Source organism: Chenopodium quinoa, unplaced genomic scaffold (assembly GCF_001683475.1).
Source record: "Chenopodium quinoa cultivar QQ74 unplaced genomic scaffold, ASM168347v1, whole genome shotgun sequence".
NCBI classification, from domain to species: Eukaryota; Viridiplantae; Streptophyta; class Magnoliopsida; order Caryophyllales; family Amaranthaceae; genus Chenopodium; species Chenopodium quinoa.
Window position 1 is genome coordinate 1,941,739 of NW_018742607.1, and position 72,089 is coordinate 2,013,827.

Consider the following 72,089-nt stretch of genomic DNA (forward strand, 5'->3'; position numbering starts at 1 on the left):
TAAGATACCAAATGAATTCTAAGTTTTTTGTTGGTTATTTAAGTACCAAACACATATATTATATATTTAGATACCTAATTAAAATGTTCTTCACATGACTGTATTTGGATATATAATTATATACTACAACATCGGTTGATTTTAAAATTTATCTAGTTGGATTAAAAATATCATATAGATACCCTATAAACATTAATACTCCCTCCGTTTTTAAATTCTTGCTCCACTTTCATTTTACGGCCGTTTTTAAATATTTGTTAAATTTCCTTTTTTGGAAAGCTTTTACAATATCAAATTCATTTCTTACTTAGTGGACCCAATATAATACTCTCTCTCCTCCTATTCTTCCACTACTTTTGCTTTTTACAATTTTTTATTTTCTCAACTACTCCACTACCTCCATATTTTATTACTTTCTTCAACTTCTTCAAAAACTCCGCGCATAAAAAAATGGAGCAAATATTTAAAAAAGAAGGGAGTAACAAAGACTTTCTCAAAGTACAGAGAGAAAGAGTTTCTTATATACAATAATACAAGTGTGCCAGTGTACCAGTGTAGTAAATAGATGCACCCACATGTGATTGTAGAAAAAATCTCAAAGAATAAAGCTATATAGACCACTTCATTTTACCATCTATACTTTATAATACAAACAAAATATTATACTTCCTCCATTTCTTTTTTAGTTGACACGTTTCTTTAGTCACGTTTGCCAACGCACAAATTAACATATTAATATCTTCAATTACCGATAAGAAAAAAAAAATTACTCTCTTCGTGTTTTTTTTAAGTGTTACACTTACCAAATCCGGTCATGTTTTAATAAGTGTTATACTTTATTTTTTGACAAAAAGCTACATTAAATATAATATCTCTCTCCTCTCAAGGTCCCCACCCAAACCCACAACTATTTTTTTTTAATTATATATCTCCTCTTACATTTATTACTTTTCAATAAACAATTAATCCCACTATTTTTCTTTAACAATTTTTTAATACTCCAACTACCCACTTACCTCTTATTTTATTTAAGTTAATTAAATTGCCTAAAACTATGTGCCGTTCAAAATGTAACACTTAAAAAATACGGAGGGAGTAAAAAAGTTGATATTATGAAAATATATATACATTGTCACGAATCTAACAAGATCCTACTTGACTATATTTTTCCTTACAAATAAACCAAAAAACATGATCAAAAAGAGGTGTGAATAGTGCTAAAGTCAAAACATGTCAACTAATAAAAAAACAGATGTAGTATTTAATAGCATTATTTTGAAAACAACACAATACATTTAATTTTCCATAGCAAATTATATTACTTTCAGGAATTAATTTTCCATAAGAAATTGCATTTTAGAGGAAACGAGATTCTTAGCATTTTTTTTTAATTTGTTTAATTGATTGGCAATTTAAGAATGTAAAATTTGATGTTTAACAACTCTAATAGCTTCAATGTATTTAAATATTAGTAAAAAAATACATTCATTTTATAATATTTGTAACTTTGAAATATTTTATATCTCACGGATTTTACCCAAATCCTGAATATTTTATATCTCACGGATAATACCCAAATCCTAAAATAATGGTTGATCGGATGTTATTTATTTTTTATTTTTTATTTACAAGATCAAAAGAATACCAAAACTAAGGTAAATTAATAGTAGAAAAGCGGCAGTTTCTACAATTATCGTTTGCCCTTTTGACTTGTTCTCTCAAGACCTTCAGGATGGCACATTTTTTGAAGGATGCACCCACTTTCCTTATCTACTTTATCGTCCACGAAATCTCAATTTCCTTACTTGTGTTGCCTTGGAGGTTGTTGAGCAGGGCGGTCGAATCTGATAGGACTAGGAGACCCTGTTTACCCTTTGCACGAGTGTAGGCGTCGCTCGAAGTGCGCCTACGTTAAAAGCATGTGTGAATATGCTTGGCACTCATAGGAAGTGGGAATTGACATAATACGAGTAGGGACAAATAAAGTAGGGAGCCGCCAACAAGTTTTTAAGGAACTTGTAAACCGTTCACGGATCATAAAAAGGCAACCACGATAAGGTACAACGATAGGCAACAACGATTGACCCGTGAAGGTTACACCCCATTCATAATTCATGAGATTACTAACTCCATATGGTTCGGAACCACGAAAGGAGGATCGGGGATGATGGTACGAAGTGAGTCATGGAGTCACATTCGCCCGTATTGGCCTCTACTCGATTCTCATAGTGAAAAGTTATTCCTGCGATCTCAAAGGCATACAAACAAAATATTCTATTTGCTCCAAACTATTATTAGGCTAAATGTGTTGAATATTAATGCAACACATAATTCTAGAATATTTGTGATCACTTGAATTAAACAACAAGATTAAAAAGGAACATAATCCGGTTGTCCAAATTATCTTATTAGGCGTGATTTTCAATTACATATTCCCTTTAAACATGCAATATGGTGATCATAATAATAAAATAGAATACACATTAATATTGGAAGCAATTTAACAATAATTCTAACAATACAAAATCGTTAGAAAAATAATAGAAATAAAAGGAACATAATTCTTACTTTGATTCTGTTTGTTTGCAACTACAAAATAATAAACGAGTTAATAACTTCAAGGAAATAATAATAAAACAATAATTAAATTAAATTAAATAGAATTGATTTGGGGCCAAACCCTCAAACAGTTCTACCTTTCACGCCTTGGCTTAAGGACAAAACCACGAGTAAAGTATGGACTCCTGGGAGTGTTTGAAGAAGGAATTTGGAAAGAAGAAGGGTAGGCTAGTGTTTAGGCTAGAGCATAGAAGAGAGAAAAAACTAGAGAATTAATTGATGCCCCGTACATCAGAAATGAGGGGGTATTTATAGAAAAAATGTGATGAGGGAACACACGGAACCCTAAAATGATATAAACCCTAAAAAAGCATACTGTGACACGGCAAAGTGTACCGTGACACGGGAAATCCCACCATCAGACGGGAAACATTCCCGTGACACGGTACACATTTGCATGACGCGGGAAATATATAGTGAACGGGAGGAGAAAACGCGTTACGGGTTTACGCGGAAAGGTCACGGAAATCTCCATGTAACAGAAAATGTGGGGTTTCCCGTGACACGATGGATGGGAGGAGAAAACGCGTTAAGGGTTTATGTCTGACGGTGGGGTTTCCTGTGACACGGTGGACTGTTGCCGTGACGTGGGAGATTTTAGTCCGTTTTTTCGTCTAAATTCATTTTTAACCCTAATTTCGTTCAGCATTTTAAGTGCCGATTGATAATTTCGGGCCATTTTCTGATTTTATTAATATTTGGGCTAAAATAAATAAAGTAAATAAAACGTTTGGGCCAAAATAAATAATAAAATAAAAAAGGGTTTGGGCTAAAATTAAATAATAAGTTTGGGCTAAAATTAAAACTATGCTTTGACCAAACATCCTGAATAATCCATGGACTATTCAAAAATTGAATTTAATTAAATACGATTTTTTAAGCACTCTCGGGATTAAATACTGAACCCGACCAATAGTAGCGGTGAAAGGTTGTTCATCATCGAGTTTGGTTTTAGGGAGACATTTTTAGGTGTCTACTGAAGCCCCCACTTTGACTGATTTTGTAGAAACGTCAGTTTCGAAAACGATAGTCTAAGTAGTCGATAGGGACGGAGAATGATTTAAGACGTTCTGCGATCCTAAATCACTCTGTATACGCCGATACCTGCAGAAAAATGTTAATTCCACAGATAAAAGAGTAAAAGGATAGAATACGTATCTGGCACCAGTGTATCGGTGACAAATGAGTTTGGCAGCTTCCTATGCTTGAAGGAATCCACCAGATAACGTTCGTTGAAATGCTTTCCATGCCTGAGGAAAGCCGACTGAGGGATTTGGTAGCTTTCTAAGCCTGAAGAAACCTACCGGATGATACTTTCCATGCCTAAGGAAAGTCGACGTATGAATTTGGTGTCATTCTATGCTTGAAGAAATCCACCGATGATGCTTTCCATGCTTGAGGAAAGCCGACTTGGCGGTTTTCTATACTTGAAGAAAAATCCACCGATAACGCTTCCCATGGTTGAGGAAAGCCGACATGGCGGTTTTCTATACTTGAAGAAAAATCCATCGATAAAGCTTTCTATGCTTGAGGAAAGCCGACTTGGCGGTTTTCTATACTTGAAGAAAAATCCACCAATAACGCTTTCCATGCTTGAGGAAAGCCGACTTGGAGGTTTTCTATACTTGAAGAAAAATCCACTGTTAACGCTTTCCATGCTTGAGGAAAGCCAACATGGTGGTTTTCTATACTTGAAGAAAAATCCACCGATAACGCTTTCTATGCTTGAGGAAAGCTGACTTGGCGGTTTTCTATACTTGAAGAAAAATCCACCAATAACGCTTTCCATGCTTGAGGAAAGCTGACTTGGCGGTTTTCTATACTTGAAGAAAAATCCACCGTTAACGCTTTCCATGCTTGAGGAAAGCCAACTTGGTGGTTTTCTATACTTGAAGAAAAATCCACCGATAACAATTTCCATGCTTGAGGAAAGCCGACAACTACTGTAATCGCTGAAATTTGCCAGTGTATGATGGTTCGATTATCCCTGAACGTGGGTCGCAGATGATTCACACCTTCAAGTCAATTATCCGACCATATTAGGTGTTTAAAATATCGACAAAATTGATTTTGACGCTTCCTAGGGGCAAAATAGTACTTTTGATACCCTTCAACCGACAGTTAGAATTTCTGCGTAATTTTACTGAAAAATTAACAGTCCAATTTGCACGGAAAATCATGCAATTTAGGTCAAAATGCCAGGAATATTTGCTGCCAGCTTCGAAAAGTGTGCAGGACAAAAGCCTGAACTCCGTGCCACGTGGATAAGTCCCGCGACGCGGTTCTGGATTGTCGTCAGATGGGAGGAACTCCTGTGTCGCGGGAATATTTTTGGCACAAAAAATCCCACGCGCCCCGTTCCACGCTCCTGAACACCGTTACTCAGTAACGAGAAACGTGGAACGGTAACGGGGTCGTGCAACGGTCATTTTTGGCTTTAAATATCAGACATTGCTCCCATTTTTTCCATTCACCATTTCTCTGTCTTCTTCTACTCTCACTTTTTCGTGCCACGGTCAAGACGTACTGGCGCACGGCTTGTTTCCTGTCAGACGGATCTCCGTCCCGTGTCACGGCGATTTTGCGGGTTTTTGTTTCTTTTTTTTTTTCACTAAAATCTCGCTGCTGTCGCCGTCACCTGAGATTGCCGGAGCTCCGTCACGTCCTAGGCTCACCGTGACAGGGCATTTGTTACCGTGTCACGGCGGCGGCTAACCGTGTCACGGCGGTTATGTTGTAGTCTTCACGGCTTTTCGAGATTTTGGAGCTCAAATCTTCATCAATTCTGCTCTAATTTTTTGCTACTTTCCTCAATTTCGATTCTCCACAAGGATCCATGTAAGTTTCCTTTGATTTTTGTCTCGAATTTGCTTCGAATAATTTCATGTAAAAACCCTTAAAAATCAATTTGGGGATTTTTTGATTTTGAGGTTTATGTTAAAATTCTTGCCATGAATTTACTTGCATATGTGTGTATGTGTGTTTGTGAGCGGTTTGAGACAAAAATTGCATGATTTGGTGAAGAATTGAGAAAATCACCATTTTTGGTGCTACTTGTGGTAAATGGTGTTCCTTGTTGTTCTTGTTGTTCTTTTGCACTTGAAATGATGACATATTGGTTGTAGATCTTGTAAAATATGCCATGATGCGTCGATCTATTGTTTTTGTGCAATTTTGAGACATGTTTTGTGTTGTGTATGTACTACATTGTTATGGAGAATATAGTATCATGCAATTAGGAGAACATAGTATTAGTTCGTCATGGAGAAACTAAATACTATAAATAATTCCATTATTTTGCTAAATTTTAGCCTTGAGGTAAAAAATTAACGTATAATGCAATAAATAACTAAATAACTTAGGAAATGATGTTGCAGCAGGAGTAGTAGTAGTAGCAGCAGCAGTAACAACAGTAGTAGCATCAGTAGCAGTAGTAGTAGCAATAGTAGTATTAGTAGCAGTAGTAGTATTAGTAGTAGCAGCAGTAGTAGCAGCATTAGCAGGAAGTAGTAGCAGCATTAGTAGTAGTAGCAGGGGTAGTAGCAGCTGCAGCAGCAGTAGTAGTAGTAGCAGTAGTAGTACTAGTAGTAGCACTAGTAGTAGTAGTAGCAGTAGCAGTAGTAGTAGCATTAGTAACAGCAGTAGCAGGCAGTAGAAACAGCAGCAGCAGGAGTAGTAGTAGCAGCAGCAGCAGCAGTAGTAGTAGTAGCAGTAGTGGTAGTAGTAGTAGCAGTAGTAGTAGTAGTAGCATTAGTAACAACATTAGCAGGCAGTAGTTACAGCAGCAGCAGGAGTAGTAGTAGCAGCAGCAGAAGTAGTAGTAGTAGTAGCAGTAGTAGTAGTAGTAGTAGTAGCAGTAGTAGTAGTAGTAGCAGTAGTAGTAGTAGTAGCAGTAGGAGTAGTAGTAACAACAGTAGTAGTAGCAGCAGCAGTGGTAGTAGCAGTAGCAGTAGTAGTAGCAGTAGTAGTAGTATTAGCAGTAGTAGTAGCAGTAGTAGTAGCAGCAGCAGCAGTAGTAGCAGCAGCAGCAGCAGTAGTAGTAGTAGCAGCAGTAGTAGTAGTAGTAGTAGTAGCAGTAGTAGTAGTGGTAGTAGTAGCAGTAATAGTAGTAGTAGTAGCAGATGTAGTAGTAGTAGTAGCAGCAGCAGTAGTAGTAGTAGCAGCAGCAGTAGTAGCAGCAGCAGCAGCAGTAGTAGTAGAAGTAGTAGCAGTAGTAGTAACAACAGTAGCAGGCAGTAGTAACAGCAGCAGAAGGAGTAGTAGCAGCAGCAGCAGGAATAGTAGCAGCAGCAGCAGTAGTAGTAGCAGCAGCAGCATCAGTAGTAGTAGCAGCAGCAGCAGTAGTAGTAGTAGTAGCAGCAGTAGGAGTAGGAGTAGTAGTAGCAGAAGTAGTAGCAGTAGCAGTAGCAGTAGTGGTAGCAGCAGCAGTAGGAGCAGCAGCAGCAGCAGCAGCAGCACCAGCAGCAGTAGCAGCAGTAGCAGTAGCAGCAGCAGCAGCAGCAGTAGCAGTAGTAGCAGCAGTTGCAGTAGCAATAGAAGTAGCGGTAGCAGTAGCAGTAGCAGTAGCAGTAGCAGTAGCAGTAGCAGTAGCAGTAGCAGTAGTAGTAGCAGTAGCAGTAGCAGTAGAAGTAGTAGTAGCTGTAGGAGTAGCAGAAGTAGCAGTAGCAGTAGGAGTAGCAGTAGTAGCAGTAGCAGTAGTAGTAGCAGTAGCAGTAGCAGTAGCAGTAGCAGTAGCAGTAGCAGTAGCAGTAGCAGTAGCAGTAGTAGTAGTAGTAGTAGTAGTAGTAGTAGTAGTAGTATTAGTAGTAGTTGTAGTAGTAGTAGTAGAAGCAGCAGCAGCAGCAGCAGTAGTAGTAGTAGGAGTAGCAGCAGCAGCAGTAGTAGTAGTAGGAGCAGCAGCAGCAGCAACAACAGTAGTAGGAGCAGTAGTAGCAGTAGGAGTAGCAGCAGCAGCAGTAGTGGTAGTAGTAGCAGCAGCAGCAGCAGTAGTTGCAGTAGCAGCAGCAGCAGCAGCAGTAGTAGTAGTAGTAGTAGTAGTAGGAGGAGGAGGTGGAGGAGCAGCAGCAGCAGCAGTAGCAGTAGTAGTAGTAGCAACAGTAGTAGGCGACAGCAGCAGTAGTAGCAGTAGCTGTAGTAGTAGTAGCAGCAGTAGCAGTAGCAACAACATAAGTAGTAGCAGCAGTAGTAGTAGTAGCAGCAGCGGTAGTAGCAGCAGCAGTAGCAGCAGCAACAACAGAAGTAGTAGCAGCAATAATAATAATAATACCTATCTTAACACTGCTCCCCAAAATGAAATATTTGGGGGCCTCCGAAATGATATTTTGGAGGTTTATAGTATGTCAATGGTCTCTTTCCTTGAGAAAGGATTAATGGTACCCACAGTTAAGGGTATCGAATTTATTTGAACTACAACACTCCTTCAGCATATGCATGCATTCCCTGCCATGGTTACTCGTTATTCATGGGTTTTTTGTGATTTATTTTTTCCTTGTAGGTTCCCTTTACTGTTTGTCTTGCTTTAATTAAATCTTCTTATTACTACTACTCAATCTCTATATCGTTATGCTTTCGTTACACACTTACCATTTATCCACCTTAACATAAAGGAGTCTTGATCCACTAATCAATCCTTTACTTGACCGATACTAACTTTAGCAACGTAGTTCTAATGCCAAATTGACGCTGCTAATAAGATACCAAATGAATTCTAAGTTTTTTGTTGGTTATTTTTGAACCCAACCAATATATTATATATTTAGATACCTAATTAAAATGTTCTTCACATGATGGTATTTGGATATATAATTATATACTACAACATCGGTTGATTTTAAAATTTATCTAGTTGGATTAAAAATATCATATAGATACCCTATATACATTAAAACTCCCTCCGTTTTTAAATTCTTGCTCCACTTTCATTTTACGGCCGTTTTTAAATATTTGTTAAATTTCCTTTTTTGGAAAGCTTTTACAATATCAAATTCATTTCTTACTTAGTGGACCCAACATAATACTCTCTCTCCTCCTATTCTTCCACTACTTTTGCTTTTTACAATTTTATATTTTCTCAACTACTCCACTACCTCCATATTTTATTACTTTCTTCAATTTCTCAAAAAACTCTGCGCATGAAGAAATGGAGCAAATATTTAAAAAAGAAGGGAGTAACAAAGACTTTCTCAAAGTACAGAGAGAAAGAGTTGCTTATATACAATAATACAAGTGTGCCAATGTACCAGTGTAGTAAATAGATGCACCCACATGTGATTGTAGAAAAAATCTCAAAGAATAAAGCTATATAGACCACTTCATTTTACCATCTACACTTTATAATACAAACAAAGTATTATACTTCCTCCATTTCTTTTTTAGTTGACACGTTTCTTTAGTCACGTTTGCCAACGCACAAATTAACATATTAATATCTTCAATTACCGATAAGAAAAAAAAATTACTCTCTTCGTGTTTTTTTAAGTGTTACACTTACCAAATCCGGTCGTGTTTTAATAAGTGTTATACTTTCTTTTTTGACAAAAAGCTACAATAAATATAATATCTCTCTCCTCTCAAGGTCCCCACCCAAACCCACAACTATTTTTTTTAATTATATATCTCCTCTTATATTTATTACTTTTCAATAAACAATTAATCCCACTATCTTTCTTTAACAATTTTTTAATACTCCAACTACCCACTTACCTCTTATTTTATTTAAGTTAATTAAATTGCCTAAAACTATGTGCCGTTCAAAATGTAACACTTAAAAAATATGGAGGGAGTAAAAAAGTTGATATTATGAAAATATATATACATTGTGACGAATCTAACAAGATCCTACTTGACTATATTTTTCCTTACAAATAAACAAAAAAACATGATCAAAAAGAGGTGTGAATAGTGCTAAAGTCAAAATATGTCAACTAATAAAAAAACAGATGTAGTATTTAATAGCATTATTTTGAAAACAACACAATACATTTAATTTTCCATAGCAAATTATATTACTTTCAGGAATTAATTTTCCATAAGAAATTGCATTTTAGAGGAAACGAGATTCTTAGCATTTTTTTTATTTGTTTAATTGATTGGCAATTTAAGAATGTAAAATTTGATGTTTAACAACTCTAATAGCTTCAATGTATTTAAATATTAGTAAAAAAATACATTCATTTTATAATATTTGTAACTTTGAAATATTTTATATCTCACGGATTTTACCCAAATCCTGAATATTTTATATCTCACGGATAATACCCAAATCCTAAAATAATGGTTGATCGGATGTTATTTATTTTTTATTTTTTATTTACAAGATCAAAAGAATACCAAAACTAAGGTAAATTAATAGTAGAAAAGCGGCAGTTTCTACAATTATCGTTTGCCCTTTTGACTTGTTTTCTCAAGACCTTCAGGATGGCACATTTTTTGAAGGATGCACCCACTTTCCTTATCTACTTTGTCGTCCACGAAATCTCAATTTCCTTACTTGTGTTGCCTTGGAGGTTGTTGAGCAGGGCGGTCGAATCTGATAGGACTAGGAGACCCTGTTTACCCTTTGCACGAGTGTAGGCGTCGCTCGAAGTGCGCTTACGTTAAAAGCATGTGTGAATATGCTTGGCACTCATAGGAAGTGGGAATTGACATAATACGAGTAGGGACAAATAAAGTAGGGAGCCGCCAACAAGTTTTTAAGGAACTTGTAAACCGTTCACGGATCATAAAAAGGCAACCACGATAAGGTACAACGATAGGCAACAACGATTGACCCGTGAAGGTTACACCCCATTCATAATCCATGAGATTACTAACTCCATATGTTTCGGAACCACGAAAGGAGGATCGGGGATGATGGTACGAAGTGAGTCATGGAGTCACATTCGCCCGTATTGGCCTCTACTCGATTCTCATAGTGAAAAGTTATTCCTGCGATCTCAAAGGCATACAAACAAAATATTCTATTTGCTCCAAACTATTATTAGGCTAAATTGGTTGAATATTAATGCAACACATAATTCTAGAATATTTGTGATCACTTGAATTAAACAACAAGATTAAAAAGGAACATAAACCGGTTGTCCAAATTATCTTATTAGGCGTGATTTTCAATTACATATTCCCTTTAAACATGCAATATGGTGATCATAATAATAAAATAGAATACACATTAATATTGGAAGCAATTTAACAATAATTCTAACAATACAAAATCGTTAGAAAAATAATAGAAATAAAAGGAACATAATTCTTACTTTGATTCTGTTTGTTTGCAACTACAAAATAATAAACGAGTTAATAACTTCAAGGAAATAATAATAAAACAATAATTAAATTAAATTAAATAGAATTGATTTGGGGCCAAACCCTCAAACAGTTCTACCTTTCACGCCTTGGCTTAAGGACAAAACCACGAGTAAAGTATGGACTCCTGGGAGTGTTTGAAGAAGGAATTTGGAAAGAAGAAGGGTAGGCTAGTGTTTAGGCTAGAGCATAGAAGAGAGAAAAAACTAGAGAATTAATTGATGCCCCGTACATCAGAAATGAGGGGGTATTTATAGAAAAAATGTGATGAGGGAACACACGGAACCCTAAAATGATATAAACCCTAAAAAAGCATACCGTGACACGGCAAAGTGTACCGTGACACGGGAAATCCCACCGTCAGACGGGAAACATTCCCGTGACACGGTACACATTTGCATGACGCGGGAAATATATAGTGAACGGGAGGAGAAAACGCATTACGGGTTTACGCGGAAAGGTCACGGAAATCTCCATGTCACAAAAAATGTGGGGTTTCCCGTGACACGATGGATGGGAGGAGAAAACGCGTTAAGGGTTTATGTCTGACGGTGGGGTTTCCTGTGACACGGTGGACTGTTGCCGTGACGCGGGAGATTTTAGTCCGTTTTTTTGTCTAAAATCATTTTTAACCCTAATTTCGTTCAGCATTTTAAGTGCCGATTGATAATTTCGGGCCATTTTCTGATTTTATTAATATTTGGGCTAAAATAAATAAAGTAAATAAAAAGTTTGGGCCAAAATAAATAATAAAATAAAAAAGGGTTTGGGCTAAAATTAAATAATAAGTTTGGGCTAAAATTAAAACTATGCTTTGACCAAACATCCTGAATAATCCATGGACTATTCAAAAATTGAATTTAATTAAATACGATTTTTTAAGCACTCTCGGGATTAAATACTGAACCCGACCAATAGTAGCGGTGAAAGGTTGTTCATCATCGAGTTTGGTTTTAGGGAGACATTTTTAGGTGTCTACTGAAGCCCCCACTTTGACTGATTTTGTAGAAACGTCAGTTTCGAAAACGATAGTCTAAGTAGTCGATAGGGACGGAGAATGATTTAAGACGTTCTGCGATCCTAAATCACTCTGTATACGCCGATACCTGCAGAAAAATGTTAATTCCACAGATAAAAGAGTAAAAGGATAGAATACGTATCTGGCACCAGTGTATCGGTGACAAATGAGTTTAGCAGCTTCCTATGCTTGAAGGAATCCACCAGATAACGTTCGTTGAAATGCTTTCCATGCCTGAGGAAAGCCGACCGAGGGATTTGGTAGCTTTCTAAGCCTGAAGAAACCTACCGGATGATACTTTCCATGCCTAAGGAAAGTCGACGTATGAATTTGGTGTCATTTTATGCTTGAAGAAATCCACCGATGATGCTTTCCATGCTTGAGGAAAGCCGACTTGGCGGTTTTCTATACTTGAAGAAAAATCCACCGATAACGCTTTCCATGGTTGAGGAAAGCCGACATGGCGGTTTTCTATACTTGAAGAAAAATCCATCGATAAAGCTTTCTATGCTTGAGGAAAGCCGACTTGGCGGTTTTCTATACTTGAAGAAAAATCCACCAATAACGCTTTCCATGCTTGAGGAAAGCCGACTTGGAGGTTTTCTATACTTGAAGAAAAATCCACTGTTAACGCTTTCCATGCTTGAGGAAAGCCAACATGGTGGTTTTCTATACTTGAAGAAAAATCCACCGATAACGCTTTCTATGCTTGAGCAAAGCTGACTTGGCGGTTTTCTATACTTGAAGAAAAATCCACCAATAACGCTTTCCATGCTTGAGGAAAGCTGACTTGGCGGTTTTCTATACTTGAAGAAAAATCCACCGTTAACGCTTTCCATGCTTGAGGAAAGCCAACTTGGTGGTTTTCAATAATTGAAGAAAAATCCACCGATAACGATTTCCATGCTTGAGGAAAGCCGACAACTACTGTAATCGCTGAAATTTGCCAGTGTATGATGGTTCGATTATCCCTGAACGTGGGTCGCAGATGATTCACACCTTCAAGTCAATTATCCGACCATATTAGGTGTTTAAAATATCGACAAAATTGATTTTGACGCTTCCTAGGGGCAAAATAGTACTTTTGATACCCTTCAACCGACAGTTAGAATTTCTGCGTAATTTTACTGAAAAATTAACTGTCCAATTTGCACGGAAAATCATGCAATTTAGGTCAAAATGCAAGGAATATTTGCTGCCAGCTTCGAAAAGTGTGCAGGACAAAAGCCTGAACTCCGTGCCACGTGGATAAGTCCCGCGACGCGGTTCTGGATTGCCGTTAGATGGGAGGAACTCCTATGTCGCGGGAATATTTTTGGCACAAAAAATCCCACGCGCCCCGTTCCACGCTCCTGAACACCGTTACTCAGTAACGAGAAACGTGGAACGGTAACGGGGTCGTGCAACGGTCATTTTTGGCTTTAAATATCAGACATTGCTCTCATTTTTTCCATTCACCATTTCTCTGTCTTCTTCTACTCTCACTTTTTCGTGCCACGGTCAAGACGTACCGGCGCACGGCTTGTTTCCTGTCAGACGGATCTCCGTCCCGTGTCACGGCGATTTTGCGGGTTTTTGTTTCTTTTTTTTTTTCACTAAAATCTCGCTGCTGTCGCCGTCACCTGAGATTGCCGGAGCTCCGTCACGTCCTAGGCTCACCGTGGCAGGGCATTTGTTACCGTGTCACGGCGGCGGCTAACCGTGTCACGGCGGTTATGCTGTAGTCTTCACGGATTTTCGAGCTTTTGGAGCTCAAATCTTCATCAATTCTGCTCTAATTTTTTTCTACTTTCCTCAATTTCGATTCTCCACAAGGATCCATGTAAGTTTCCTTTGATTTTTGTCTCGAATTTGCTTCGAATAATTTCATGTAAAAACCCTTAAAAATCAATTTGGGGATTTTTTGATTTTGAGGTTTATGTTAAAATTCTTGCCATGAATTTACTTGCATATGTGTGTATGTGTGTTTGTGAGCGGTTTGAGACAAAAATTGCATGATTTGGTGAAGAATTGAGAAAATCACCATTTTTGGTACTACTTGTGGTAAATGGTGTTCCTTGTTGTTCTTGTTGTTCTTTTGCACTTGAAGTGATTACATATTGGTTGTAGATCTTGTAAAATATGCCATGATGCGTCGATCTATTGTTTTTGTGCAATTTTGAGACATGTTTTGTGTTGTGTATGTACTACATTGTCATGGAGAATATAGTATCATGCAATTAGGAGAACATAGTATTAGTTCGTCATGGAGAAACTAAATACTATAAATAATTCCATTATTTTGCTAATTTTTAGCCTTGAGGTAAAAATTTAGCGTATAATGCAATAAATAACTAAATAACTTAGGAAATGATGCTAAGCATTTAGATTTTTTTATTAAAATGCAACTCGATATAAATAAGTAAATGTCTTAGGAAATGATGCTAAGCATTTAGATTTTTATTTTTATAATAGCATGCCTAGACGACGGGATCACGGTCTTTCCACTCATGGCCAGCATCAGGCTTTTCGGGAGGACACTCCCACGATTCCTGAGGGTATGGATGACGACGTCTTAGAGTTTGAGCCTCGGGCCTCTACGGGTAGAGGTAGGTGGGCTCCACCTCCGTGGACATCAGACCAGTTGGTTTTCTGTCGTGAGAACCACATTTCTCATCGTCCACTTGCCGGCATAGTTGACGACACGCTTCGCCATCACGGTTCTGGAGCCGGATATTTGATTCCTCGACTTCATCGGATTATCACGAGGGATCCTGCTACGAACGCCTTATGGAAATCAGCTGGTTTAGTGGACTTTTATTCAGCGATCATAGGGTTTTGCAGCCCCTGGGGTTGTGGTGCGACAGTCGTTCGCGCGTTGTTGGAGTATTTTTGGGACAATACCAACACCTTTCACTTTGCTTGGGGGGAGATGACAGTGACCCCTCTGGACTTTAGCATGATTAGCGGTCTATGCTTCACTGACCGGGCCGTAGCACAGATGTCTGATCTTTCTTGGGGAGCGGCTAAGGCAGCTGATTTGTTAGGTCCGATCGTTCAGCATATCAGGACCCAACCAGTGTCTCGAGGTAGTCCTAGGAGCGGGCGATCGGAGTTGGCTTCGGTTCTAGCCTGTGGTTTTCACATGGAGGAGACATCACCTAAGCAGCGAGTGCGGATCTTCATTTTGATTCTTATTTCCATGACTCTTTCTCCTGATACGAGTTCGCGTGCACTCCTTTGCTACCTTCCTTTTTAGTCAGGATTAGTGAGATAGGATCCTTTAGCTGGGCCAGCCTCGGATATGCCGACCTTCTCTTGTCGTTACGTCATGGCTGTAGGCAGCTGAACGACGAGTCCCCTGTCAGTGTCTACGGTTTATGGAAAGTCGTAGAGGTGACGATCCTTTCCTCTTCTTGTTTTGTTTTAATTTGTTCGACTCATTTTCTCAAAGATTACTTTTCATTGCAGTTATGGTTCTACGACTACTTTCTTGGATTGGCTCGTCAATGGCGTCGTGGAGCGGTTCATGACTTCCCTGTCTGGGCCAGCTGGTGTGACCGAGGAGAGTCACGGGTGGAGTCTGTCTCTGCGCGGCGCGGGCTGCTACGCCGAGGCACCTCTTCTGCTGGCTTAAGAATTCCTTTTGTAGCCTGTTATTTTCTCTCTTGACGTTATTTCCGGTGCTTCATTGCAACTTTTTATGGTTTTCAGGTTGCTATTGATATCCAGTATCGTCCTTGGACTGACATGACTAATCTTTCCGAGGCCTTGCAGCTTTCAGCGTACCGCACTGTTTTGGTTGGTACCGGACGCTTTGTCTGGTATCTGGGGGAGCGTGTCGTTCGTCAACACAGTGGTGATCGCTTTGTGGTGCCCTTATCTCCACCGGAGTCGATGCTAGACTCACGCTTGCTTAGGGAGTTGATAAACAGGGGAGAGCGCTACACTTTTCCTTGGCAGGAGCTTGTGCGCATGGAGGGTGATTATGCACAGGACTTACTTCCCTCTCTGGCTCCTCCACCCCGCCTTCCTGAGGTATGATTTCTTTTGAGGAGATTTTTCGCTAGTATTTGTTTAAATAGTCGAATAACTTGATTATTCGATCGTTTTTTCAGACGTCTGTTCGCCGTGTGGGGAGGATTGAGATTCCGACTCAATCTGTCCACTACCAAGGGCCGATTGGTATTACCGAGGACCATATTGCTGACGCGCCATAGGGTTTCAGACATGCGAAAAAGTCTCTGCCTGAGGTTTTTGAGCCGGTAAATTTTTTATGCATTATTCATCCCTTTTAACACCGCTTGTTAATAATTTTTATCTGTTTTGTTCTCAACCTACCCGCCCGGAGATGATGGGATTCATGAAGCTGGTTGACACTCTGAAGTACTACATCATCAAGGTTCGGCGTGGTGCGAGTTGTCGGAGCAGTTCTGGCGATGTTCTTGAGGTATGTTCACTTTTTCCCATTTCTACCATTTGTTTTATTTTGCATTGTTGACGTCTTTTGATTTTGTATCTTTTAGGAGCAACGGAGGTCCCGCTCGCGCTTGAGGCATAGAGGCTCGGACGAGGGAGAGCCTAGTCGTGGTAGACGATCTCCTAAGGTTCATCGGCATTCTCAGTCTCAGCGGGAGCCTCAGATTTCTCAGCCATTTCAGGAGGCTCAGTGGCAGCAGCCTCAGTCTTCCCAGCGCCTTCAGGGTCAGGGTCAGTGGCAGCGACAGTCGTCCGCCGACGATTCCTGTTTCTTTGAGTCAGTCTACATCGTTTGCTAGTTGGATGGGTCCTGCTTTGAGTTTGATTGCTAATGGAGTTACAGGGACTAGTAGGGATACTACTCCTCGTACTCGGATGATGGCGGGACTCTTTGGCTCACCGTTCCCATATTCACAAGCTGGATATGACACTGATCCTAACTCTTCTAGTTCTGCAGATTTTTGACCGACCGTCTTTATTTGTACGTACTGTGATGACACTTGACGCTGCTTATTTATTATGACTCATTTTGTGCATTATTCACAGTTTATGTATCTATTATTGTGTGTTAGTGTGTGCTTGAGACTCATTGTGTGTGATTGTGTATTTATTAATGACGCGACAAAAAAGTAAGTGGAGTAAGTGGAGGGTACCGACCTTCCCCAAGAGAAAAGAAATAAAAAGAAAAGAAAAATATGAATAATTTTTACAACTACTTAAAAATAAATATGTATGGAGATGGAACAAGATTTATAACTTCTCCAAAGAAAGAGAAAAATAAAATACTAATTATAAAAATAATAGTACATAATTGTAGACACCCATTTGTGTCTCCCCAAAACCAAACCCGGTGATGAGTACCTTTCACATCGAATCATAATCGAATGAAGCGAAAGTGTGGAAAGTCTAGTGTTGCGGATAAGTTTTAATTTCTTTTCTCTTCTCTTTGTTTTTGAAAACTTATTTTAAGAAAACAGCCAATCCAGTTTGGTTGGTACATGATATTGGTCCAATAATAGTGTAGTTGGATGGGGCTTTCAAAGACCTTTTAAACGATATATTATAAGCCCGATTCCGATGAATATCGAGGAAGTTATGGCCAATTTACTAAACTGGGCCTGTTTTGAGCCTTATATGCGGCCCAATGATATAGGGGAGGGCCTAATATGATTTATCATTCCTAATGCAATTAGAAATGGTTTTAGTCTTCTAGATTCTTCTAGAAGGTTCTTTTCATTCCTAATTCAATTAGCATTGATAAATTGACTTTAGTGGACTTTTCAGAGATTTAATCAAAATCAAAAAGCGTTTTCGAGGAAAAGATTCATTTTATCCTCTAGTACGACAAACTTATCTGATTTTCGAAAACGCGTTAAAAACAGGCTTGGCGCCAGACTCCAGGCATTGGCGCCTAGAACCAGGCCTAGCGCCAGCCATTGGCGCCTGGTGCTAGCCATTGGCGCCTAGCACCAATTAGCTGGTGCTAGCGCCAGCTCTGTTTTGCGTGCGCCAACCTCGTTTTGCATGCGCCAAGTGCTCTGTTTTGATATTTTATCTTTTTGGCTTATTTCTCTATAAATAGCGTATTAAAAACTCCGTTTCATTCACCAATTCTCACGAATATTCACCTACAATCAGTTTTCATTCGCAATCATTAATTCCCTAATTCTCTCTTAATTCATTCAATTCATCTCTCTTTTCAAAACTTGCTTTTCACATACAAAATTCCGCATTCATTAGATCTAGAAACACCTAGCCATATTCGAAGTTGCCTTTGCCCTAGACGTGAAAGGTTTAATTTCTGAGGGTTTGGTCCCAAATCTTTATTTCAATTATTTAATTTAATTGTTTTGTTTATTATTTTCCTTGAAGTTACTAACGTGTGTATTTTGTAATTAGAAAGAGGTACGAGGCATCAAAGTAAGTGCTTTAATGGTTTTAATTGATATTATGATGTAGAAATCATGTTTACATTGTTATTATGATATTCCTAGTATCATGTCTAGAGTAATTTTAATATTAAATATGATTATTACGATGCTTAGTGACATGCTAGGGTTTGTTATTAATCTTGTTAGTATCATGCATAGGATCTTGCTATTATTATTATGCTTTAATATTAACATGATTATGATTATAATTATTATAATTTATGATGATTATTTTATTTATGATGATTATTATTATTTTTATTATTTTATTTATAATGTTATTGTCATGATATTGATTATTTATTATGTTGCTTGATATTTATTGTTATTGCTTCATCACACCTTTATGCATGTTTAAAGGGAATTGGTACTTGTCATCACGCTTAATAAGATATTTAATAATCTTGTTAGGGTTAATTTGATTATAATTCAAGTGATCGCCAATAATAGATTTATTTGTGCATTAATATTCAACCAACATAGATAAACAGGTTTAGGGTTAATCTTATTGATTGTATGTTAATTAAAAAGCGCACATGAATACGATCAGAATAAAGTAGAGGCCTATTATTAGGGCAGATTCGATCTCTTTTAGGTTGGATTTGTACCTTCATCCCCAAACCCTTATTTGGTTCTAGACCTTATGGAGTTGACGATTTCTTGGATCGTTAAGGGGTATAACCTTCACCTCGTGAATGGTTTACAAGTTCCTAAAACTTGTTGGCGACTCTTTTGCTCTATCTTCTTTCCTTTTGGACGCCACCGTACTTTAGTGTATGATCACAGTGGGGTTCAAGCTAGGGATTAACGCTTGAAATTTATTCCCTACAATAATAAAATAAAATAATAAATAATAATAAAATAAAAAATAAGAAAATAATAAAAAAATAAAAAAATAAAAAAATAAAAATGTTAATAATAAAAAAAAAAGTTGAGAATTTTATTAGGACTGAAACTCTCGAAAAACAGAATAAAAAATAAACGGTGAAGATACAACACTAAAAAAAATCCGGATAGATACAGGAAAAGGATAAAAAAGAAAACACGTGGGCGCCGCGACACAACACCGTACACCGTGTCACGGTAAAATCTGTCGTGTCGTGGTACAAATTCCTGTGACACGGTGGGAATTCCCGTGACACGGTGGGAATTCCCGTGTCACGGTGCGCGTATTCTATAACAGTGTGGTTTACGCGTATAGAAAGATAATTTCTAAGTAGTTCCGAGCGTTTTTACTATAAAATAGGACAAGTATATTCGTGATATTAATAATTACGAAACACAAAATAATTAGAATTTCATAGTTCAATAATAATGACTCAGAATTTTGATAATACATTGCGCGACTGGTCTTATTCTTTGACCAATGCTGACAAAAGTGAATTGGAATTGTTTCATGTCAGGGGTTTACTAGCCCTGAGACATGTAGCGATTGAACATGATTTTCTTAGGGTAGCATTAGACTATTGGAGTCCAGAAACACATTGTTTTAAATTTGATTACGATGAAATTTGTCCCCTGCCGAAGGAATTCGGTGCCATCTTTGGATTTCCTACTAGAAATCTTATTTCCATGCCTACCTTACGTGAGTATTATTACCAAGACTTTGAACGCCATCTGAATCTAACAGATCCAGATTTAAATAGAATTGTGTGTGGTAATGAGGTAGACTTAGAAAAACTTGCAAATTTATATTTTAATCGCCCTGTCTCTGAGTCTTATCATGTATACCGTAGAAGGGCATATATTTTTTGCATGTTTTGCAAGATTTTATTTGCAAATGGTAGGGTGGGACATGCTTGTTTAGAATCCATGCTTGAACATGTTGGATCTAGGAGGTCTCCTATGCCTACGTGCCTTAGAGAAACTTTACGCGGCCTTGACGAAGAAAAGCTGACCGGAAAGCCATCAAGAATGGCTTTCTGGTACTGTTGCAGGTAAAAACATGCTCCGAATAACCCCCGTGACAAAAAACAGGTACCGTGTCACGGTGGCTTTCTGCCGTGACACGGTGAGTTCTGCCATGTCACGGTGGAATCTGCAAATTTTTTTTTTTTTTTTTTTTTTTTTCCAGATTTGGTTGATAGAGCGTTTAGAACTTTTTGAATCCCCCGACGATATTGAAAATATGGTCCTAACGATCTAGTCCGCAGGAAGAAAAATGATTCTGTAAACATGTCGTATGAAGATTGGAAGAATTTCTTTGCAAAAAGAGAATTTTCCATTCGTTGGGTGGTGCCTTGGTGGAGGCTTATTAGGATGGTTGGTACGAATGATACTCCGTATTACCGTGTTCCTAGTAGCTCAAGACTGACTTTTTACTGTCCTTCTCGACTGATGCGACATTATGGACTTGAACAAGTAGTAGTTCCACACTATAACGATAGTCCTCGTGAAGTATCGTTGCATGAAAGTAACGTTCACAAGTACGCGGCTTATTGGATTGAAAGACATTTGTGGACCGTTTCCGCAAGTAACCAAGCTCCTCCTCCCTTATCTAGTGCATACAAGGCATGGTTCGTTGAATCCTAGAAGTAGAAGGGATCGAGTCGGATCGCGCAACTTTGATGTGAAGAGCCATCTTGGAAATAAGAAAGCGCCTCCAAAAGATCGTCTAGGTCCAAGAACACAAGGGAATGAGTTTAAGACTCCTATAATGCCTACAAGGAAGAACTATGTGAAAGGAAAGGGTAAAGAGAAGATGGTTTATAGACAGAAACAACCAAAAAGTTCTAAGATCGGTGGAAGTTCGACTAGGGGTGCGACGGTTCGGGCTACAAAAGACGCATTAATGGTGAAGGCCAACCTAGTTGAAAAAGAGAAGGAGTTTCCTAAAGTGAAGCGGGATTAGATCAGTATTTCTTTGCTTTTACGATTTATAATTTTTTGAAATAAGGCACATGATGCCAATAATTGTAGTCACATTTATTTCAATAATAATAGCATATTTATTTTCGCCTTAAATAAAAATTAAAATGACTTTTTTTTTAATATCCGAGTCAAGGAGTCGGACGCAATGGAAGAATGAAAATAAAAAAAACGAACAAATAACTGAATTCGCAAAAACTGCGTCACTAAAAAAAATTGGAAAGTCTAAAATTCCACCGTGCCACGATGGAAAATGCCGTGACACGTTGGAATCTCCCGTGTCACGTTGAATTTTTTTTTTTTTGCAGGTCCACCGCGCCACGGTGGAAACTTGATCGACGAAGGAAGGATTTTATTTTTTAAAGCGGCCGGGCCCCCTTGAAGGGTTGCCTACGTATCCTTAAAAAGGAATCAGGCCAAACGTAGCTCTATTGGGTCATGAACCCATGCAACTAGGCATAGAATTTCTTGAGTTGATCCAAGTTGGTTAAATTGTGTAAACCGTTACCGTCCATGTCTACCAATTGTGCCGCTCTGCCGGACAAGATGGCTTTAACAATGTACGGGCCTGACCAATTTGGTCTGAATTTTCCTCTTGGATCCAACACATTTTTGCGAAGTGCCTTAAGCACCAGGTCACCTTCTTTAATGTTCCTAATCTTGACTTTTTATTAAAATGTCGAGCCATACGCCGTTGGTAGGTTTGGACATGATGCAAAGCTGCCAACCGTTTTTCATCGAGTAAGACTAGTTCATCATATCTTGCTCTAATCCAGTCGACTTAATCTAGTTGACTTTCCAACGCGATTCGGAGAGAAGGGATTTCGAGCTCTATTGGTTGTACAACTTCAACTCCATAGACCAAAGAGAAAGAGGTGGCCCCCGTTGATGTACGAACAGAGGTTCGATAACCCCTAAGGGCGAAATGTAGCTTACTTGGCCAATCCTTGTAATTTTCTGTCATCTTTTTTATGATAGTTTTCACATTTTAGTTGGCCGATTCGACCGCACCATTTGTTTGTGGTCTGTAAGGTGATGATCTGTGATGTTTGACATGATATTTCTGTAATAATTCCGCACATTCGGCTTGGAAATGTGTTCCATTATCACTGATCATCTCATGAGGTACCCTATAACGGCATATGATATTTTTCTTAATGAATTGAGCTACGTATTTTGCCGTTAGCTTAGCATATGAGGCAGCTTCGACTCATTTGGTGAAATATTCGATTGCTACGAGGATGAATTCATGCCCCCTTTGTCCTGGTGGCGTTATTTTTCCAATGATGTCGATGCCCCAAGTGGAGAAAGGCCACGGAGAAGTATATGTGTAGAGAAGCGAAGGTGGAACGTGCTGTAAATTTGCATAGTCTTGACACTTCATACATTTCTTGACGTATTCGTGACAATCTCTTTCCATAGTAGTCCAATAACAACCTTGTCGTTGAATCTTTTGGACTAACATCTTCGCATTCATGTGCGTTCCACATATACCGGCATGAAGGTTTTTCATGGTTCTGTGTGCTTCTTTCTTGGCTATGCATAAGAGATTTCTCCCCATTACAGTCCTCTTGTGGAGTTCTCCCCTGATGAGCACATACTGGGAGGCCAGGAGCCTCAAAGCACGACGTGCCCTTTTATCAGTATTAGGAGGGTATTCTCCTCTTGTCACATAATTAAGGATATCTGTACATCATGGCTCTTCATCTTCTTCTTGTGGTTCCTGTTCATCGTCAAGTGCATGAACATAAGCCGGTTCATATGTTCTTTTTATGGTCAACGACATTCTGATTGTATCCGTTGGAATTTGCACCATTGATGCTAATTTAGCTAGTGCGTCGGCGAACTAGTTTTCTTCTCTCGGAAAATACGTATATTCCACTACATCTAGTTGCTCTTTGAGAGTTTCTAAATGAGCTTGATACGTAGCGAGACTTTCACTTCTCACCGATCTTCCATCTCTTGAAGATTTGGTTAATGATTAGTGAAGAATCACCGTAGATTTTGAGCTTCTTAATTCCCAAGGCAACAACTGTTTCTAACCCCAAAATACATGCTTCATATTCTGTGGCATTGTTGGTGACATCAAAGTCGAGTTTCATGGAAATTGGGATATGCTCTTCATTGGGTCATACAAGCAAGACTCCTACACTAAAACCTTTTTGGTTTGAAGCTCCATCAAAATAGCTTCGGTCGTGAGTAAATGTTCGTCAGGGAAATCATACTCATCTTCTTCTTTCTCAACTTCTTCTAGCAGAAAGTCTGCCAAGAAGTCAGAAACCGCAGAACCTTTGATGGCTTTTTGTGGTACAAATTTCAAATGGAACAGAGCAAATTTACTATCCACCTAGATAATCTGCCATTGAGTGTTGCTTTTTCGAACAAGTATTTGAGAGCATCCATTTTAGACACAACATGCACTGTATGAGTGAGCATGTAATGTCTTAGTTTCTGTGCGGCCCACACAAGTGCGAGACACAACTTTTCAAGTGGTGTGTATCATGTCTTGTATCCTTGAAGCTTCTTACTCAATTAGTAAATTACATTCTCCTTGCTTTCAATTTCTTGTGCTAGCATTGCCCCCGTCGTTTCTCTTGTGACCGTAAGGTAGAGTCAAAGTGTAAAGTCAGGTACTGCTGGCGCTATCACGGTGGGTTTGCCAGGTACTCTTTGATTTTGTCGAAAGCTTTTTGGCAAGCGTCGACCCATGTGACTGGGACATTTTTCTTAGGCTTCTTTAATATAGGTTAACATATCGCCGTGAGTTTTGATATGAACCTACTTATATATTGCAACCTTCCAATGAAACCTCGAATTTGTTTCTCATTCTTGGGCGGTGGCATGGCCATGATCGCTTTGACTTTTGTGGGATCTATTTCAATCCCTCGAGAAGTGATCACATATCCAAGTAATTTACCTGATGTGACTCCGAATGCACACTTTGTTGGATTTAATCTCATATTGTACTTGCGGAGTCTTTCAAAGAACTTGCGAAGTGCAATGATGTGGCCTGGGCGATCTTTGGAATTAACGATCATATCATCGACATAGACCTCCACCTCTTTGTGCATCATATCATGTAACAATGTTGTGGCTGCTCTTTGGTAGGTGGCACTCGCGTTTTTCAACCCGAATGGCATTACCGTATAGCAATAAGTACCCCATTGTGTGATGAATGTGGTTTCCTCCATATCTTCTTCAGCCATTAATACTTGATTATATCTGGCGTAGCCGTCCATGAACGATAGGAGTGCATGGTTTGCTGTGTTATCAACCAGAATGTCAATGTGAGGTAGAGGGAACCCATCTGTCGGGCTTGCCTTATTGTGGTCCCTGTAATCTCAACACACATTCTGACCCTTCCATCCTTCTTTGGAACTGGAACCACATTTGCTATCCATTCTGGATACTTGGAGACTTTGATGAAACCTGCGGCCAACTGCTTTCTGATTTCTTCTTTGATTTTGAGAGCCACACCCGCTTTCATACGACGCAACTTTTGTTTGACAAGCTTCATACCTGGAATTAGTGGTATCGTATGCTGAGCTATATCCCTGTCAATTCCTGGCATATCTTGGTATGGACAAGAAAATACATCAACAAATTCACTAATCAAGTTAATTAGCTCTTTGCTTTCATCTTGACTTAGTGTTAATAAAATTTTTACTTCTTTAATAGTCGTATCATTGGAAATATTAATTGTTTCTATATCTTCGATAAGTGCTGTTTTATTTTCATGTTCTTCCATTGCTTTTATTATTTCCTTGTCATTTTTATCATTAGCAAAGCAATATTGATCAGGGTTAGGGGAATGACACACATCGTAAGAAAAGGTACTCATTTTATTGAATTCATCGGTGAATACATCAAGAGGGGCAAGGTCAGCTGCGACCTCACCGGAATTATTTGGGCTAGAAAGAGAAGACTCAACAAGAGACTCAAGATTGGACTCTATAGCAGAAAGAGGGTTGGCCTCAGACTCTAAGGACTCGTCTACAGACTTAGACTCAGACTCAGACTCGGACCCAGACGACTCAGACTCATCAAACATAAGACCTTCGCCAGGGGTTATTTCAAACTTCTCTCTGCTTGGTGTAGTGATCCTCAATGTCTTGCACCATACCTTTGAAATATCATCAGCCCGGACGATTAACTCGGAGGGGTCAAAATCTTTGTTTGATATGACAGCTTGAATGAGCTCGGAATCATCATTGAAGGTAGACTTCGATTCATTCTTTTGTAGTCCGAAAAGGAGGTTAATGTTTAGATCATTACTGCTTAGACTAGCTGGTTTCTTAGTTGTGAAGAGTTCTTCGCCTTCATCGACAAAGTTACAATCGAGGAACATCTCGAATCTTGGTTCACGTTTCCCATCGTGGGCGAAAGGCTCCGGGAATTCATAGCATGGGAAGTCTTCCCCTTCTTTGATGTACTGGCCATTGAGAGTGAATGGATATGGATCCATGGCCATTTCCGTCTTCATGATTCCAGCGTTATTGCGAGCCTTCATTTTCAAGAGGGCTTGTTTCACATCTTCTTTTGTTGGCTTGAATCCCAAGCCAAAGGTATCTTTCTTGAGTGCACCAGGATGACCCCAAAGTTCAGCCATTTTCTTTTTGAGCCCGAGGGTCGTTCCAGGGAAATGCCCTTGCTTCTTTATAATGGCATTAATGTTGGTGTTCGAATAGGGATCGAAGTCGAGATGACACTTCTCCTCTTCTTCGATCATGAGAACATCATCGAGTAAAAATGTGCTTAGGGAACACACGAAACCCTAAAATGATAAAAACCCTTAAAAAGTATACCGTGACACGGAAAAGTGTACCGTGATACGGGAAATCCCACCGTCAGACAGGAAACATTCCCGTGACACGGTACACATTTGCGTGACGCGGGAAATATTTAGTGAACGGGAGGAGAAAACGCGTTAAGGGTTTACGCGGAAAGGTCACGGAAATCTCTGTGTCACAACAAATGTGGGGTTTCTCGTGACACGGTGGACGGGAGGAGAAAACGCGTTAAGGGTTTACGTCTGACGGTGGGGTTTCTTGTGACACGGTGGACTGTTGCCGTGACGCGGGAGATTTTAGTCCGTTTTTCCGTCTAAATTCATTTTTAACCCTAATTTCGTTCAGCATTTTAATAGTCGATTGATAATTTCGGACCATTTTCTGATTTTATTATTATTTGGGCTAAAATAAATAAAGTAAATAAAAAGTTTGGGCCAAAATAAATAATAAAACAATAAAATAAAAAAGGGTTTGGGCTAAAATTAAATAATAAGTTTGGGCTAAAATTAAAACTATGCTTTGACCAAACATCCAAACTAATCCATGGACTATTCAAAAATTGAATTTAATTAAGGATAATTTTCAAAAAACTACCCAAAAATGTGTTGAATTTCTAACTAACCACCCAAAAAAAAATTTATTTTAAAATACCACCCATTAAATTAATTTTTTGCTCAGATTCCCACCCAATTTGAAAATCCGGTGGTTTTTTAGCTTGTGGGGCCCACATAACGGCTAGTTTATGCTTTTATTTGTTTTCTTCCCCCGATTTTTCCTATAAAAGTGTATTCCTTATTCAATTTTTGCTCCTAAACAAAATTTTTCCCCAAATTACACAAAATTAAGCTTGCTTCTAATTGCAAAAATTGAATAAGGAATACACTTTTATAGGAAATATCGGGGGAAGAAAACAAATAAAAGCATAAACTAGCCGTTATGTGGGCCCCACAAGCTAAAAAACCACCGGATTTTCAAATTGGGTGGGAATCTGAGCAAAAAATTAATTTAATGGGTGGTATTTTAAAATAAATTTTTTTTTGGGTGGTTAGTTAGAAATTCAACACATTTTTCGGTGGTTTTTTGAAAATTATCCTTTAATTAAATACGATTTTTTAAGCACTCTTGGGATTAAATACTGAACCCGACCAATAGTGGCGGTGAAAGGTTGTTCATCATCGGGTTTGGTTTTGGGGAGACATTTTTAGGTGTCTACAACGAGCCCATTTCATAGCTTTCAGGCAAGCCTAAGCTTCATATTGTAGAGCTGAATTTGCCGTTCCATGCCTTCCTCCTTTGTCCGTGCTTGTCTCAGCCCCATATCCGAAGACTAACCATCCAATTCCTGCCCTCTTAGTCCTTTTATCCCAGAAGCCATCTACCCCTACCAAGAAGTTTTCAAATCCCTCTTTTTCATGCCCCAGTTGAACATGATTAAAACCAAGAGGAAGAATAAGGCCCACCCTTTCCTCACCTTCATTATTGTAGTACATTTCTTCGTTTAGAGTGAAGGTTTCATGATCCTGCATTGCTTGGTTGATGAATTGCGTTACCAAGCTTGTTCCTCCACTAATACCATTGCAGCTCCTTTCGTTCCTCGTTCTCCATAGTCCCCATAGAGTTGCAATAAATAAAACAATACGGATACAATATGTCCCATCCTCGCTATTAAACAACATGATATATGATTGGATCCAATTCATCAAAGAATTGTACCCAGCAGAGTCAGAGGATTTGGCATGGGACTGTTTTCCCAGGCCTCTTTTGCTAGATTACAGAATCTGAATAAGTGTTGGCTGTCTTCAGAGGCTATTCCACAATAGCCACAGGTATCATCTATTTGTATGCCCCTTGTGGCTAGATTTACCTTGACTACAATCCCATTATGGTAGAGCTTCCACAACAATATCTTCCATTTCAATTGGATGTGAATTTTACGGTAAGCATAATGTAGACACCCATTTGTGTCTCCCCAAAACCAAACCTAGTGATGAATACCTTTCACGTCGAATCATAATCGAATGAGGTGAAAGTGTGTAAAGTCTAGTGATGCGGATAGTTTTTAATTCTTTTCTTTCTCCTTGTTTTTTTAAAACCTATTTTATGAAAACAGCCAATCCAGTTTGGTTTGGTCCATAGCAAATGTCCAATAAAGGTGTAGTTGGATGGGGCTTGAAAAGAGCTTTCCAACGATATATTATAAGCCCAATTCCGATGAATAATGAGGAAGTTATGGCTAAATGACTAAACTGGGCTCGGTTTGATCTTTATATGCGGCCCAATGATCTAGAGAAGGGCCTAATATTGATTTATCATTCCTAATGCTATTAGAATTTATTTTAGTCTTCTAGAATCTTCTAGAAGTTCTTTTCATTCCTAATTCAATTACCATTGATAAATTGACTTTGGTTGACTTTTTAAAGTTTTAATCAGAATGAAAGAAGTATTGTTAAGGAAAATACGATTTTTCCCTTCTGTACGGCTAAATTTTATAAAAATTAAGAAAACGCGTTAAAACGGCTATTAGCGCCTGACGCCAGTTATTAGCGCCTTGCGCTAACCATTAGCGCTTGACACTAATTTTCGGCGCCTGGCGCTAAGGCTTGGCGCTAACCTTCAGCGCCTGGCGCTAACCTTCAACGCCTGGCGCTAATTGAGTTTTATTCTCGTCGAATCTCTGATTCGTTTTTCTATCCATCCTGCTGATTTTCTCTATAAATAGCCTCCTAAAATCTCCGTTTTCAATCATCAATTCTTCTCATCAATAATCAACAACACTCTAAATTCCGCATTCACAAGATCTAGAAACACCTAGCCAAGTTCGAAGTTGCCTTCGCCCTAGACGTGAAAGGTTTGATTTCTAAGGGTTTGGTCCCAAATCTAGTCTAAACTTTCTTAAATTTCTATTTCAATTATTTAATTTAATTATTTGATTATTATATTTTCATTGAAGTTACTAACGTGTGTATTTTGTTATTAGAAAAAGATACGAGGCATCTAAGTAAGTGCTTTAATTGTTTAATTGATATTTTGATATAGAAATCATGTTTAGGGTAATTTCTAATATCAAGTATAATTAAAAGAATGCTTCCTAGTATCATGTCTAGGGTAAAGAATAAGTTTCTTAAATCAATTATGATTATTATGATGCTTCCTATTTTCCTTCTTAATAGGATGTTAGTATCATGTTAGGGCTAAAGCTTTGATTTTTATTGTTTAGTGACATGCTAGGGTTTATTATTAATCTTGTTACACTAATAGAAAAATACAAAAGAGCACCGGTTCAAAACCCCCCTATAGCACCGGTTTTGAACCAGTGTTCATGTGAGGGATGCAAAAAAGTGAGAGTTTTTGCCACCGGTTTAGAACTGGTGGCAATAACACAATTATTAGCACCGGTTCTACTCAGAACCGGTGCCAAAAATGCCCTAAAAAAAATTTTTTTTTTGCTTTTTTCACTGGAAATTGTCAGCAGACTTTTATATATATTCATAATATACTTGAAACTGATAATTTCATTGATAACCTGTAATTTTACACTTGCAAAAAACAAAGAAAAAGAAATACATTGGATATATTCACTATAACAAGAGCAACAACTTCCTACATACAATCACTAGCAGAGCAGCAGCAGCATAGTAACAGAGCAGCAGCAGCAGCATAGTAGCAGAACAACAGCAGCGTAGTAGCAGAACAGCAGCGAACAGAGATGCAGCGTCCACCTGAATCTCACACCATGCCACTGGCTTAGATTCTCTGGTTTGTGCAGAGCTTGTAAACTCTACGCAAGTATTGAATGATTAATAATAAGTAATTAATATTATACAAAAGTTGACAAAGAAAAAAGATATTAATGTGAAAGTGAGAAGATCTATGCAAGTAATGATAAAGTAACACTACCATTAAGTGTTGATGTGGTACTAGACTTAAGATTAATTTCTAGGAGCAGTGTTGTCAAAACGATAACAACTCGTAAGAGTTATTTTGCAAGCAAAAGGAATTCTCAAATCCAATTTACCCCACACAACTCCCTCACTGCCTCCGCTCTACTCCTCACACACAGCACCCCGTAATTTAAATTTAAGCCACAAGGCAGCCTCTACACAAACCTACAATCATACCACATAGGAACACATCACATCAGCTCTAATTCACAAACAAGTGCTTTACAGCCCCCATACTCATATGAGTTTACATCCAAAATTATTAACAAATTCACATATACTATTATACTCACAAAACCATTACAAACAAAATAGGGCACCAAATCCGCACAACAAAGCACTCAAACAAAGATCAGTCACTTGCACCAAAAGATGGTGTCACCGAGGGAATTGCAAGCTGCTATGTCAAAATTATGTCCCTTGCAAACCAAACAGGGCAACCAGATTGCAGAAATCAGCCCATGATCATCACACACACACAAGGAAAACACTATTAGGTATGCAATCCATAAATCATAGAGTAGCAGTATCTTTAGCACAACCATTATATAATTCAAAAACCATTAATTACTGAAATTAATCAATAAAAATAGCATATACTAATTTCTAACAATTTCTAATAGAAAATCACATAAAATAACACAATCAATTCCGGTTCCAATTCCGAAAACAATATATGTCGAGTTACTAAACAACATCAATTATGAAAAAAATGTGACAATTATCGAGAAACTAATAAAAAATCTACCCTAAAATCACAATAACAAATTCAAATAAAAATACAATAAATTCGCCATATATACATCTACAAATCATATAAGCCAATTCAACTTCAACAATCAAATCAAAATTCTGCAACAAAAATGAATGATTAAATGAAATCAAAGAGAAGAAAGAGAAACTGACCTGTTTGATGGATTCGGCAATTTCAGGGTCAATACCATCGCCGGGAAAGAGAGTGGCAGTGATGGGAGCTCCGGTGGAGAATTGGCTCCAATATCCACCACAGGCAGCGACTACTGCAGCAGCAGCAGGACCTGCGAGGCAGCGGCTGTAGCAGTTAAATAACCTTTCACAGTTTGCAGCCATCCCTATAATTCGGTCTTTATCATATGTAGTGCAATATGCAGGCAGCGTTCCTCCGACTCATCTTTCTAGGCCATATCCAATATGTGATGCCAACACCACACACAAATCTGCACAAAAGCACAAAAGCACAAAGAAATTAATACAATTCACCACACACATAGTTCACCGCTGTCATTGGGTAACCAAAATGAACAAACCTCCCTTCAAGTGGAACTTGGCTGAAGTCAATAAGTAGTAGCCAATTAAAACGGAACATCATAAGCATTATTATAATATTTTTCTAGATGTTATAATTGTAGTATTATAACACATCAAGACACAAAATTGATGTTAAGCTTTTGAAATCTAGGAATTAGAACTTTCGATAATCCCCAGTTATAACGGATGCAAGAAAGATTAACAAAATCAACAAAAATAAGAAAACAGATATCCTATGTTCGAAGGGGCCTGTGAGGCAGCAGCAACAATATGGTTGCGAGGCATATCTTGGCAGAGCATGTATGATACTAACTCCCACTAACTCAAAAAAATCACATAACGGATTCAAGTGTACGCAAATTGTGAGCTAAAAGATGCCACAACTACCTCCCCCAATCTCTTTGAGTTTGGTTGGATGAGAAAGACATGAGACTATACTAATCCTTCTGTAGACACCTAAAAATGTCTCTCCAAAACCAAACCCGATGATGAGCAACCTTTCACCGCCACTATTGGTCGGGTTCATTATTTAATCCCGAGAGTGCTTAAAAAATCGTATTTGATTAAATTCATATTTTTGAACAGTCCATGGATTAGTCTTGATGTTTGGTAAAAGCATAGCTTTAATTTCAGCCCAAATTTATTATTTAATTTTAGCCTAAACCTTTTATTTTATTTACTTATTTTCTTATTTTACCCCAAATAATAATAAGTCAGAAAAGGCCCGAAATTATCAATCGACACTTAAAATGCCGAATGAAATTAGGGTTAAAATGTATTTAGACGGAAAAGCGGGCTGGGAATTCCCGCGCCACGGCAGGTACCCAACGTGTCACGGGAATCGTTCCCGTCTGGTGGTGGGCTTTCCCGTGACACGGGAAATCTGTCGTGACACGGGAAATGCCGTGTCTTTTCCGCGTAAACCCTTAACGCGTTTTCTTCCCCGTTTACTGAAAATTTCCCGCGTCACACTAAAAATGCACCGTGTCATGGGAATGTTTCCCGTATGACGGTGGGACTTCCCGTGTCGCGGCACACTTTTTTAGGGTTTTTATCATTTTAGGGTTCCGTGTGCTCCCTCAACACATTTTCTTTATAAATACCCCCCCTCATTTCTTATGTACGGGGCATCAATTAATTTTCTAGTTTATTTTTCTCTCTTCTATGCTTTAGCCTAAACACTAGCCTACCCTTCTTATTTCAAAATTCCTTCTTCAATTACTCCAAGGAGTCCATACTTTACTCGTGGTTCTTTCCTTAAGCAAAGGCGTGAAAGGTAGAACTGTTTGAGGGTTTGGCCCCAAATCAACTCTATTTCATTTAATTTAATTTAATTGTTGTTTTATTATTATTTCCTTGAAGTTACTAACTCGTTTATTATTTTTTAGTTGCAAACAAACAGAATCAAAGTAAGAATTATGTTCCTTTTATTTCTATTATTTTTCTAACAATTTTATATTGTTGGAATTATTGCTAGATTGCTTCCAATATTAATGTTTATTCTATTATTATTTATTGATCACTATATTGCATGTTTAAAGGGAATATGTAATTGAAAATCACGCCTAATAAGATAATTTGGACAACCGGTTTAGGATACTTTTTACTCTTGTTGTTAAATCAGGTGATCACAATATTTTAGAACTATGTGTTGCATTAATATTCAACCAATTTAGCCTAATAATATTTTGAAGCAAATTGAATATTTTGTTTGTATGCCTTTGAGGTCACATAAATCACTTTTCACCATAAGAATCGAGTAGAGGCCAATACGGGCGAATGTGACTCCATGACTCACTTCTTACCATCATCCCCGATCCTCCTTTCGTGGTTCCGAACCATATAGAGTTAGTAATCTCATGGATTATGAATGGGGTGTAACCTTCACGGGTCAATCATTGTTCCCTTCGTTGTCCCTTTATCGTGGTTGCCTTTTATGATCCGTGAACGGTTTACAAGTTCCTTAAAAACTTGTTGGCGGCTCCCTACTTTCCTTGTCCCTAATTGTAATGTCAATTCCCACGGCCTATAAGTGTCAAGCATATTCACACATGCTTTTAACGTAGGCGCACTTCGAACGACGCCTACAATTTGGCGACTCCACTGGGGAGGATACTTGGTTATTTATCGATTTGAGTGATCGATATTTAATTAAGATGAGTGGGTGAGACTTAAAAGATTCTTAAAAAAAATATTCCTGTGATTAATTTGGCATTTTTGCATCTGCATAGACGTTTTAACGTCGCACTCAGGTCTGTCCCGTAGGAAAAATTGAATAACTTGGTTGCGCACGAAGGAAAACAGGGCACCAGTCAGATCTTTTGACTGTCGTGCCACGGAAAAATCTGCCGTGGCACAGGAATTTTTGCCGTGTCACGACAATCCTAAAATCAGTCCGGTGGCTTATTTTCTCTTCTCACAGTCAACTTCCTTCGATTTTTATGAATAAACGTATGTGTTCTACATGCGTCTTAGCCCCGGGGGATTTAAGCTTTATCAACCCAAAAACGCTCATGGCAATAAGGGTTCATCCGAGTCATTAAATCCACCCAAACCATGGAGTCGAGTTTGATTTCATCACGAACTCGCAGAGCCGCCTGTTGGCATACAGCCTCAAGGGAGGCTGCCTTGCTAACGCGTCTAAACTCTTAACCATGGTACCCTTTTGACACCCAAAGCTTGACCAATAGTTGAACATAGATCTTGACTCTAGGTTGCGAACTTTTTTTACATCATCGTGCCTAAATACTATGTGGTTGTTTGGTGCTAACCTTCATGTGCTTACTCTTTTGTTTAACCCTTGACCGAGGGTTTTTATTTTCACATAGTAATTAGTATGGACCTAAAATCGATTAAAATCTTGAAAAATCACAAAACTGACCTACAACTGCGCACCGTGTCACGGCATGTTGTGCCGCGCCACTGTGAACAGTGCCGTGACACGGGGCTTTTTACCGTCTGACGGTAGACTGCACCGTGTCACGACAGTCAGCACCGTGAGACGGTGCCCAAGAAAAGTGTCCTGTCAGTCTTTTTTCGATTGATTGTGCGTACATATGTGGATGCTGTGTCCAGTTTGGTGTCATATCTAGATATACGGTCAAAACACGCGTCCATAACCTCACTTAATCACTCACATATTGTGTTCACACCCTTTTTTCCTTAGTCCTGCACTACTTTTTGACTGTATTTTAGGATAGTCTAGTTTTTTGTGTCGCTTTTTTTTTCCGGAGTAAGTTGGATAGTATCCATCCATATTTTTTAAAAAAAAAATTAAACAAATAAGAATTTTAAAATTATAGTTTTTTTTAAAAAAATCATTCCGTATGGGTTAAGGTTAAGTTTGGTCATTAAAGGTGTGTTTGTTTCGGTGTCACATCACTTGGTCAAGAAGCAGGGGTAGCTTGTTACGGTTTGAGTCAATACCTCAACAACCTCTTATACCAAAGAGGCGTACAAGGAAACCACCTCAATCATTTCCACAAGATCCATCTCCAGTCTACTTTCAACCAATGGCTACTAAGGAAGACATCGGGAACCTCAACAAGACAATTGAAAAAATGTCTAACATGATGCAGACACTCACCACTAGAGTTAGCACGGTAGAGCAAGACAATCAAAACAATGTCACTATCGTTGCAATGGACAAGATTAAGGAACAGATGAGCAAAATTTCTGAAGAATTCACTTATGTGGAACAGCCTGTCACCTCTTCGTCCATAAGGGACAAACTTCCTTAGAAGTTTTCCACTGCTGACATTCCCAAATTCAAGCCTACTGATAATTCGCTTTTCCATTTGAAGGCTTTTTCTGCGACCACGACTCTTAAGGGAGTATATGTGACACTCTTCCCTACAGTGTTCCCTCTTTCCTTGGAGCATGCCTGTCAACAATGGTTTTACTCTTTGGAATCCAAACATGTCGCGACCTGGGAGGATGTTGCTGAAAGCTTTATGAATCATTACGAGTGTAACATTCAGGCCAAGACTTTTGAACGTGAACTCTCCATTCTCAAACAGAAAGAGAATGCAGGCTTCACCACATACCTAAGCAGGTGGAGGGAAACAGCCGCACTCTTGGTGGATCCCCCTAAGGAAAAGGAGATGGTTCGCTTGTTCATTGCCAATCTGACTCATAAGTACAAGCAACACTTGAAGTTTCTGCCTCTGAGTACCTTTGAAGCTGTATACGATATTGGAATCAATATCGAGGATAAACTAATGAAGACTGCTGGTAGCAATAGTAATAACAGCACTTGGAAAAACATGAAGAACAACACTCCTTCTTCTTCATCTTCCGAGCCCAATAATGCTACCAACAATATCAATATCAATGATGTGCTGGCCCTTAATGCTCCTCCTCAAAATTTCCAAAGGCAAAGGAGGGTTTACACGCCTTTGGGAATGACTTATGATGCTGCTTATGACCGTTTGCATGGTCAAGGATTGATTATGCCAATTAGACCATTTCCAGAACCTCGACCAGAGAATAGGACCGCTAGCTATGATCCCAATGCTTATTGCAAGTTTCATCAAGGCAAGGGTCATAATACTGAGAAGTGTTCGAGGTTGAAGGATGCAATCCAAGACCTAATTGATGCTAATCAACTTCCTGTCCCTCCAGGGGGCAAGAAGCCTAACATTCAAACATGTCCTCTTTCTGATGCTTTGGCTATCGTGGGAGATGAAGTCTCCTTTGACCCGTGAATACTCATTCAACCTGTGAATGAACCTCTGCCGGAAGTTCAGCGCGTGGTCAAGAAAGGAAGGACGATTAATCAAAGATAACCTCTTCGTACAAGTCCAACTTTTCGACAAACCTATAGCTCGCAAGAGGAAAGCAAGAGTTATAATGGCAACTCAGGAAGAAGTTAACGATCTCAAAAACCAATTGGCTACTGTAACTGAGACACTAAAGCTTCTCGCACTTAAGATCGAGGATCCCGCGAAGCAACAACAAATGGACCTCATGCAAGAAAGCCTAAGCAAGTTGTCCAGCGACTACAAGTTTCAAGAACTCACATCCCAAGGGGTCTCGGTGGATAACGATCTTCTTCCGCAGAAGTTCAGTGCCAACGACATCCCAAAGTTTAGGGCAATCGACAACCCCTACTTCCATCTAAGGGCATTTGAAACAATAATGAGTATCAAGGGTATCCATAAGAAAATTTTCCCTTCTCTGTTCTCGCTATCTCTTGAGACCGTTTGCCAACGATGGTTCTTTTCTCTTGAAAAAGAAAAGGCCTCTACCTGGGAATCCATAGAAAACGCTTTCGTTGATAGATACAAGTGCAACGTTCAAGTCGAAACTGACCATAGAGAACTTGAAATTCTCAAGTAGAAGGAGAATGAAGGCTTCACATCTTTCTTTAACAAGTGGAGAGAAACCTCAGCTAAAATGATTGAGGTACCAAGTGAAAAAGAGTCTGTGAGATTGTTCATTAAAAATCTCCAAGAAAAATATTCAAAACATCTTAAATATCAAAATAACCTTCATACCTTTAAGGCTGTTTATGATATTGGGATTAATACTGAAGATGACTTAGCTAAATCTAAAGCTGCCAACAATAACTCCAGCAGTGGCTGGAAAGGAAAGAAGAACGACAATCGTTCTTCTTCCAAAACCGCCCACTCAAATAGTGTTAGCGCCTTTAATCTAGGAAAAGTCCTTGCCATGAACAACCAAGGACAAAAGAAACTGTTTAGGAGAAACTTCACTCCTATTAACATGAGTTATGACACCGCGTTTGATCGGCTAAATGCAAAAGGTCTTATAACTCCCATTGGACCATTTGGAGATCCACCAGTCGAGAAAAGGTCGCCTAATTGGAACCCCAATGCACATTGCAAGTATCATCAAGGTAGGGGCCATTCTACTGAAAGTTGTTGGAAACTTAAGGAAGATATCCAAGACCTGATTGACAGTAATAAGCTGTCGTTGCCTCTTGCCAGTAAGAAACCGAGTATTGATAATGCACCTCTAGCTCACACATTGGTTATCTCCGATGAAGAAAACAAAGTTGACCCCTCATCTCTCATTAAGCCTGTCAAAGTGACCGAAGAAGAAGAAAAAGAGATCTTTTTCGATGTCGAGGATAATCCTCTAGAACTAGCAAATGAGGTAGAGATATGAATACTCACACTATATCTGAGGGAGACATCACAACTGTTACATGAAACTCTCAAAATTCTAAATGAACTACGCAAGGAATATGATCAAGAACCTAAGAGAGAATTCACAGCAGTAAAAACGACTTATGAGGCAAAACACTTTCCCTTACAAGTCATCGAAGACCCAAGAAGAGTAATAAAATTTATACTCCAATTGGGATCCCGTATGCACAAATGTTTAAAATGCTCTCCGAGAGTGGCAAGGTCAAACCTCTCGAACCGTGACCATTTGAATCATTAAAAAGAATAGATAGATATTACTGTCAATACCATTAGTCAGGAGGACACACCATAGAAAACTGCTTCAAATTCAAGGATTTGGTGTAGAAAATGATTGATAGAAAGGAATTAGTCCAAGTTCAACAAGAAGAGGATATAAATGTTAATGGAGTATGGGACAGTGATGAAGAAGATGTCTATCTAAAAGACATATTAGAACCTTTACCTTCCATATTATACACCACAGACGACATTTGGGCTGAAGAAGATACATCAATAGACGTCCTCACAAGATCCGGGAGAATACAACATCCTGTTTCAACGCAACCCATGCCTACAGTACAACAAGTTCCCATACCTATCATCGAAGACAATGACATTGTTAAACAATTCAAAAAGACAAAAGTTGAGATGAATGTATGGAAGCTTCTAGCAACATCTCGAGAACATAGGTTGGCTGTGATGAATGCCTTGGATAAAATCGGGATAGATTCTGACACCACTCCTGAGGGACTAGCTAACTTCCTCACGAGTGATCTCCCTAGTCCAATTAATCTAATCACTTTCTCTGATAAAGATTTACCCCCGGAAGGTGACAAGCACTACAAAGCGTTAAACCTCACATTAGTCTGCAAAAGAATGAATGTTTCCATGACGCTTGTAGACAATGGATTGGCTATTAACATCTGTCTACTTAGGACTGCGAGGATGCTCGGCATAAAGAATGAGGATTTAATTCCGTCCACACAAGGAATAAGAGCTTACGATAATACTCAACGTCAAGCTCTTGGCAAAATAACCCTAAATGTGACGGCAGGAGCAATAAAACATGCTACTACTTTTCAAGTGGTAGACATCAAAGCCTCATTCAATCTGTTGTTAGGACGCCCTTGGCTCGATGATCTAAAGGCCATCCCTTCATCTCTCCACCAACAAGTGAAAGCTATAGTTGGAGGAATCCCGATCACTATTGATGCTTCGCCAATGAGGATCAAGTCAATAGAGAATCCAATCATCAACGTGGAGCACGACGAAGATGATGAAGACCTATGGGGCTTTAACGAAGAAGTCTCCTTAATCCAAGAGGATGAAAGGACATCTCTTTGCCACGACCCCTATTCCAACATGATTATCAACACTATGCTGAAAAAACAAGGACACTTCCCTGGGATGACCTTAGGAAAGAAGAAGGGGATAGCAAAATCGATAGAGTCACCTGGCCTCCCTAAACTAGATACTTTCGGACTTGGTTTCGAACCAACTCGGAAAGATCTCAAGCGAGCCCAGGACAAATTGAAAGCACGTAGGGACGCTCGAATTCAAAAAAAAGCAATTCCAATGGATCAGTACCCTCTTACGCTTAATGGTCAGTTTAAAAAAAGAAGGAGAGGACTATCCATGCTATGAATTTCCCGAACCATTTGTTGTAAATGGCATACGACAACCAGGATTCGAGATTTTCTTGGATTGCTATTTCACTGATGAAATCCCAATCCCCGTCCATAAGGAGAAAACACCTCCATGCTTTGACTTTAACGTCATGGGATTACGGTTTGGGCGAGAAAAGAATGAGCCAGTTTATGAGGAAGACAACTCCTCACTCATTCAAACGGTCCTACAAAGCGAAAACTTCGATCCCTCGAAGCTAATTACTCCAGCTAAAGGATTACATCAAGGGTGGCGCAAGACTATCAAGGTGATTACTCCAAGTGGGAGGAAGATATCAATCACGACAGGACAAGGGCCAATGTTTGAAGAATCGTCAGGGTCAGAGTCAGAGTCTGAGTCAGAGTCTTTCCCTTTAGAATCTTCTAGGTCTTTAGCTATAACGCTTTCCCTTCCTGTTTCTTCTCCTAAGATAGTTAGTGATCTAGTCCTTGAGGACATATCACCCTTTGATGTAATGATCTCAGAGTATAATAATATCGCTCATTCTCCTTACTTCTCGTGTTCTTCCCTAACCTAAGATGACGAACATTGCTTAGCTAACGATGAAAAAGATAAAGAATTTATTAAAGCAATGGAAACACTTGAAAAGAAAACACCAGTAATTGAAGAGACTGAAACAGTTGAAATCTCAAATGATTCAACTCATAAAAGAGAAGTTAAAATAGGACTAACATTGAACAAACAAGAAAGAACCGATTTAATTAACTTGCTTAAAGAATTTATCGATGTATTTGCTTGGTCATATGAAGATATGCCAGGCATTAACAGAGAAATAGCTCAACACACTATACCATTAATTCCAGGAATGAAACCTGTAAAACAAAAGCTACGTCAAATGAAACCCGACGTAGCACTTAAAATAAAAGAAGAAGTTCAAAAACAAATAACTTCAGGTTTCATCAAGGTATCCAAATACCCCGAATGGGTCGCTAACGTCGTCCCAGTTCTAAAGAAAGATGGAAGGGTAAGGATGTGTGTCGACTATCGAGATCTAAATAAGGCAAGTCCAAAGGACGACTTCCCTTTGCCACACATCGATATTCTGGTAGACAACACAGCAAATCACGCGCTCCTCTCATTCATGGACGGATACGCAGGGTACAATCAGATTCTCATGGCGGAAGAAGACATGGAGAAGACAACTTTTATCACACCGTGGGGTACTTACTGTTACACGGTAATGCCATTTGGGTTGAAAAATGCAGGTGCTACTTACCAACGTGCAACAACTGCCTTGCTCCATGACATGATGCACAAAGAAGTCGAGGTATATATAGACGACATGATTGTGAAATCAAAAGACCGTCCAGGCCATCAAGTAGCCTTAAGGAAATTTTTCGAAAGGCTAAGAAAATATAATATGAGGTTAAATCCCTCAAAATGCGCTTTTGGAGTTACCTCGGGCAAGCTCTTGGGATACGTCATAAGCTCTAGAGGAATAGAGATAGATCCAACCAAGATTAAAGCAATCATGTTAATGTCACCGCCCAAGACCGAGAAACTGATTCGAGGATTCATTGGCCGGTTACAATACATAAGTAGGTTCATATCAAAACTAACAACGTTATGTGAACCAATCTTCAAAAAGCTCAAGAAGAATGTACCAGTAATATGGGATGACGAGTGTCAAAAAGTCTTTGACCGGATCAAAGCCAATCTCGCAAATCCTCCCGTATTAGCGCCAGCACTTCCCGGAATACCTCTTAGGTTATATTTGACGGTTACCAAAGAGACAATGGGAGCCATGCTAGCACAAGAGGTAGAAAACAAAGAGAATGCAATCTATTACTTAAGTAAGAAGATGCTCGAATACGAAACACGCTATACACCACTCGAGAAATTGTGCCTCGCTCTGGTGTGGGCCACAACTAAGTTGAGACATTACATGTTGGTGCATACCGTTTTTGTGGTATCTCGATTGGATCCACTCAAATACTTGTTCGAGAAATCAACGCTCAATGAACGTATTTCAAGATGGATAGTCAACTTAGCCCAGTTCGATGTACGGTTTATGCCACAAAAAGCTATTAAAGGATCCGTGGTGTTAGACTTTCTGGCAGACTTTCCAATAGAAGACTCGACACCAATACAGGACAGTGAATTTCCAGATGAAGATTTGATGGTCACCGAAGATGATACTTGGACCTTGTATTTTGACGGAGCCTCAAACCAAAAGGGATGTGGTGTCGGAGTGTTACTACTATCACCTAAAGAAGAACACGTCCCAATCTCAATAAAGCTTGATTTCGACTTTACCAACAATGCTGCTGAATATGAAGCATGTGTGGTAGGCCTTGAAACAGCCCTGGCATTGGGAGTAAAGAAGTTAAGGATATTCGGAGATTCCTCTCTAATCATCAATCAAATATCTAAAAGGTGGAAAGTAAGGAGTGAAAGCCTAGCTCCTTACCAAACTTATCTGGAAACTCTTACCGATCAGTTAGAGAAGGTAGAATACACATATCTACCTAGAGAAGAAAATCAATTTGCTGATGCCTTGGCAAGATTAGCCTCAATGGTTAGGATTCCCACGGATATCGAGCAAATGCCTCTAACTATCGAAAAAAGGCACAAACCGACATATATAAAGGCTATAGAAGATGACAATCCAGTCCAAGACGAAGATGAAGAACGAGAAGAAAAACCATGGTACACAGACATTCTCAACTATGTCACCAATGGAGAATACCCTCCTCATGCTGACAAAAGAGCTAAGCGAGCCTTAAGACTTTTGGCTTCTCAATATGTACTCATAGACAACGAGCTACATAAAAGGGTACCTAAAGGTCGAGCTCTCCTATGTGTTGGGAAGGTGGACGCACAAAGAATAATGAGAATGGTCCACGAGGGAATCTGTGGAACTCATACAAATGGCAAAATGTTAGTCCAGAAAATAATGCGAGAAGGGTATTATTGGACTACCATGAATAGGGATTGCCATCAATATGTAAAAAGATGCCCTAAGTGTCAAATTTATGCCAATTTACAGCACGTTCCTCCATCTTTGCTCTACTCCTACACATCACCATGGCCATTCTCTACATGGGGAATTGACATAATTGGCAAGATCACTCCTCTAGGGACAGGAGGCCATGAATTTATTCTAGTAGCGATTGATTACTTTACGAAGTGGGTTGAAGCACAATCATATGCTAAACTCACCGCAAAACATGTAGCACTTTTTATCGAGAGAAATATCATTTGTCGATATGGAGTCCCACATGAAATGATAAGTGACAATGGAACTCACTTTCAAGCCGAATGTGAAGAATTGCTACATAAATGTGGTATCTAACATCATCATTCGTCCCCTTATAGACCTCAAGCAAACGGAGCAGTCGAGGCAGCTAATAAAAATTTAAAGACTATCATCGAGCAAATGACAGAAAATTACAAGAATTGGCCTGACAAGCTTCACTTTGCATTGTGGGGTTATCGTATGTCAATCCGTACGTCACCAGGAAATACACCATTTTCTTTGGTATATGGAATGGAAGCCGTACAACCTGTCGAACTAGAAATACCATCTCTACGTATTGCGCTAGAAAGTAAACTCGATGAAGTCGAATGGACTAGGGCACGATATGAAGAATTGATCCTACTCGACGAAAAACGACTAGAAGCTCTACATCACACTCAGTGTTATCAAACTCGTATGGCTAGACATTTTTATAAGAAAGTCAAGACAAGAAATATCAAAATAGGAGATTTGGTATTAAAGGCACTAAGGAAAAATGTTTTAGATCCAAGGGGAAAGTTTAGACCTAATTGGTCTGGCCCCTACATTTTCAAAACAATCCTGTCAGGTGGTGCAGCAAAATTAACTGACATGGATGTCAATGAATTCTCAAACATGGCCAATCTTGACCAACTTAAAAAATACTACCCATAATTACTTGAGTAGGACGCTCAAGAGAGCTACGTTCGGCCTAATTCCTTAGGAAAGGATACGTAGGCAACCCATTACGGGTGCGACCACTTTTTTTTCGACATCTCCGCATTCCAGAATCAACAAAAAGTCAACAAACGTCGGAAAAGCAACTGGCGTCGCAGAACAGAGCCTGGCGCCAGCAAAAGGCCATTAGCGCCAGACGACGGTATTGGCGCCTGGCGCCAGACCTCAATATCTGGCGCCAATTCGCAATTATTGACGCCAATTCAGTAATAAAATCTGGGCGAATTTCGGCGTTTTTTCGGAAAATTTTTGACTTCCGTACTCGAAGAATTTCTGGAAAATCAATTTTTTTGGTTTTTCATTGCTTCAATAAAACAAATTTAAAGTAACAATTTAATTGAAAGCTGAAATTTCATTAATAAAATAAAATTGCATTGTTAATGGAATTTAAATAAAGCTGAAATAAATTAACTTTGAATAAAAACTAAGAATCTAATAAATCGAAAGCTAAGCAATGTTCTAATCTCTCTTCTCCTTCTTTGCTCTTTTCCAATTCTTTTCTGCCTCCTCCTCTTCATCCATTACTTTGGCTAGTAGGCATCCTTTAGAGGACCTACATTTAATCTTAGAATAGATTGTTTCGCCTTCAGCTAGCACCCCATGCTTCTTTTCCACCCAAGCCTTCTTGTCTATAACTTTCCTTTTCCCCTTGTCTTTAGTAGTATTCCTCTTCTTAGGTATTATAGGTGTCTTGAACTCGATTCTTGCACCTAAGCGTTCCTTGGCCGGTGTCACCCTGTCACCTAGACGATTCTTCACATCGGTCCTACCCTGATCAATTGAAGACTTCTTCAGCAACCACTTCTTTACATCATTAGGCAAAGAAGGGGGAACCTTTTGGGTAATTACTTCCCATAAAGGTCTAGCGCTCCAGCACGTGTCAAATTTATCTACTTCTTGAGATACGGGATACTCATAGGGAGGACGAAGATCCCCGGAAGGAATATTTTGAAGCAAGCCATATTGTCTCTTTACTCTGCAGGGATAATAATATGTCATGAGAGACAAGCTTGGAAGACGGCAGAAAGGTTGCTTGTTAACACCAACCATCCTTTTTATTTTCCACCATGGGATGACCCACTTGATAGCAAAGTCACGTGATTCAAAGACTTTCTTCCACCCATGGCGCCCAATTTTAGGGATGCGCTTCTTTCTTCTTACAAAGCAAGTGGGCGTATAACTTTCAATGTCGTCCGGAGGGCTAATTAATCCTAGCCTTTCCATTAGCCACATCTAAAAAAAAAATTAAATTAATATTACAATACAAAAATATATTTTTTGGTTTCTGTAATTAAAAATATTATTTTTCTACCAGTAATAAAATTGGAGAACCGCGAAGAGGTGCTTTTGGGTCCCTTTTCAACTCATCTAGACCAATCATAGTCTCTCCAACTATTAAAGGCATCAGATTTCTCCCTGATTCAATTTGTTCTAGCACAGTGGTTATAATTGATCGACCCTCATTAATTTTACCACTACTAAGACAATATTGATTAAGCATGCAGAATAAGAACGCTCTTCTTGTATATATGTGAAGAGATTCAGAAAGCGGTTTATCAATATAATAGCGTGCGAATTCTTTTAAGTTCACCACGTTGCCATTCACTATCCTTGATAAATCCCTTTCCTTCAAATTAAAGAAGCGCTCCAAATCCTTATAGTAATATGCATCTACTCTAGGGATCACTACCAGGTCTATTGCAGGGAAGCCTAAAATAGCACCAAATTCCTCTGGCAAAGGGCTAATTTCGTCATACCCTATTCTAAAACAATGTGTGTCAATATTCCAATATTCTAAAGTGGTATGAATGAAGTCTATGTCTAGATCTACTCCTTTTATGCCATATATTCCCCCCAAGTGAAATAAATCCAATTCTTTTCTTTCTCTAGCATTGAGAGATCGACACCATTCATGAGAATATTGGGTGAAGGTTTTAGTGGCTAGAGACATGATTATTATTTTTCTAAAGAGAAGAACAATTTTTTCGCTGGAATTATGTGAATAATCGGCTGAGCAGGGGGCTATTTATGCACAAATTTTGAGGAATTTCAACCTGACTGGAATACGTAGTCAGCGTCAATTGGCGTCACACACCCGAAATTGGCGCCACACAGCAGCTCTTGGCGCCACACGCTAGCAATAGCGCCACGTGCCACAGGCTGGCGCCAGCTGGCGCCAAGTCAGCAGGACAGCCGCGCGTGCTCAATTTGCGTTTTGATATTAAATTGGAGTCTGTTAATGAATTTATGGCCCCGTTTTAATTTCTTCTAAATATCTTTATATCCTTTTCTTAATTAATTAAATATAGCAATTATGTTTAGTTAATTTTTTATCTTTTTTGGATTTTATATTAAAATTCAAAAATCACCCTTTCTCTCCGTTTTATTTTCCCTTTTTATTTTTTCCTTTTGGGGGAGAGAGTCGGATAATACCCTCCATCAATAATAAAAATGACGGAATTTTTGCGCAAAATTGTTATCACATTTGCACTCACTAACATACATTAACATAATAATAGTACATAATAATAGATTTACAGAACAAAGTGTCTAAATAACAAGTCAAAGGCAGAGTTCTATAAAAAGTCAAAATAAAATGCATATACAGAAATAAACTACGGCGCCGGAGGACGTAGGCCCATCATGCCATAAAACTGCTCCGCCCGAGGAGTCACCTCTCCACCAGCTCCAGCCTCAGCAACAGTCCCAGTCTCCGTAGGAGGAGGGAAACTCAAAACAGGACCGCTCCAGCCAAGGCCAACCTGAGGCTGAGACCGCGGAGGTTGCTGCGATCACGAGCCAACCTCGTACATCCCACCACCTCTGAAAGCCGAGGTAGCCTCTCCTAACGGTGCAGCCGGAACCTCCTCAAAAGAAGACCCTGAGCCCTCAGCAACGTCGGCTCGAGCAGCCTCGGAACGGCCACCTCTACCTCCTAACGAAGTGCGACGTCGTCTCAAGCTAGACCTCGCCGGATCTCTTCGCCCCTCAGGCCTCGTACGGGTGTGAGAAGAAATCGGCTGACCCTGCAAAAAGAAATAAATTGGAGACAAGGTGAAAACTGAAGCATAATGTAGAAACAATAAGTAAAGAAAAGTTACCTCTCGGACAGCGTCGTCTCGACGACAGGTAGCTGCATTCCTCATCCGGACGAGTTGGCTCCGGAAGGCATCTATGCATCGTGCCATAACCGAAACCACCTCGCGTGAGAACTGTTAAGGAAAGTAAAGTCAGTAAAAATGCATGATAACTGAATACAAGATTCTGAATTAGAGCTAGACTTACCCTGGTTTGGTGACGAGGAATCGACCGCTCCACGAAGCGCTCGCCCTCAGGAGCCGGAGAAATCATCTCCTCGATTGGCCCTTACATCCCCTGGTACTGAATGGACATACGGGGTGGCACAAACTCAGTGGGACCAACCTGATAAAACAGAAAAGAAATCAGTAAGGTGTTACTTGGGGGCTACTCAGCGAAAAACAAAAGCCAAGAATCTTACCCTCACATCCTCGGCCGGCACGGGGGCTGGAGCTAACAAAGGAAGTAGCTCCTCAGCATAACTCCGCCCAAGGATCACATGGGACTGCCAAAGAGAACCAGGCTCCTAAGCCATGCTCGACAACTCTCTCTCGTCGAACATGTGGCGTGGTGGAGGAGCAGGAACGACAAAGACATCGGAAGAGTGCTGTCTAGCAACTCTCTCTCCTAAATACGCAACTGCTCCGTAGGTCCCCAGAAAGTAACGACGCTCAGCAGAGTACTGTGCAGCTAATCCAGGGACTGTCTAACAACCCTATGGCCGGTATACTACCTCAGGTCCCTATAAAAATACCAATCGGGTAAGAACATGTATAAAACATCGCAGAAGAGCAAGATAAGCGCCAAAAATCGCACCGAGATGATCCGACTCCGGACGCGTGCAGTAGACAGGTCCACATGGTGGCCGCCCCAAGAGGCGCTCACTGGATACCCCCTCGGCGATGGTCTCGCCGGCACAATGGAAGGAAAGTATTCATAGAACTAGATCTACAAAAGGCTAAAGCATGAGTAAATGCTAACTAAACATATAGGGCTAAATTTTATAGGGAATAATGTTTACCTCTACAACTTTCCAGAAAGCGGACAAAGCGACATTCGTCCTAAGAGACCGGTAGCGACACGAGTCCCTCAGTGCGCGAACGAAGTCAGTATAGGCCAAGTTGGCCCAGTCATAAGTCCCGATCCGCCGGAGATCGCAAACAGCAGGGAGGTAATAAAGCAACGCCCTACTACCCCTATCAGGGGAGAATTTCCCTAACAACAACATCAGCACAAAGATGCGCACCCGCTGCTCTCGGGTGGTCGCATCGTCATCAAGAGCCGATGCCAGCGTCGAGCGGCGAATCCCTCTAGCACTAAACTGAGTCGTCTTGACCTCAGCTCGGGCCCGAACAGCAATCGGCCTCAGTAGTTCCTCGACCTCTGGAGAAAAAACGTCGATACCGCCGTCGAATGGCAGCGGCACAGAAGAGAATTCCAGTCCTGTGATGAGACTGAAGTCTGTAGGAGTGACCATCATCTCACCCCATGGAAAATGAAATGTGTTGGTGGTGTCCCAAAACAACTCCACCAGAGCGCATACTACGTGGTGACCCCCGCTGGAGGCAACCATAGCCTCGGAGGTCTTAAACAGGGCAACCAATCCGCAAGACTCCTATAGGAGTCTCGTCTCTCGATCTCTGACGATATGCATCCTATACAAATCGCCGAGACCATCGCAGCTAGAGCCGTGATGTCGTGTCCTTCCCGGCTCGGTTCCCCGTCTCACCCTCTAAGAAATGTGGTGGACAGGGGAAAAGAACAAGGTCTGCTCATCCCACACTAGGAACTAACCAAGCGAAGTGGACGGTGTAGTGTCGTCCTCCACGGGCTCATGCTCCCGTCTAGTGTTTCGGGACCGTGAATCGGAGCCTCGTTGTCTAGCCATGCTACATTGTGCAGAATCATCATAAATCAAGGTTATATAGTATCTAAAGGTTTGCCTAGCCGCATGATACTATGTTCGCAAAAACAGAGTACGTAGTACTAAAACAGAGCACAACTTCGAATTGAGCATGATAAGCATTTTTCAAGCAATCAAACAATTTCTTGCAACACTATAGTGATTATTGTGACAAATTGAACAACAATTGCTAGCAAAAACATCAAGAACGAACCACGTTGTTTTTCATGACCTTAGGAGGTCCAACAATGGCGGATTGCTCATTTCTTCGCTAAATTGAGTCAAACAAATCTCAAATTACTCCCAAGGCAATATACAAACATAAACAAGCAATTTCATGGCATAAAACTTGATAAACAAAGCAAATTAAGCATTATAAGTTTTGAATTTTCAAGAAATTCGTGAATGAACATGCCAATAATTCATAAAAACCGGTGTGAGTTGGAAGGAAACTTACATAGATCGGGAATATGGATGAAAAGAGCTTTGATTTGCAACAAATTTGAGCAAATTCGGTTGAGAAACGAATGAGCAACGATCAATTGAAGTTCCGACTTCTTTCGAGCAGCGTTCGCAACAAACCAGAGCACGAAATGAACTGAAAACGGCAATTTAAAATGATTCCCGTGCTGGCGCCAGTCCCTAGGAATTGGCGTCACATTATGTGCTTGGCGCCAGACGCCAATTTCAGCGCATGGCGCTAATACCATAAAACTGGCGCTGATCGATTTTCAGCGACGCCAAAGCAGCCAGCCACCTTTTGGGGTAGTGCTAGCCTTCTGCAATATATTTTGGTTCCTTGGTACGCCAGTTAGCCCCTCTGAGCAATTTGACATGATTAGGTAATCGGCTTGATTACATGAAGTGATCGACCTGATGAAAAGATCGTCTCACTAAGCTTAAAGCGCCTAAGCATTGGTTCATTAGCAAAAGGCACCGACATACAGGTTCATTAGCAAAAAGGCACCGAAATACAGGTTCATTAGCAAAGTGCACCGACATATAGGTTCAAGAGCAAAGAGCGCCGACGTACAGGCATAGCAAAAAAGCAAAGTTCAGGCGAACTTTTAAAGATCGACGGGCGTGGATCTTCGGTATTTTCCTTTGGGAGATTATCGCATCAAATGATGATGAATTCAAGAGAAGATGTCTTCGACATCATTCCCTAGCTTAGGGAAAGTTGTCACAAACAACTGAAGGTAATTTCGGGCGAAATTGTCTTCGATCATAGTTCTTGAGGCATGGAACGTGATCATAATGCGGATGAGAATTATTTTAAGAGAAATAATTTTCGATGGTATTCCCTTGGACGTGGAATATTATCACGACGGAGGATCGTTTCAGGCGAAGCAATCTTCTAATTTGGAAGCAGTTACAAGGCGTAGCGGTTTTTAAGCGGGATAACATTCTCTAGCTTGCAGGAGGTCATCAAAGCAATCGGTTACTTTCAGAGACGTGTGCTCGACGGTGCAAGATACGTGTTTCTTAACTCTTCTATCTGTTTAAATAATGCTAGTTTTGCAGGTATCAGCGTTATAAGATTGATTTAGGATCGCAGAACGTTCTGAATCATTCTCCGTCCCTATCGTTACTTTGACTTTCGTTTTTCGAAACTTGCGTTTCTCCAAACTCATTCCAAGTGGGGGCTTCTGTAGACACCCATTTGTGTCTCCCCAAAACCAAACCCAGTGATGAGTGCCTTTCACGTCGAATCATGATCGAATGAAACGAAAGTGTAGAAAGGTCTAGTGTTGCAGAAAGTTTTATTTCTTTTCTTTTCTCTTCTCTCTATTTTTGAAAACTTTATTTTAAGAAAACAGCCAATCCAGTTTGTTTGGTCCATGATATGGGTCCAATAGTGGTGTAGTTGGATGGGGCTTGCAAAGACCTTTTCAACGATATATTATAAGCCCAATTCCGAAGAATATTGAGGAATTTATGGCCAATTTACTAAACTGGGCCCGGTTTGAGTTTTAAGTACGGCCCAATGATCTAGAGGAGGGCCTAATATGATTTATCATTACTAATGTAATTAGGAATGGTTTTAGTCTTCTAGAACATTCTAGAAGGTTCTTATCATTCTTTAGAGTTTTTAATTAGATCAAATAGCATTTTCGACTGAAATTATATTATTTTATCTTCCAGTACGGTAAAATTATCAGATTTTCGAAAACGTGTTAAAAGTCGGTTTGGCGTCCAACCCCAGGCCTTGGCGCCTGGAACCAGGATTGGCGCCAGACGCCAGCCATTGGCGCCTGGCGCTAGCCACTGGTCCTGGCGCCAATGAGCTAGGGCTGGCGCCAAGTTGTTTTTGCGATCTTCAGGCTCTGTTTTGATAAATTATCTTTTTTTGGCTGATTTTCTTTATAAATATCGTATCAAAAACTCCGTTTTGGGGGACGGATTGTCATCTATCATTCACCACTTCTTTTGTTCTTAAGTTTTAATAAATTCCGTTTTTATTCATCATCTACAATCTTCAATCGTCAACAAATTAGTTTATGAATCATTAATCTTTCATTCGTTCTTTCTAAACTTTATTCTTTAACACAAAATTCCGCATTCACAAGATCTTGATACACCTAGCCATATTCGAAGTTGCCTTCGCCCTAGACGTGAAAGGTTTTTAATTTCTGAGGGTTTGGTCCCAAATCTCTATTATTTAATTTAATTGCTTTGTTTATTATTTTCCTTGAAATTACTAACGTGTGTATTTTGTAATTAGAAAGAGGTACAAGGCATCCAAGTAAGTACTTTATTGATTAATTGATTTTATGATGTAGACATCATGTTTATATTATTATGATATTCTTAGTATCATGTATAGGGTGTTTTTAATATTAAGCATGATTAAGAATATGATGCTTCCTATGTTTTTTCTAACATTTATGATTATGATTGATGATGATTATTTATTATGTTGCTTGATATATATTTTATAATTGTTATTGCTTGATCACCTTTTATTGCAGGTTAAAGGGAATTTGGTATTTGCAATCACGCTTAATAAGATATTAATAATCTTGTTAGGTTAATTGTGATTATAAATTCAAGTGATCGCCAATAATAGTTTGTTTGTGCATTAAATTCAATCAACATAGATTAAACAGGTTTAGGGTTAATCCTATTGATTGCATGTTAGTTAGAAAGCGCACATGAATACGATCAGAATAAAGTAGAGGCCTATTATTAGGGCAGGTTCAATCTCTTTTAGGTTGGATTTGTACCTTCATCCCCGAACCCTTATTTGGTTCATGACCTTATGGAGTTGACGATCTCTTGGATCGTTAAGGGGTGTAACCTTCACCTCGTGAACGGTTTACAAGTTCCTTAAAAACTTGTTGGTGACTCTTTTGCTTTATCTTCTTCCCTTTTGGACGCCACCGTACTTTAGTGTATGATCACAGTGGGGTTCAAGCTAGTGGGATTTTTAAAGGCTTGAAAATATTCCCCACACAAATTTAAAACAATGTATTTCTGGACTCCAATAATCTAATGCTGCCCTAAGAAAATCATGTTCAATAGCTACATGCATGTCGCAGAGCTAGCAAACCCCTGACATGAAATAATTCTAACTCTCTTTCTTAAGCATTGGTCAAAGAATAAGACCAGTCACGCAATGTATTATCAAAATTCTGAGACATGAAATATGAAATTCTAAATTATTTTGTGTTTCGTAATTATGTATATCATGAATAAACTGGTCTTATTTTATATCAAAAGCGCTCGAAACTGTCTAGAATTTATCTTTTCATATGCGTAAAACACACCGCTGAGTAATACGCGTACCGTGTCACGGGAACTTTTGCCGCGACACGACAAGATTTTCCCCTATCTATCCGGATTTTTTATAGTATTTTATCTTCTTTGTTTCTTTTTCAGTTTTCTGAGAGTTTTTTTTCTAATAAAATTCTCAACTTTTTTATCTCTATTTTTTTTATTTTACTTTATTATTATTATTATCTTTATTTTATTTATTTATTCATCACTTTAATATTTTATTTCTTTATCATTTTATTTTTGCTTGACTTTTTATTTGTTTTTCTTTTGGGGAAGGTAATTTTATTTATTTATTTATTCCTCACCTTAATATTCTCTTTTTATTTATTTTTGGTTTATCTTTTTATTTCTTTTTCTTTTGGGGAAGGTCGGTACCCTCCATTACTCCACTTATATTTTTTTGTCACGTCATTAATAAATACACGATCACACACAATGAGTTTCAAGCACACACTAACACACAATAATAAATACATAAGCTATGAATAGTGTACAAAAGAGTCATAATAAATAAACATGTCAAGTGTCATCATAGTATGTACAAATAAAAACCCTCGGTCAAAAGTCTCTAGAGCCAGAATCAGTATCATCTCCACCCTGCGAATATGGGAACAGTGAGCCAAAGAGTCCTTCCATCATCCGAGTACGGGGAGTAGTGTCCCTCCTAATCCCTATGACCCCAGCAGTAGTCAAACTCAAGGCAGGACCTGTCCAGCCGGAAAACGGTGTAGACTGGCTCAAAGACATAGGAATCGTCGGTGAAGGCATCGTCCCATACATCGGAACTGAAAACAAGCCCGACATCGGTGTAGGAATCCCGGATAATGGAGCTGAAAATGAACCAGGATCCAAGGGAGTCAAAATAGACCCAAGCTCAGGCTGTGGAGGCTGTGAAAACGACTGACGCTGCCCCTGACTCTGGCCCGGAAAGCGCTGAGAAGACTGAGGCTGCTGCCACTGAGCCTCCTGAAATGGCTGAGTAACTTGAAGCTCTCGCTGAGAATGAGAACGTCGGTGAATCTCAGGAGATCGTCTACCACCAAGCTCCTCCTCGTCCGAGCCTCTGTGCCTCGAGCGCGAGCGGGACCTCCGTTGCTCCTGAAAGATACAAAATCAAAAGGTGTCAACAATGCGAAGTAAAACAAATAGTAGAAATAAAAATGAATGATACCTCAAGAACGTCGCTAGAGCTCCGACAACTCGCACCACGCCGAAGCTTGATAATGCAATACTTCAGGGTGTCAACCAGCTTCATGAGTCCCATCATCTCTGGGCGGTTAGGCTGAGGATAAAACAAAGAAAAGTCAGTAACAAACAGTGTTAAAAGGATGAATAATGCATCAAAGAAAACTCACCGGCTCAAAGACCTCGGGCAGAGACTCCTGTGCCTGTCCGTAACCCTCTGGCGCGTCAGCAATATGGTCCTCTGTGATACCAATCGGCCCCGGATAGCGGACAGACTGAGGAGGAATCTCGATCCTCCCCATAGGGCGATTAGTCGTCTGAAAATATGATCGAATAATCAAGTTATTCGACTATTTAAAACAGAGACTAATAAAGAAGATCTTCAAAAGAAATCATACCTCAGGAAGACGGGGTGGAGGAGCCAGAAAGTGAAGCAAATCCCGCGCATAGTCACTCTCCATGTGTACAAGCTCCTGCCATGGAAAAGTATAGCGCTCTCCCCTGTTGATCAACTCTCTGATCAAGCGTGAGTCCAGCATCGACTCTGGTGGAGATGAGGGCACCACAAAACGGTCGCCGCTATGATGACGAACGACTCGCTCCCCCAAATACCAGACAAAGCGTCCGGTACCAACCAAAATGGTGCGGTGTGCGAAAAGATGCAAGGCCTCAGGTAGATCAGTCATCCCGGCCCAAGGACGATACTGGACATCAATGGCAACCTGAAAACCATAAAAAGTTGGCGTGAAATGACAGAAACAACGTCAGAAGGAAAGTAACAGGCAACAAAACTAATCCTTACGCCAACAGAAGAGGTACCTCGGCGTAATAGCCCACGCAGTGTAGGGACGGACTCCACCCGGGACTCTCCTCGATCACGTCAGCTGGCCCCGACAGGGAAATCATGGACCGCTCCACGACGCCGGCGAGGAGCCAATATCGGGAAGTACTCGTAGAACCATAGCTGCGACGAAAAGCAATCTTTGGCACATGAGTCGAACAAGTTAAAGTGAAACAAACACTAGTAGAAAAAGGCTTCTTTGCGTCGCTCATTTATAGTGTATTTGCGTCGCTTCTATGAGTGACGCAACTGCTCGCGACGCAAATGACTTAAAAGTCATTTGCGTCGCTCCTAGGCGCGACGCAAATAAGAGTCATTTGCGTCGCTCCTTTATAAAGGCGCGACGCAAATGACTTTTCTGATAAACTTCTTTTTTGTTATTTGCGTCACTCCTTTATAAAAGAGCGACGCAAATGAGTCTTATTTGCGTCACTTCTTTATAAAGGAGCGACGCAAATGACTCTTCTAATAAACTTCTTTTTTTTATTTGCGTCACTCCTTTATTAAGAGCGACGCAAATGACTCTTCTGATAAACTTCTTATTTGTTATTTGCGTCACTTGTTTATCTAGGAGTGACGCAAATAACTGAGTAGACAATACAAAATTGTTGTATTTGCGTCACTTGTTTGTTTAATGAGTGACGCAAATGAGGTGAATTTTTTATTTTTTTTAATTATAATAATTTCCTTGTATATGTTTGTAGTACCTGTTTTCCTTACTAGTGGTATAAAGTAATATGCTAATGCTAATATAATTGAAATTAAAATGCAATATTATTGAATAATGGAAATGTAAATTTTGGCAGAGTCTCCTTTGTAATTTGGCCTACCCATAAAATTGGGAATGACGGCATTATATTAACAACCTGTCCAATAATTTACATCTCAATATCATAGACATTATACTCATCATCCCAACACCAATTAACCAAATTCATTCATTTCAAGCCTTTAATCCAAAACAAGAGTCCAACATGCACTAAGTGTAAATCTAAAATTCAACAATACATATAAAATACTCTGCCCAAATATCTCGAATCTCATTTATCTCCTCCTCCGTGTACGGTGTAGTTCTTGAAAAATCCTATCAATACAACAAATATACAAGAGGAAAGTTTTAATTCAAGATTGTAGCTAACATCAAATTTTATTTATCAAACAAAAATGAAATATTTGACAACTCATACCTGAATAAGATCCTCACTGCTATGGTGATGTTCAAGTATTTCTTACATATAACGCATGACGTAGTAGCCACACTCACGTCCACCCAATTGTTGAGGACACTACATGTAATATATTTATAATTTGAATTAAATTGCTATACTTAAATTATTAAGAAACTAAAAGTTAGGGTAAGAAATTAAGGTAACCTGTCCCAAATGTCATGTCAATTTACTTCCCCTAGATTGTCCACTTAATGCTTTAAAACTTCGAAAAGCACTACACATTTGAAACAAATAACATATATATTACCCTTACACACATAAAATCATGACATTAATAACAAACTAGACTTACTTTGTCATTGCAAACTTAATTGCTAAATTTCGCTTCTGCCTCATCGAATCAAAGATGATGACTTCACGCTTAGCCATGCATAAGACCAAAAGAACCCAATGATTCCTACATAATAAATTAGACACACATTTGTAAAAGAGTAAAATAATATCAACAATTTGCAAAGTTCAAATAAATACAAGTTCAAAGTTTATACTTTTCATGGTATGGGCATAAGATAAACTGCTTAGATTTTTGTTTTTCCATCACATGTGTCATGTATAGTCGGAAACGATCAGCATCACTATGCAAATAGGTTTCTGAAATCATTTCCGGACACATGAATCCAATGGAAGCCACTTCCTCCATATCGAGTAGTCACTCAAGGCCCTACATATATATCATGTAATAACATTATGAATGGTAATAAATAAGTATATATATGGGAAGAGTGAAATTGTAGATAGTTAGAAGAACCGGCCAAGTGCTATATTGGGTACTTAGTGTCCCAAATGGGTTCATTCCATCTGTACTAAGACCAAGCCTAAGATTTCGATCTTCTTCACCAAAGTCCTTGAACTTTCGATCAATGTTCCTCCATTGCGGGGAATCAGCAGGATGCCTCATTAACCCATCTTTCTTCCTCCCATCAGCATGCCACCTCAATAATTTTGCAGTTTTTTCATCCGAGAAGAGTCTTCTAAATCTCGGTATAATTGGAAGATACCATAATACCTTAGCCGGAGACCCTTTCTTATACATGTCACCAGTATCATTCATCTTGTAACGAGAAACTCCACACCTTGGACACTCATGCAAATCAGCATACTCATTTCAATACAGCACACAGTCATTGGGACAAGCATGTATCTTCTCATACTCTATACCCAAGGGGCACATAAGTTTCTTGGCCTCATAGGTGGAGTTTGGAAGTTCATTCCCGTCGGGAAACGTTTCTACTAAGGCTTCTAAAAACTGCGTAAAACCCTTGTCGGTCCAACAATTGCTCGCCTTTAAGTTAAATAACTTCATAATAGCACCAAGTTTAGTGAACTTTGTAAAACCAGGATATAACGGGGTTTCAAGAGCTCTCAAAATACTATCATATGTCTGGGGACACTCTGTGAAATGGTCTTCAACATCATGCATCATTTCATCTATCATGTCCTTCTCCACTTCACTCTCACTTTCAACACCAATATCATTCGTTGTATCGATATCCTCACCTTGGTGTTCATTATCATCATCACAATGATTCTCATCTTCCCTTGGACAATAACTAGAACTTGCCTCAATATATATGCTCTAACCATGCCATGTCCACCTCGTGTAGTTTTCTTTAAACCCACGACGAATTAGATGATCTTTAATATCAACTATATCACGATATCCCCTCGAATTATTACAGTCACAACAAGGACAAAGAATAATCTTTGATTTATTCTCTGTTTGGTGTTTTAAGGCAACAGTGCTAAACTCTTCAATTCCTCATAAAAAACTTGTACAATTTCGTTTACCATACATCCAACTTCGATCCATTTTCAACCACTGGATAAAAAAATTAATTTTAAGATAATGTGTATATTTTGTAAAATATATAGCTCCTTAACCATAAACAAGAATATAAGGCATCAAACATTTTCATTCAAAGTTTATATCATGTAAATGCAACTCCGGATGATCCAATAAGGTCCTTATCACTCCAACCTAACCCATTCTTGAATGTCCTATCTCACTAATAACTACTTGTAAAGTTTGGTTCTAAAGAAAATCCGAAAGCATTTCCCTATAATTCTCCAAGCACACAATGTAGAAAATCGGCTATCAACATATGTACCCAGAGAACAATCGGGAAATAGTGAGCCATGATCTTCTTAGACCCAAAATAATTCAAGTAGTTATCACCTAAATGAGATAGAACATTCAAGAACAGTCCCAAACCGGGGACTATTCAAGACTTACTCCTAATGAGTAAGCCCTGAACGGGTATCTAAGCCAATGATGCAAGTATTATTGCAATTCCAATCAATTATATCACAATTAAAAATCTCATACAATTCACAATAAATATACCAACCAGAACAAATAAGTTAATATTGCAAAGAATGGTTCAGATATATATACCACATGTGAAGATAATCTCGTATGCGTACTACCGCCTTAATCGTTTGTCCACAACCAGAACCTCGAGCAACTTGTGGAATTCACTTCCGCATAATTAAGAATCTGCCATAAAAAATTACATATATTAAACCAACATAGTTGATTCAACTTAATCTGCCATGTGACATAAAAGTTGTTATTCGGCATTGCTTATTAGCCAATCATGGTGTAAAACTTGAAGACCTGAAACGAGTGTTAAATGCTAGGTCCAACCTTAATCTGCCATGTGAAATAAATGCTAGTTGTTATTTTGAAACTTATTTTTTAATTAAGGGTTGAACAAGGTGGTTGTTTAATGGATGGAATATTTATTTATAGTTTTTTTAACTTGATGACTGATTGAATGTCGCCTTAGCTAGGTCCAACAGATGGGAAGTACCTTTTTTGTCGCCTAAAGTATGTGAAATTTTCAGTCCAATGAATTAACAACCTTATAACAGCTGCAAAGCTAATGTTTTATTGCCATCAAAGTTAAATGCTGTAAAAATCAGCAGCTCTAAGATGCAAACCAGCAGCTCAAAGATGCAGCTGCAAACCAGTAGTATATTGCTTCCTTAAACTTTTAGTGCTCAACTTAATTTCTCATAAAACTAATTTCTCAACTACTCTAGATCATCCCCTATATAAAGAAAGACATAATTAAGGGCCTACCGAAAATACCAGTAAATCTCAAATTTATTTTCATAAGATTGATTCTATTCTTTAACCCTCTGTTTGTTTTCTTTTCTGATCAAATTTGACTTTATTACATATCTTTATACGTAAAGGTGGGGGTGCATGACTGCATATGTAATAGTCAAGTGTGACGGGGTTCAAGCAAAGAGCAGGAATCTTAGTGGATCATAATTTTCACCAAAACCCTACCTAATTAATTAATCATACTAATAATTTTCTTCATAAAATCAGATCAAGCAACCCATTCCTAAAAGGTATTCACAATATTTGACTCACGTGACGCCATGTGAGTCCGTAGGAGCAATTTTTTAATTAATGGCAGATCTACTAGTACCGTACTCACCCCCTTTCCTTTATATCTTATTGTTTATAGTGGACAGGAATACATACAACATATACTATATATGATGATCACAGAAAGTGACCAAACCAAAAGGGTCAGTCCAAATATTAAGTATCTTTGTCCCTGTGATTATGATAATCACTTTGTCTGACCACGTATTTGCGTGTGTGCTCGTGATCCTAAATCTCATAGAACAAGAGCGACCACGAGAGAAATAGAGTTCAGGACATTACTGAAAGTGCCTAAGTAGAGGTACTTGTTCTCATAAACGCGCCCAATTCGTGCTTCCCATCGCCCATTATGATGATGCCTACAAAAAAATTAAATGATAAAAAATAATTTTAATAAGACATTCAAAGAATCATAGATGTCACATGACCCATAAATTAAAGAAAAAACAATGAATGTTCAAAGATGCAAACAAGCAGCTCAAAGATGCAGCTGCAAACCAGTAGTATATTGCAAAACAGCAACTGTAAAAATCTACAGACTAAATGTACTAGTTGAAAACATGCAGGTGAATATATTAAACCAGTAGAATTGAGATGAGCCTCAATGAAAATTCAATGACTGAAATTATAAAAATTCAATTAAATCTGCCATATAATTTCTAATTAATGAACTAACACTAAACCTGAAATTAAACTAAGTCATTGTTCAAGTTAAATGCCCCAAAAGAAGCAATCTTACCATAGGTGAAATTGACTTCAAAAATTCAACAATGTCGAGCCGAAATCGAACTTCAATTGTTGTTGCTGTAATTTGCTTGAACTTCCTCGGGTTTTTTGGGGCGATATTAAGCGATTTTTCCACTCGAAAATTTCAGTTATTGCTCGAACTTTTTCAGCATGATTTTTAATTCAATTTTTTGGGGTTTTTAGGGTTCGAATTCGTATGGAATTGAGTAAATTTTTTGCTTGAAATGGGGGATTTTTGGTCGAAAATAATCAATTTTTCTGGGGTTTAAGGGTTCGAATTACTTAGGGTTTTTGGTCTAAATTTTTGCTCGAAATTGCTCGGATTTGCTGCCGATTATGGGTGTTGAACTTGATTGCGATTTTGGATGTTGAATTTGCTGGGGAATTGCAGTTTTTTGGGCGAATTTGTGGGTGTTTTTTGGGAGAATTTGTTAGATTTCAGGGTCGAATTGCAGTTTTCTGTAGAAGCAACTCTTTTTTTTCTTTTTGTTTAGTGAAAGGTAGGCGTGAAAAGCTAAGGTCAAAAAAGCGTAGAACGAATAACCTAAAATGCAACAGAGTTATTTGCGTCACTTAATAATAAAAATGCGACGCAAATAACAAAATCTGAAATGCTGAAAATTTGTTATTTGCGTCGCTCATTTATTAAAAGAGTGACGCAATTTATTCACTCCCTTATTTGCGTTTCTTGTCAATAAATGAGTGACGCAAATAAGGTTATTATATGCATCGCTTCAATAAATAAGAGCGACGTAAATGATAGAAAGCTAACATACACTTGACTTTTGCGTCGCTTCTTTAATAACAAGCGACACAAATAACTTTAAATGATGGTAAAAATATACATTTGCTTCGTTCTTTAGAATGAGTGATGCAAATATGGCGACGCAAATGAACCTTTTTCTACTAGTGAAAAAGGGAAAAGATCATCACCTCTAGGACTCTCTACAGACCATAGACGGTGATGGGAGACTCGTCATTCAGCTGCCGACAGCCATGACGTAGCAATAACAGAAGTTCGGCGTATCCAAGGCTGGCCCAGCTATAGGATCCTATCTCATGGATCCTGACCAAAGCGGGGAGGTAGCAAAGGAGTACGCGTGAACTCCTATCAGAAGAAAGGGTCATAGAGATCAGGATCAGGATAAAGATCCGCACTCGCTGCTCAGCCGACGTATCCTCCACGTCGAAGCCACGAGCTAAAACTGAAGCTAACTCCGATCGTCCGCTCCTAGGACCACCTAGAGACACTGGTCGGGTCCTGATATGCTGAACGATCGGACCCAACAAATCAGCTGCCTCAGCCGATCCCCAAGATAGATCAGACATCTAAGCTACAGCTCGGTCGGTGAAGCGCAACCCACTGATCATACTAAAGTCTAGAGGGGTCACCGTCATCTCCCCCCAAGCAAAATGAAATGTGTTGGTAGTATCCCAGAAATACTCCAACAATGCGCGAACGACCGTCGCACCGCAAACCCAGGGGTTGCGAAACCCTACAACCACCGTATAGAAATCTACAAAACCAGCCGATTCCCATAAGGCGTTCGTAGCAGGATCCCTCGTAATGATCTGGTGAAGTCGAGGGATCAAATCGCCGGCTCCAGAACCGTGGTGGCGAAGCGTGCCATCGACTATGCCGGAGAGTGGGCGATGAGAGACATGGTTTTCACGGCAGAAAACCAACTGGTCTGGAGTCCACGGAGGTGGAACCCACCTACCTCTACTCGCGGATGCCCGAGGCTCGGACTCTAAAGCATCGTCGTCCATACCCTCAGGAATGGTGGGAGTGTCCTCCCGAAAAGCCCGACGCCGGCCGAGGGTAGAAAGATCGCAATCTCGTCGCCTAGGCATGCTATTATAAAAATCTAAATGCTTAGCATCATTTCCTAAGACATTTAATTCAAGTTGCATTTTTATGAAAATAAAGATCTAAATATTTAGCATCATTTCCTAAGTTATTTAATTATTTATCAAATTATACGTTAAATTTTTACCTCCAGGCTAAAAATTGGCAAAATTATGGTATTTAGTTTCTCCATGACAAACTAATACTACAGTTCTCCTAGCCGCATGATACTATGTTCTCCATGACAATATAGTACATACGCAAAATATGTTTCGAAGTTGCACAAATACAATGAATCAACACATCATGAAATATTTCACAAGGTTTACCACCATTTTTTTTCACCATTTCAAGTACAAAGAAGTAACATGAACATCATTTCACAAAGTAGTACCCATAAATGGTGATTTGCTCAATTCTCCATCAAATCATGCATTTTTTGTCTCAAATTTCTCACAAACACACATACCTACATATACAAGTAAAATCATGGCAAGAATTTCAACATGAAACCTCAAAATAAAAAATCCTAAAATTGATTTTTAAGGGTTTTTCATGAAATTACTTGAAGCAAATTTGAGATAAAAATTAAGAGGAACTTACATAGATCCTTGTAGAGAGTCGAAAATGAGGAAAATGGCAGAAAATTAGAGCAAAATTGGCGAAAAGTTGAGCACCAAAAGCTCGAAAAACTTCGAAAATCTGCGGCCTTCGTGACACGGTTGAGCTTGGCCGCGGCTCGGTGGAAGATTGACGTATCACGGGAATTAATAACCGTGTCACGGGAAGAACAGAGGTCTCTAGAGCTCTGTTGTGCAACAATAGCACCGACGAACAACAACAAGATGAACAGCAGCAACTCGCAGCAAAAGCAAAAATAAAAAAAGGGGAGAGAGAAAAAAAAGAACCGCCGTGTCACGGGTGTCGTTCCCGTGTCACGGTGAGGCCGGACGATCGTCGGTTGTCTTAACCGTGGCGCGGCGATTTGTGTGAGCAAAAAAATGAAAATGGAGAAGATAACGAGAGGAGATGAACAAGGAAATGGCGAAATGGTGAAAGAAGTGAAGCAGAAATATGAATTTAAAGCCAAAAAAAAAGTAACCGTTACGCACCCCGTTCACCGAGCCACGGTTACCGTTATCATGTAACGGTACACGAACGACCAATTGTGAAATTGGCGTGCTGGGATTCGTCGATAAAAAGCATAATGATTAACGCGCTGACCAATTCTAACAGCAAAAAAAAATATATGTAAAATATTCCCGTGACACGGGATTTCATCCCGTATGACGGGAGAAGTTACCGTGTCACGGCAAAATAATGACGTGGCACGGCAGCTCTGCACATTGTCAGCGAATATTCCTGGCATTTTTTACCAGTTTGAATGATTTTTTGAGATTATTGGGCGGTTCTTTTTCGCTGGAATTACGCGGAAAATTCTAACTGATACTTAAAGGGGACTAAAATTACCATTTTACCCCTAGCAAGCATCAAAGTCTATTTTTCGGCATTTTAAGCACCTAATATGCTTGGATAATCGACTTAAAATTGTGAATCATCTGCGGCCCACGTTCGGGGATAATCGAACCATCATACACTTACGAATTTCAGCAATCGTTGGCTTTCCTCAGGCTTGGAAAGCATTATCGGTGGATTTTTCTTCAAGTATAGAAAACCGCCGAGGCGGATTTCCTCAGGCTTGGAAAGCGTTATCGGTGGATTTTTCTTCAAGTATAGAAAACCGCCAAATCGGCTTTCCTCAGGCATGGAAAGCGTTATCGGTGGATTTTTCTTCAAGTATAGAAAAACCGCCAAGTCGGCTTTCCTCAGGCTTGGAAAGCATTATCGGTGGATTTTTCTTCAAGTATAGAAAACCGCCAAATTCCTTTATCGGCTTTCCTCAAGCATGGAAGGCATTATCGATGAAATTCTTCAAGCATAGAATGACACCAAATTCATACGTCGGCTTTCCTGAAGCATGGAAGGTGTCATCCGGTAGGTTTCTTCAGGCTTAGAAAACTACCAAATTCTTCAGTCGGCTTTCCTCAAGCATGGAAAACGTTTCAACAAATGTCACTCTGTGGATTCCTTCAAGCTTAGGAAGCTGCCAAATTCGTTTCTCACCAATACACTGGTGTCAGATACATATTCTATCCCTTTACTCTTTTATCTATGGAATTAACATTTTTCTGCAGGTATCGGCATATACAGAATGATTTAGGATCGCAGAACATCTTAAATCATTCTCCGTCCCTATCGGTTACTTTGACTATCGTTTTCGAAACTGACGTTTCTACAAACTCAGTCAAAGTGGGGGCTTCTGTCGACACCCATAACCAAACCCGATGATGAACAACCTTTCACCGCCACTATTGGTCGTGTTCAGTATCTAATCCCGAGAGTGCTTAAAAAATCGTATTTGATTAAATTCGTATTTTTGAACAGTCCATGGATTAGCCTTGATGTTTGGTAAAACCATAGTTTTAATTTCAGCCCAAACTTATTATTTTATTTTAGCCCAAACCTTTTTTTTATTTTATTATTTTATTTTAGCCCAAACCTTTTATTTATTTTTATTTAATTATTTTCTTATTTAAGCCCAAATAATAATAAGTCAGAAAAAGCCTGAAATTATCAATCGGCACTTAAAATGCCGAAAGAAATTAGGGTTAAAAATGTATTTAGACGGAAAAACGGGCTGGAATTTCCCGCGCCACGGAAGGTGCTTACCGTGTCACGGAAATCCTTCCCGTCTGACGGTGGGATTTCCCGTGACACGGGAAGTCTTCAGTGACACGGGACATTCCGTGTCTTTTCCGCGTAAACCCTAAACGCGTTTTCTTTCCAGTTTTCTGAAAATTTCCCGCGTCACACCAAAAGTGTACCGTGTCACGGGAAAGTGTGACGTCTGACGGTGGAGCTTCTCGTGTTTTTAGGGTTTTTATCATTTTAGGGTTCTGTGTGCTCCCTCAGCACATTTTCCCTATAAATACCCCCTCATTTCTGATGTACGGGGCACCGAGTAATTCTCTAATTTTATTCTCCTCTCTTCTATGCTTTAGCCTAAACACTAGCCTACCCTTTTTACTTCAAAATTCCTTCTTCAAGTACTCAAAAGAGTCCATACTTTACTCGTGGTTCTATCCTTAAGCCAAGGCGTGAAAGGTAGAATTGTTTGAGGGTTTGGCCCCAAAATCAACTTTACTTAATTTAATTTAATTTAATCATCGTTTTATTATTTCCTTGAAGTTACTAACTCGTTTATTATTTTGTAGTTGCAAACAAACAGAATCAAAGTAAGGATCATGCTCCTTTTATTTTTATTATTTTTCTAACGATTTTATGTTGTTGGAATTGTGATTAATTTGGTTTTAATATTAATGTTGTTCTACTATTTTTATTTATGATCACCATATTGCATGTTTAAAGGGAATATGTAATTGAAAATCACACCTAATAAGATAATTTGGACAACCGGTTTAGGATCCTTTTTAATCTTGTTATTAAATCAAGTATCACAAATATTTTAGAATTATGTGTGCATTAATATTCAATCAATTTAGTTAAATAATAGTTTGGAGCGAATTGAATTATTGTTTGTATGCCTTTGAGATCACAGGAATGCTTTTCACTATAAGAATCGAGTAGAGGCCAATACGGGCTAATGTGACTCCATGACTCACTCCGTACCATCATCCCCGATCCTCCTTTTGTGGTTCCGAACCATATGGAGTTAGTAATCTCATGGATTATGAATGCGGTGTAACCTTCACGGGTCAATCGTTGTTGCCTATCGTTGTCCCTTTATCGTGGTTGCCTTTTTATGATCCGTGAACGGTTTACAAGTTCCTTAAAAACTTGTTGGCGGCTCCGTACTTTATTTGTCCCTAATCGTATTGTGTCAATTTCCACTTCCTATGAGTGCCAAGCATATTCACAACATGCTTTTACGTAGCCGCATTTCGAACGACGCCTACAGGTATTTTCTTTTAAAAGGGCATGGCTAGAGATGTAAGCTAGTTTGTGAGAAAATGCACAGTTTGTCAGGCTTCAAAGTATGATACTACTACAGCTAAGCCTGTGCAGCTTGGCCTATACCTAAATAGGTCTGCACTGACATTTTAATGGATTTCATAACTGGTCTTCCTGTATTTATGAGTAAGAATGTTATCTTTGTGGTGGTTGAGAGGCTTAGCAAATATGCTCATTTTATGGCTCTTAAGCATCCCTAATCTGCTATGGATGTGGATCCGCTATATTTAGATCATGTTTTCAAGCTTCATGGTTGGCCTAGAAGCATTGTGAGTGACAGAGATTTTGTTTTCTTAAGCCAATTCTAGATGGGGCTTTTCTCTTAGCATGTCACTGAATATTTACTGTCTTACATCCACAGACAGATTGACAAACTGAGGTAGTTAACAGGTAAATTGAGTTCTTTTTGAGGTGTGTAAGTCTAGTAAGGCTCCCATGAAGTCGTGTAAATACCTTTTCATGGTTAAGTAGTGGTACAACACACACTTTCATTCTACTGCTCAGTTGACTCCTTATGAGGTTGTCTACAATCAACCTCTTCCTCTTCACCTTCCTTACTTTCCTGGGGAGTCTCCTAATTTGGTGGTCGATAGGTGTATGCAAAAGAGGTAAGAAATGATTCACTTACTGAAGCATAATCGGTTGAAAGCTCAGCAAAGGATGAAGACTCATGCTGATAAAAGGAGGTCTGAAAGATCTTTTAATGTTAATGATTAGGTGTGGTTAAAGTTGCAGAACTATAGGCATCATTCAGTAATACGTCATAGCAATAATAAGCTAGCTGCTAAGTATTTTGGGCCATTCAAGGTGATTTCTAAGGTTGGCAAGGTGGCTTATAAGCTGCACCTTCCAACTTATGCTAAGATACATGATGTTTTTCATGTATCTCATCTTAAGCCTTTCCAGGGTTATCTCCCCCAGATTACTGTCATTCCCCCAGAATTTGAGCAATCTCCTGTTTAGCCTTTAATACCTGCTGTTATCCTTCATCAACAATACCTGCTGCTATCCTTCATCAACAAAGTGTGACTGTTGCTAGTTCTTCTCAGATTAAATTCTTGGTTCAGTGGAAAGATTATGTAGCTCATGGAGCTTCTTGGGTGCTGAACTCTGATTTTGAAGCTCAATTCCCAGGATTTACTCCTACCTGACTTGAGGTAAAATCATTTTGAAAGGAGGAGGGTATGATAAGGGGTATTTTGTAATTCTCGTTTTGGTGGGAAATGTTAGTTTGTTATTTTTGTCCTTTTCCAGTTTGTTACAAAAGATGCTTGCATTGGTACTTGTGAGAAGATTGTTAGGAGTCATGAGCTGGTATAAAGCATGACTAATTGTAATAATCTGATTATTATGATAATTACAATCTAATCCTCTATCTCTCTATCTCTCTTCTCTTCTCTTTCTAATTCTTCTTCTTCCTCCTCACGTCTTCTTTTTCTTCTCACTAGTTTCACTCTGTTTCTCTGATACCAGGGCCATTCCTGAGATTTCGGTGGCCTGGGACAAAAACATAAATCAGGGCCCTAATTCACATATACTATATAAAATTTTTAAAATTTGGGTATGCAAAAATATTTTATTAGGATAAATACTCTTTAAAAACCTCCAATTTCATAAAACATTGAAATTACATTCCCGTAACTCTCGTTGAAGTAATTACACCAGCCGAACCATTCAAACCAAGTATCCAACCAATCGATTAGATTTTTTCAATACAAAGAAAAATATAATTTAATACAAAGAAGAGATCTTGATGAATAAAATCGTGTATACACCGTTCAAAAAAAAAAGTAGGGTATGCAAAGAGAATTATATATAATTAGATTAATCCCGTTGAAAAATTAAGAGTAAAATGATCGTTTATTATAGTTTTCATATTCAATTGAATCACGAAAGAGAAGGAATTTAACTAAATGAAAATTGTAATGAAATACATTTTGAAAAATAAAATTACCAAAAATAGGGATACAATTAAAATTAATGCCTTTTTTTTTGTTAAAAAAAAGTTGGGAAAGTGAATAATTTGGGCAAAAAATTAGGGAACAAATACATTTACCAAAAATGCCATATGATATTTTGGAATTCTACAGTACTATTGTAGTGTTGTACAGTACACACTTCTTTTCTTTTTTTTTTTTATTTTTTATTTTTTGTTTAATGTATATATACGTAATATTATTTAGTATGAAGTATATTTATTTGGGGCCTTGTATTGTATTGAAATTGGGCTTTTTGACAAGGGGCCCAGGGCAGCCGCCCCAGCTGCCCTCCCCTTGCTACGACCCTATCTGCTACTTGGTCTTTTGCTAAAACCTCCCGATTTCAATCAGGTAACTTAATTTAATTTCAGTCGGTTTCCAAATTAAATTATTTCTAATTCTATTAATTGTAGAATTGTGAAAAACATATGGAGTACAATACAACATATCTTTTGTCAATTTATAATAAGCATCGCATTCAAAAGGGGTTGCTCCTGTTTATTTGTTCTATAATAAGGTCGTTCGTAATTGTTTACGTTCAAATAATTGCTAGGTGGATACTTTAATTTATAATGTACCGCTTGCTTGTTTTAAAATATAAAAGTAACAAATTAAGCTTCAATGTGGATGTCTTTTTAGGGTGTGAATCGTACCTAGGATCTCTTGAAACTAGGAGGGGAGCTCTAACCACTTGAACTATCCCTCGCTCTCACATTGTTGCTCTCAAATATTGTAAAAAAGATAAATTGTTTTTAGGATAAATTTCAGGAACTACCCGCCTAATAGGTCATTTTGTCAACAACTACCCACTAAATTTAAAAAGTTTAACTAGTATTACCCATTTTGATTTTCCAGCAACAAAATCCAACGAGTAGCGCTTACTTTTGTTTTTTTTTTTTTCCAAAATGTAAACACAAAATGATGAATCACTCAATTAAGAAACCAAAACAAGTGAATTTAACATCAATTTAGAAGCATTACATATTTCTTAATTATAATCACAATTACTTTAATCCTCTTTAAATGGGAAATATTGAAAATTTTGTGTTTTCAGGGTGAGTCATTGTAAAGGAGATTAGTTTGGTTGTTATTTACGAGGTTTAGGATTATGTTTTGGAAGAAAAAAAAAATTGTACACATTTGCCAAATTTTGTTGCCGAAAAACCAAAATGGGTAGTGCTACTCAAAATTTTTAAATTTAGTGGGTAGTTTTTTTGATAAAAATTTTAAGCGAGTAATTGTTAACAAAAAAACCTATTAGGTAGGTAATTCTTGACAATTTTTCCTTGTTTTTATCATACATTTATAATGTGATAAGTTGTGCATACCAAATACGCCATAAGAACTACAAAGAACGTAGCAAAATTTTATGGGCCCAAATTTAATGGTAGCACAGGGCCCCCAAATTGGTTAAGACGACCTTGCTTAGGCTCAAACCCTCTAAAAAGTAGCAGGCTTGTCAAAATTTTTTTGGATCGAGTTTAGGTTATTATACTAAAATACGTTTTTAAGCTCGTCCAAACCTGTACTATTTCATGGCCGGACTGATGTTAATCACCTCTATAATAAGATAACAATGTCATATAATTGATTTGACAAGAAATATGTTAAATGATTGGAAGAAAAAAAATAACATGTATTTTGTTATAGGAATACTGATTTCCGTGGAATGAAGATCAAATAGGCATTGTAACCTAATTTGAAGTAAAGGGGTATGTTGGAACATTATTTATTTCAAAATGTTAGTGATTAGTCCACTCCAAATGTATAGGAGTATGCTCTTGAAAGTGATTGATTTGTGTTAGTGGAGTCATAATAAAAACACAAAAGTTTTAAAAAATCGGAAGTATATCGTACATCCATTATAAAGATAGTTTAAAGTTATCAAAAGTTAATTCTGAAATAAATAAAAGTTACCGCAATATGAATAAAATTAATCCAATACAAATAAAAAACATCTACACTTTATTGGTAAAGAATCACATTTTAAATGAGTAAAATTCAATTATTAGTAACTGAATATAATTAAATTATCTTTATAAAATTTTTTTTGTTATCTATTTATATAAAAATCGTATCATGTTTAAAGTTACCTAAAAGGGCAAAATGTTACCCTTATATTTCTCGATGTACACGAATATTAGTGTAAACCGGGTGTATGTAAAAGTATTTCAATGGATTTATGTTAGAATTATGGGATCATGATTTGTACTTTTAACTCAGTTTTCTGAAATATAATAGTAGGTTTATGTTAGATCATTATAGTGGATGGCCTGGGATCATGGCCGAATTGAAACAAGTTAATTTGTGTAATTCTTTTTCTTCTCTCATCTTTATTATTATAATTTTAACATAAATTGAGTGACATCTTGTTAGATTGATCTAGATGTATACTTTATAATTAGGAAAAATACACTTTAATAATGCCAACTTTTGCTGATTTAATTCAAATAATCACAATAAAGGTTTTTTTTTAATAAACCTAAATATTAGTTGAGATAATTAAAGTGTATTTTTCCATATAATTATAACTTTTTTTTTATAATTTGTATATTCAAATAGATGTTAAAGGCTACTCCCTCTGTTTTTAAATACTAGCTCCATTTCTCCATGCGCGGAATTTTAGGAGAAATTGGAGAAAGTAATAAAATATTAACATACGGAGGTAGTGGGGTAGTGAAGAGAATAAAAAATTATAAAAAACAAAAGAAGTGGAAGAATAGGAGGATAGAGAGTATTATTTTGGGTCCATTAGGTATGAAAAATGATTTAAATATTATAAAATTTTTCCAAAAAAGGAAATGGAGCAAGTATTTAAAAACGGTCGGAAAAGGAAAGTAGACCAAATATTTAAAAACGAAGGGAGTAATATAGTGTTTTAAAATTTAAAGATGCCAGTGAGATTTTATTATTTATTTATTTATTTTGATATGGTCGTTCTAAATTTAAAAAAAGTTTGTTAAATATCCTTCTCTTAAGTATGGGTGTGGAGTTTATTCAAAAAAAAAAAAAAAAAAAAAAAAAAGGTGTGGATTTGGACTTGAGAAAGCGTTTGAAAATTGAGCCTACTTATTTCCGTAAAATCAAATCATATGTAATGATATACATATGCAATCGAAACTGGTTAAATCTAGCTTTTTTTGCTATAACAAATTTGTTTCTCACCATGAGAAATAGGGAATTTCCCCTATTAATTATTCATTATTTCTATGAATCAATAGTAATATTAAGTGTAAGGACAGAAAGTATAAGCAGCTGGAACTCAGAACATTATACTACTTTGATTGTATCTACAGATGTATGTGAATATATATTGGAACAACATTTTTTGCATTCTAAAATCCAACTAGAATGAGAGTATGTTCATGAGTGACAATTTTGTATTCGATAATTGTGTGCACATCTTCTCTAAATCATTCTGAATTCCCTCCACAACACCTACCAACACTTTCGATTTACCTAGTGAATAACACAGCAGCTTCTGATCGTTTGCATCTTTTGTCGAAACCAATTGATGCAGCACATTATCAACATCATTTATCTCATTTCCGCTCTCATACTTCCACTTCCCCGCCTTGTTCATCAGCTTAGAAACCAGTGACTTTTTTTGCCTAGACATGGGCACTGACAAGAATAAAATAAGTGACTCGAACACAGACAAGTTAATGATGCTAACACATCTTAGTGATTTTATCACAGTTGATCGGTGACAATCTTCATCTCCGAGGACTTCAGCATTGAGTTGATTTAATGACATAAGTATGTCTTTCGCTTTACCTATTACCTCCTTCCTCAAGGAGTTGTAATTAGCTATATTGCTTCGTATTTTTAAGATATCTTCCTTTTCTGTAAATGAAGATTCAAGACTTTTTGTGATTTCGACTTGTTGGAAAACAACTTCTTTGATTAAGCTGCAAGCATTAAGAAGGCTTGAGCAACCCTTGAATAATTCAGCAACATGTTTCTCATGTTGGCGAAGTGAGAGAGCTTGTTGAGTCATTGGAAGACTCAAGGCTTGGTTGATACAACCATACAATTTTTCTAGCCCTGATACACCAATGATGATGCTTTCCGAGGCTGATGTTGATGCTTCTTCTTTTGATCGGAGCCTTTTCAGCTCTTGTTCAATTCTGTGGTTGATCGGATTTAGCTTTGAAGGTAAGCTTAGTGATCTTATTTTGTGTGATGTGTTCATTTCTGTTGAAAAACTAGCCATAATTGTAATGTTACTAATGTGTTTTTATTACTTGGTTACTTAAGTAGGATTTTATGTTGCTTTTAGCTAGTTTGAGAGGATGTCTATAAACTCATGAATGTATTGATTTATATAGACATGATTACACGGCACCAACATGACAGATACTCCTATAGGACAATCAATGGGAAGTTGCAAGGCTAATTGATCTGGTTCCCTTGTCTCTAATCATATTTAAGAAAGGCATTAACAATATTTTTTGTTCTAATTACAAGGAAATGAGTTGATTAATATAATTTAGAATAGAGCCGTGGATTACTAGGCAATTGGTTATGGGCTTTACAGCCTGGTGCACCCCATAAGAGAACAATAATTAATTTAAGTAAAGTATTAAATAATTAGCCTATTATTACTCTAGTATTATAGGCTCAAGGAAGGATCTTGGAATGAGAGATTATGCAAAATTATGCACACGAGTGGGTTGTCTTTTTGTCATTTTTTGACGGAAAATTCAACGATTTGTTATTGAAATTTTGTCTAAGGATATCTAAGACGACACCCTGTAAATGCACGTACTATATATCAATGTATTGATTAAAATTGTTAAGTCACAAAACATAGTATTAAAAATTGAACATAATTCATACTAGTATGTAATAAGTGTTTTGAATTTTAAGTAGGGCCAAGTAGGGGTGTTCATAAATCGGTCCAGATCGAAAAAACAGATCTGACCGAATTAATTGGCCTGGTCTTCATGTCTAGAAATTTATTTTCCGGTCTTCGGTCCAGTGCGGTCCAAAATTTTATCAAAACCGGTCTTAGACCGGACCAATTTATTTATTAAAAATATGCGTGACACTTT

The 72,089-nt window shown here is 38.5% G+C and overlaps 2 protein-coding genes and 2 long non-coding RNA genes across 6 annotated transcripts; all 4 read right to left on the reverse strand.

Annotated features, from left to right (window-relative positions):
* Positions 1-29,479: 29,479 nt before the first annotated feature.
* On the reverse strand, positions 29,480-31,600 carry LOC110721189 (isocitrate dehydrogenase [NAD] catalytic subunit 5, mitochondrial-like). Of its 3 annotated transcripts, XR_002511406.1 has the most exons (3): positions 31,213-31,600; positions 30,833-31,122; positions 29,480-29,763 (listed from the first exon to the last, which is right to left on the reverse strand). XR_002511406.1 is itself a non-coding variant. In XM_021900330.1 (2 exons), the coding sequence occupies exons 1-2, from the start codon at positions 31,013-31,015 to the stop codon at positions 29,564-29,566; spliced, it is 324 nt and encodes a 107-aa protein (XP_021756022.1). In that variant the 5' UTR covers positions 31,016-31,206; the 3' UTR covers positions 29,480-29,563. The 3 variants fall into 3 exon arrangements, 2 of the variants coding, with proteins under 2 accessions (XP_021756022.1, XP_021756021.1); XM_021900330.1 differs by lacking the exon at positions 31,213-31,600 and having other exon boundaries at positions 29,480-29,704; positions 30,833-31,206; XM_021900329.1 differs by lacking the exon at positions 31,213-31,600 and having other exon boundaries at positions 30,833-31,206.
* A 23,006-nt stretch (positions 31,601-54,606) lies between these two features.
* On the reverse strand, positions 54,607-59,590 carry LOC110721218. The gene is made up of 3 exons (XR_002511414.1): positions 59,165-59,590; positions 58,708-58,784; positions 54,607-54,877 (listed from the first exon to the last, which is right to left on the reverse strand). It is a non-coding gene; the product is annotated as an uncharacterized LOC110721218 (long non-coding RNA).
* On the reverse strand, positions 55,017-55,356 carry LOC110721217. The gene is made up of 3 exons (XR_002511413.1): positions 55,315-55,356; positions 55,167-55,236; positions 55,017-55,079 (listed from the first exon to the last, which is right to left on the reverse strand). It is a non-coding gene; the product is annotated as an uncharacterized LOC110721217 (long non-coding RNA).
* A 10,788-nt stretch (positions 59,591-70,378) lies between the features above and the next one.
* On the reverse strand, positions 70,379-71,248 carry LOC110721246. Its single transcript, XM_021900394.1, has one exon. It carries the CDS (start codon positions 71,246-71,248, stop codon positions 70,379-70,381), a length of 870 nt encoding a protein of 289 aa, XP_021756086.1.
* Positions 71,249-72,089: the final 841 nt, after the last annotated feature.

Coding starts and splice junctions, on each gene's coding strand:
- LOC110721189 (XM_021900329.1), bottom strand. CDS start 31,015: ATGGCTGCAAACTGTGAAAGGTTATTTAACTGCTACAGCCGCTGCCTC. Junction 29,764..30,832: donor TTGCCGAATCCATCAAACAG/GTCAGTTTCTCT, acceptor ATACTTGCGTAG/AGTTTACAAGCTCTGCACAA.
- LOC110721246 (XM_021900394.1), bottom strand. CDS start 71,248: ATGGCTAGTTTTTCAACAGAAATGAACACATCACACAAAATAAGATCA.